The following is a 72089-nucleotide window of genomic DNA, read 5'->3' as shown; positions in this document are numbered from 1 at the left end:
AATTATGTGGAAAGCGTGAACAGTTCATTTTTGTCGGCAAATCTTTCTGAAAAAGAAAGAAATCCGAGCAGTTCTTCAGTTAATGTCTGGTCTAAGAACACATTTTTTCTTAATAAAGCATCTGACTCTTCACCCCCTTGCTTTGAAGGTTCACTGGATTCTGTGAAGGTAGTCACCGAGTCTTATACCTGCCAGCATCTACAAGGGACAGGCATTGATACACCTGAATCTATTGTTATGGAAGAAATTGATGTTCACACACCAGTGCAAGTGAAATCTGAAATTTTCAGAGGCCAATCTGTATCCAGAGTGTCAGAGGCAAGTGATTACACGCTGCATGATGAATGGAGCAGTGATATGCTTCCGCCTTCTCACAGTTCATGTGGCAATGCGGACATGAAAGAATCACCTCCAAGTAGAACCAAAGGATTTCCAATTGAGTCAAATCCATCACCAAATCTGCGTCCCATGATGTGCAAAACCGACATCAGGATGCCTTCTTCTTTGTCTTCCAATCCCTGTAGAAGTAAGGATGCAGTGGAAAGAGACTGTTCTGATGTTAAACACATCAGGGATTCTTCAAAGTTGGAGTTTCTTCATGTTAGAAAGCAAGGTCATGCTCAAGAAGCTGTGCAACCACCCAGGCGGAGCTTAAATTTGAAGAATGAGAACCTACAGATTGTCACCAGAGGCTTTAGAAGGTCCTTAACTCTTCAAGAGAACTCGATGGAAGTAAAGTCCCCTGTTTTGGACAAGATCAGGCATTGGGAAGCACTTGGGGGACGTATTGGCAATGAACCATCCTCATGAATTTTTCCAAAGATGAGTGCTATCATTTGAAGTGCACGGGCATTTTATAAAGCCCTGCCTCTTTTGGCTTTGGTAGTAAGGCAGTTAAAAGAGATTGGCAATGTTTTAACTTCTGACATGTGCTTCACCTCATACACAGAACGTGGAACATACATTTGTCATTGGTTGAACCCATCATGCAGATTTGCCATTGCTTTGCTGAAAATACAAGGTGGATTCATGTCTGGAGGATTGAGAAACTGAGCTATTTGTCTTCAATTGTACACCTTGTTGAATGGCCTGGACATATTTAGCCCATATCAAAGTTGGATTCATGTACCATCATGCATGCACACTCTTTACTCAAATGTACTGAGACACCTAGAGTAAGTCTTAGAATTGATGTTATTGCTGTCTCAGGCCATATTGTATGTTTTTTATGATGGTAATTTAGCTAGCATATGTGAAAGAAATCTGTTCAATAACCACTTTCAATACTTTCAAGTTTAATGTACATGAGATGGAAGGTTTTACATGCAACATGCATATGGATAAGTGTCAAAGGGTGGTGATAGATGAAGGCATTTAGATGGAGGAATCGGAGAAATACGATTCCTGCTGCTAGTGCCATAAGTTCCAAGGGAAAAACAGCATTGTTTGTGGATCTGATATAAGGTTGATAGATCCACAGACAGAACATGATTTTAGCATTGTCTTAGCAAGAATGTACAGATGCTTTTTCTCTGTTTGTTTTTGCACGAGCATCAAGATCTCTTTTCTTCAGCAGTTGCCATCAACATTCTGCCTAGAAAAACAACACCCTTTTGATGAAATCTGAGTTGTTGAACACAGACCACCATCATTCGCTAAAATTCTAGTAAAAGCTGATGTCAGGCACACTTTGGTTTCCTTATCACAATCCCCAAAATTCTATTCAAACTGGGTTGTCCCCTACTATTTGATTGGTGGAAGTGCGGTGAAATAGTGTTCCCTAGGGTGACCCATTTTTCATCATAGAAGGGGTTTCCCCACAAACTTCTCGGGTGTCATGACTGGAGTTGAAAGTGACAATGTGATACAGTTTCTTCACCCAACTTAAGGTTTTGCAATTGATGTGGTAGATTGTGGTTTTTGCGTCTTTCACATTGTTAGCCACTTTGTAGGTGCATTTGCCTATCAACTACTTATTTGATGTACTAATTCTTTCTATTTGCTATTTCTTTTAGTGCTAGGCTTCATTATGGCTGAGTCTGCCCTGCATCTCCGGAGGTTTGATAGAAACTCAGTACGAAGGGCTTTGTGTGAATATATGCTCTTATGTGTGTGCGTGTAAGAGCATATCTTGATACACAGTTCTACACCCACTATTGGGCACTGATGACGTTAGTGGGATGTTGTAGTATCTAGTCCATACTATGCATAATGGTGTTGATAGTTATATAGTCTTGTGGGTTGACTAGCATGAGTATATAACATGCACGTTCCTAAAAGGTGAATTTGGGCATGTTCTTGGATTCATCTAGGTGTGTGTGTGTGTGTGTGTGTGTGTGTGTGTATATATATATATATATATATATATATATATATGGTTTTGCTCTTAGGTCTATCACCACACATTCATGGTGATGGAATTTCAGAGAAGAGGGTCATACACCAAGATCCTTGGAAGGCCTTATATGAGAGATGCAAGGCTGGTTCACAATTGGGAAACCAATCACATTTATATATGTAAAGGTAACCAATCCTTGAAAATAAACTTGAAAATAGGGAAGAGACTCATCCCATGAGGTGATTCTCACCAATGAGTTAGACATAACCACTCAAACCGCTTCAGTTGATATTTGTAGAGCACGCAATGCACAAGCTCACACCATATATTGACATCTGTAGAGCTTGTAATAAGATATTAGAAGGTGAACATGAGGACTAAGAATATGAGCTCCTTCTAAAGCCTGTTGACTCCAAGGACTAGATTCATGTTCTTGCAACAACCATGGATACTCTTCCATAGATAAGGTTTGCACGATTTGGAAAGATTGGGGAAGGAGAGAGAGCTTGAGCTCTTGCAAGCGCACACACAATGGATAACACACACACACACACAAAAAGATGGTAGGTTGAAATTTTCTTCTCCTTGTTTCTCTCAAAAGAGATTTACAAAAAGATAAGTGAAAACCAACATAAGTAGTAGAGTACTATGTACAAGCGGTCCATAATATGAACACGCTAAGTAGGTGAGCTGGGAGGATACGTATGCCATAACTCGGTTGGACTAGGTAGGCATAGTCCTGTTGTAGAATCACTGGCGAAGATTCTTCATGTCAGCTACCAAACACATCAGTGGTGTAAATATGGAACAGTTACCTAAGTGCATCATGAGTGTCGGCTCGTGTTGAGCTTGTCATCTCAACACTCCCTCTCAAGCTCAACTCCATCTCCAAGACTCTAAGCATAGTGCGAAACTTGTGAAGCTTTTGGCCTTGGAGAAAATATCAGCTACCTGCTTCTCCATGCTGATGTACACAAGATTAATATCTCCTTCCAGGACCACCTCTCTGATGAAGTGATAATCGGCCTCTATGTGTTTTTTATGTGCATGAAACATTGGGTTCTTGGCCAACTGTATGCTACTAAGGTTGTCGCAATAGATGACAACCTGCCCATCCACATGTAGCCCTGAATCTCCAAGTAGCTTACGTAACTAAGCTACCTCACATGCTGCCATTGTTGCAGCACCCGTGTACTCTACCTCTGTACTCTACAAGAAAACTGTCGGGTGCTTCTTGTTGCTTCATGTAACAACACTACTCCCAAAGAAAAACATGAAGTTGCTACTAGTAGATCTTTTGTCCATATGCTACTAGCCCAAGCTGCATCAGTGTATCCATACACGTGCAATTGTATACTAGTCTCATAGAAGGCCATAATCCACTATGGACCTCACGTAGCATAGTGTGCGCCTCACACTATCCAAATGTGACTTCCGAGGAACCTGCATAAACTGACTCTTCAACACAATTGTGTAGTTCATGTCTGGCCTAGTGATTGTCATGTAAATCAAGCTACCCACTATCTTCCTGTACATAGTGGCATTCTCCAAAATCTCACTTGCATTTGCAATTAGCTTGCCATTCTGATCCAATGGTACAGAAATGGGCTTACAACCAAACATACCATATTTGGATAACATGTCCAATGCATACTATCTCTGTGCTAGCCATATATATACTCTCAGGCATCTTGATGACCTCAATGCTAAGAAAGTATCTCAGCTCACCCAAATCCTTCCTGTCAAACTTCTTCTTGAGAAGACCTTTTGCATTCTCAACTTCATCTTTATCATCACCCCAACAATCAAGTCATCCATATAGATGGTGATGAGAACAATCCTCTTATCACTCTTTTGCACATAGAGAATGATCAGCATTTGCCATATAAAAGCCAACGGTGATAAGATACCATGCAATCTTATCATTTCATGCTCTCGGTGCCTGCTTCAAGCCATACAAGGCTTTACATAGCCTGCACATAATTTGAGTGATTCAAATTCTCATAACCAAGTGGTTGTTCCAAATATACTTCTATAACTCACCATGCAAGATCACATTCTTTACATCCATCTTATGTAAAACCCAACCTTTTGATGCAGCCATTGTAATAATAACTCTCATGGTTGCCATTTTTTAGGTCTGAGCATAACCTTTGGCAACCAATCTCGCCTGCTTGTACCTGCTAATACGCTTCCATCTGAGTTGTGCTTCACTTTTTAGACCCATTTACATCCAATAGTCTTTTTACCCTCAAGCAAAGACACCAATTCACATGTCTTATTTGCATCTAATATAACCATTTCTCAGCCATTTCTTCATCCATGGCTTTCTCCCAATCTACATGCCCAACAACATCCTTCAAACATGTGCATTTAATTTCCTGCACAACCTTTGCCCATGTATACATAAGGGTGAGCTACGTAACCATCATACATCAATCTCCGAATAGGGTTCTTGACCCTATTCAGCCTACGTGGTCCTGGATCTATCCTTGGTGTCCTTGCAGCTACCTTAGCCTTCCTTGTCCTAATAGTTGGAATCCCAAACTCCTCATCAAGGCTCTTCTCTAAGCCACTAGACTCCCATCAACATATGAATGCCCTACTGAAATGTCAAGAATACCAAGAGATTCATCAACCTTCTCTCTACCTTTATGTGATGCACTTGTTGAACCTACTGAACTAATTTTCTGACACATCATACCACTCCAGGGTCTATCAACAAACCCACTGCTAGAGGGCTCTCTTGGTCCACTTAATGACTGTGATTGCTGACTTATATTCTGTGCAACCACCTGCTCTTATTCTTAAGCCCCAATCGAGTCTTTTACATCAGCATACCAATTGCTCATCTTTTAAAGACAACATCCATGCTCACCCTTATCTCACATGTGACAGGGTTATAACATATGTATCCCTTTTGCTCAAGGGAGTAACCAATGAATACACATTTTTTAACCTTTGGATTCAACTTACTCTCTGTAGCTCATCCGGGAATGTGTACATATGCAATGCATCCCAAGTATGACAAACTTGGTTTTCTACCATTATACTTCTCCTCAGGAGTCACACCATGTACTACTACTGTGGGAATCCTGTTCATAATGTAAACTACACTCACCTGCTTCAATATAATAATGGTGAGGCATGCTCTTCTCAACCCCATCAATGCATAAGCAACCTCTACAATGTGCCTATTCTTCCTCTCAACAGCAACACCATTTTGCTTATAGAGTTTACTTGCATGTGAATTGCCTCTAAATTCCATGCTTTCTCAAGTACTCACTAACTCATTGGAGAAGTACTCTCCCCCTCCATCTGACCTTAGGTACTTGTAAGCCTCTTTACTTTTCAGCCAACATTCTGAAATTATGAAAGTGAGTAAACACTTCACTTTTCTCTTTCATGAAATAGACTCACACCTTCCTTGTGAGGTCATCATCAATGAAAGATACATAGTAATGACATCCTTCCATTGATGTCACCTTTATCGAGCTCCATACACATATAAGTGCACCACATCAAGTGATCTCTTACTTACATTCCTATCATGTGGAAATAAATTCTTTGTTTGCATTCCAAATTGACATGCTTCACATACTTTATTGTTGCGCCCAGCAGCTCAGTGGCAGCATAAGGTGCAACCAACCCACTCCACATGTTGTGAGCGTCACCTCGGTATCGCACATGTGGAGGTGGCAGACTGTACCCACCAGAGAACCGTTGCCAAGAACAAGAAGTCTCAGCTCAAAAGGGCAACTGATCACTACGGAGATAGAGGGAGACATACACTCAAATAGAATGGATGTATAAAGGGTGCAGTTATTGTATGCTCTAAACTGGTAGTTGACAGTCTGTGTTATAAAGCTTGTTATAGAGATAGCACTCAGGAAGTGATAGCTTGTGTTGAGAATTTACTCTATAATAGTCTACAATACTTCTGGGAAGTAATCAAGAGCAATGTTGTCATTCCATCATATCTCTATGTTACTCTCTGCTATGTGTGGATTAAGCATGTTGTGTCTCTATTTTAATAAACACACTATGTATCTGTGAGAGAGTGAGTGAGATATGAAATGGAGAGTTGTGGAGTGAGAAATGTGAGAGTGTGAGTGAAGACTTGCACAGTGGAGTGGTGTTCTAGGTGTCCCCATGACCACATGAGAGTTGGTGTTCGTATCCAGAAACTATGACCGTGACTACACGTCTCCCACAACATTGCCTGACTAGTCTATCACACCAAATTGTTATCTTGCCATTTCGTTGAAATGAAAATCAACGAGAAACACTTGGTGATCCTGCTGGAAAATACAATCATTCTACTAGGGAAAATAAATTTCCTGTTTGGGACAAACTTCCTACTAAGAACTATGCCGAGGAAAACCTTTACCGTAACTATGCTCGATCGCTACTGCAAGTCCGCAAGGAAACTTCCTACGGAAGAAACTCTACAGCATCCTGGTTGTTGGAAAACTCTCAAGTTGAGGAAATCGAAGCGTGGCAGGAAAACCTCAACTGAGTAACATTCCACGCCTTCGAGTGAAGGAAAGTTGTGGGTCCACTTAAAACAAGTCTGCAGAGAAACCATAACATGGAAGAAACTTTTCAAAAAAGTCAGTACTACACGGAGAACCTTTCACCACACAACCCAACCAGAATCAGGTATGCTTTCCGCAATTAAGGACGGTGAAAAGTAATGCCTTCCAAGAGATCCTCTAGGAAGCTCATAGCTGGGAGTGCCTCGCACCGTCACAAGCAAGAAGTCAGTGAGGAAACTTCTACAACCCTGCATGAGCAAGAGGAAGTGTCAGAATTCAGGCACAATTTGGACCAAGAAAAGGAGTGCCAAGAGTGAGAAGTTGTGCACAGTCTAGGTCCGGGAAGCCCAAAAAGAGTGGACAACCACAACAAAAAGGTTCAAGGGAGCCATGGCGTCAATAGCCAAAAATTTCCTAGTGTTCTCAGGAGAGAAAGGGGAGGATGCAGATCTGCATGCGAGGAGGTTTGAAAAATATTAAAAAGTAGCCAGAGCTTAGGATGTGGAAGAGTTGGAGCTGAGTGAAATCCTTAGAGATGCTTTCATGAATACCTTCAAAGACAGAGCCACGGAGTGGGTATTAAGATATCAAGACAACCATTTCCAGACATATGAAGAGGTCATGAGTGCTTTTTTGGGAAGATTCCACAAGATAAAGTCTGCAACTCAACTATGTGATCAAATGAGAGAGCTCTGACAAGAGGAGATGGATGTAGAAGCCTATGCAACAAAGCTGCTAAGCTTGAGATAGAGAATGGTGGAACTAACCCGACCCTGAATGCAAATTGTTGTTGATTGGTTTGTCCAAGGGCTTAAGCCGGACATTCACACAGCAGTGAGCACAAAGCAAGCGAAAATTGAAGAGGAGTTCAAGGAAGTGGTTGAGCTGGCCAAAATGGCAGAAAAAAGAAGTCAAGAAAGAAGATAAAAGAGGAAGCCCAAGGAGAGTGTCACCACTGAACGGGACGATTCAAGTGACTCCTCACAAGACACTCCAGTGGGGGCAGCGGTAAAGAAAAAGAAAGATAAAAAGAAGAAAACTGGGAAGGCACAAGCAAGCCCTGGAGAATTGATGCTGCAGGTAAAGCAACTGATGCAAGAAATGAAAAAGAGCAAAGGCTCAGGTTTTCGCAAAAATGTGTTATGTTCCCAATGTAAACAGGAAGGTCACCTCAAGGAGGAATGCACTGTGCCACCAACTTGTACGATTTGTAATATGTACAATCATAGCACATGGAACTACAGGTACAACATGAGAAATAGACCTCCCATGGTGAACAACATGGAAGGAGCAGAAAGAAGACCCCCATGAATGGGAAGGTATGGAAATAGAGGCCGCAAAAATTATTCAGGAAGAGGAGGCCAAGGACGAGCCGATGGTTCCACAACCTTCACATGCTACTATTGTCAATAGCCTGGACACACCAAAGCAGAATGTGCCATGAAGAAAAAACATGTTTAAGAAAGACAAGCAAAATTGATGCAGCTCAAAGAAAATCTGCCAAGTGCTAACATGATGCAGGAAAATGACATACAGATGGAGGTTCATAACATCTTGGCACTCACAAGGGCTAAAGCTAATGAACGTGGTCTAGAATAATTCTGCTAGATAATCAAGACTCACCCAAAGCCCGCAAGACGGCAGCTGTGGACTGGGAACAGCAGGAAAAGGTGAGGAATTACTAAAGAAATAGAGAGAAGGCAAGGTAAGCAAAAAGAGGATAGCTCATGTGAAATCATCGCATATCTTCCAGAAACAAGTGGAAGTAAGCATGCAGAGCACCTTAATGAGGAATGCTTGGAAGAAAGTTAGAAGAATGGCAACTAGTTGTTGCAAACCAATGTAGTGTCAATGCTATTGGATAGACAGGTCCGCCGGCTCAAGCAAGTGCTGGACTTATGTCCGAGATTCAAGGCCAAGATCCTGATGGCAGGCATTGAAGGACTGAGCAAGAAACTGAAGGACTTAGTAGAAGAAGAAACCCCAAAATGTAACAATATGCAAGCCGAAGTACCCCCAACATCCAGAGATGATGAAGTGGCCAAAGTCACAATTCAACTAAAAAACGTACTCATCAATGTTAGATGGAGGATCCGGAGTGAATGTCATCACTAAGGAAACTGCATTAGGATTGGGCCTCAAGTGGGAGCCCATTCCGTTCAACATAAGAATGGCAGATAACAGGATGGTGGTACCTACAGGAATCATAGGAAATGTCCCAATGAAAATCAAACAAGTTGACTTCAAGGTCAACTTAGTCATTATTACGATAGAAAACCACATCGAGTCTTACCAAGTGTTATTGGGAAGGTCGTGGTTGAGACATGGCAAGGTAAAATAGGACTGGGGGTAGGAATAAAATCACCATCAGAAAGGGAAAGCAAAAATTTCATGTTGATCTTTCCAATGCAAAGGGGATTAGTAAAACCTGCTCAGAGGCCAGTTCATGCTGAAACATTCAACACGTCAGAAGGCTTTGATGATGATGAAGAGAACAGAATACTCCGCGAACACCGGGACCTAGTGCCCTTGTATATGTTACATGTGGATGAAGTAATAGGACATTATGCGAAAGCAAAGGGTGAAAACGCGGAAGTAGGAGACAAACAAATGGAGAAAAAAGAAACAAATTCCACAAAAACAGAGGGCTCAAAACTGAGAAAAACCTTGCAGGAGAAATCCTCGAAAGAAATTAAATGGGCCCGGAAGCCGGAACAAGAAGAAGAGGTTCAGGAGATCCGAGACTGGGTGCAAAAGCAAAAGGAGAACCAAGAAAACAATGCTGCAAAAGTAAGCTCGGACAAACTAGAAGAGGTAAATCTAGGGGATGGAAAAGAAGAAAAGTGTGTGAAGATCAACCTGGAATCGGAAGAAGAATTCAAACATGAGTTGGTGTCCTTGCTAAAGGAATACCAAGATGTCTTTACTTGATCATATGAAGACATGGAGGGCATCGACCCTAAATTCTTCCAGCATAGCATCAACTTGAAAGAGGGAGCTAAACCTGTCAGATAGCAGAGGTACAGAATGAACCCAAATTATGCAAAGCAAGTCAAAGAAGAAATTGACAGATTGCTAAGGGGGGGTTTCATCATGCCAGTGGAAAAAGCTGCCTTGATATCCACGATTGTAGTGGTTCCCAAAAAGAACATGAAAATTGGGATCTGTGTGGACTACCGCAAAAGCTGAATGTTGCAACTAACTTAGGTCCCTTTCCACTTCCGTTCACGAACTCCTTGCTGGATGAGGTAGCCGAAAAGGAGATGTATTCTTTTTTGGATGGTGTCAGCGGGAGAAGACTGCCTTCATCATTGAATGGGGTGTCTTTGTGGCAACCGTCATGATGTTTGGCTTGAAAAATGCACCTGCTACCTTCCAAAGAATGGTGAAGGAGATTTTCTATGACTACTTGACAGATTTCATGAAGGCTTTTGTGGATGATTTTAGTGTGTTCGAAGACAAGGCAAAACACATCTATCATTTGAGGCTATGTTTGGCAGAGATGCAGAGATACAAGGCTGAATTTAAATCCAGCTAAGTGTGCTTTGCAGTAAAATCAGGAACATTGTTATGACACATCGTGTCAACCCAAGGATTGGCTATAAATCCGGCTAAGGCGGAGGCCATATCCAAAACATCTGCTCCTCATTAGAATATTAAGCAACTTGAAATATATCTTGGTAAGGTGAAATGGCATGCTAGATTTTTGAAATATCTAACATCCAATGGCTGAAGAGCATGGTGTCATCAGCACCACACAGTGATGATCAATTCGGGATGGAATCTAATATTCCATGTGTATGTAGATGCGTCATACAAAGCAGTAGGCAGTGCACTGATGTAGGAAAAGCAAAAAGGATATATGCAACCCATCCATTATGCCAGCAATACCCTCACAAGGGCAGAAAGGAACTACAGCACAACAGAGCGTGAATCCCTTTCAATGATCTATGCCATGAACAAGTTCCGACACACTCTCTTGGGAAACAAATTTGTTTTCCATGTGGACCATCAAACCCTCATTTATCTAGTGAACAAAGCTTTTCTGGTGGGAAAAATGGCATGGATGCTCCTACTTCAAGAATTTGAGTTCACCATCCAGCACACACCTGGAAAAGAAAATGCAGTGGGTGGACTTTTTGTCCAGACTAGTTTCCGAAGAACCCGCTTTGGATGGTGTAGACGATCAACTCCCAGATACCAACTTATTTATAGTAGTAGCAGCCAAAGTAGAAGAAAATTGGTATTACGATATGATGCAGTTTCTAGAAGAGGGGACTTTTCCAAAAGGGTACACTACTGACAAGAAGAAGAGAATTGCCCTTAGAAGCAGAAATTTCACCATGATTATTGGGCAACTCTACAAAAGAGGCATAAGCTAGATCCTACGCAAATGTGTCTCAGATCATGAGCAGCAAAGCAGTGTTAAGAGAAGCACACTATGGTATCACAAGAGGACACATGGGCGGAGAAATAACAACCCGAAAAATTCAGCAAAGCAGGCATGTGGTGGCCAACTGTCACATGAGGGATGCCAACAGTGAAGCAAAGCAGTGTGATGTGTGCCAGCAGAGCGGATGGGTCAACCTGGAGATTCTGATAGATTGCCCATCTCACCTATACTGCTGCTATCTCCATTCATGAAGTGGGGATTGGATTTTATTGGACCAATCAAGCCACCCACAAAAGGCAGCAAATGTGAGTACATCATTGTGACTATTTCACCAAGTGGCCGGAAGCTATAACTATTTCATCTGATCAATCACAAGAAGTCCTCACCCTATTACCCACAGTGCAACGACCAGGTGGAATCTACCAACAAGGCTCTGACCAAAATTTTAAAGAAAATTATAAATGCCAACAAAAATGTATGGGGACCAGAAGCTAGATGCTGCCCTATGGGCATTTCGCACATTCTTCAAAGTCTCAATTGGGCAAACACCATTCAAGCTGGTTTATGGATTGGAAGCAGTAATGCTTATGGAATTTGTGGTGCCCAGTCTGAGAGTGGCCATCTAAGAGAAGCTGCCAATGAAAGAATCCTGGGTGCATAGAATACAGGAACTCTTAGCCTTAGAGGAAAAAAGGCAAATCAACTCTCTACAGGTGGAGACAGTGCAGCGAAGAAGAAAGGCTTGGACTGACAGGCATCTCAAGCACAAGATTTTTGAGAAAGGAGACCTTGTGTTGGGTCTACAATTTCAAGCTGGGATCTCACCCCAGAAAGTTCAAAATCTAGTGGTGGATAGGACCATTCAAGTAAAAGACCCAATCAGCCAAAATGCCTTTACCTTAGAAAACTTGTACACCTTTTCCAAAGACAATAAATGGCTTCAGGATGAGAAAATACAAGGGCCAATCGGTGGTAATTACACCGGAAGAAAGAGAAGCAGAGGACTAGGAGCCAGTCCGAAGCATATGCTATGGCACTAGTGGAGGTGGAGGCAAAAAATTCCAGAAAACCACAAAGCCGTGGCGGAAGGGTGGCCAATTTGCAAAAGATCAGATCCCCGCAACCAATCAAAACTAGGTCAGTAAAAAAGCAAGTGACGAGGTGGATGCCAGCTTGATCCACGTCAACTCAAAAAGCCACGATGTCGGCATAAGCAACCACATGCAGGACAAGTGTCACAACATCATTAAAACTCCACTTGCAATGGTAAGACGGGAAGACGGCAAGGATGCTTTAATGCCATTAAGCCGAGACGGTGAACATGATATGAATCAAGGGTCACATCACATCAAAAATTGGGAAGCTGAAAACGACAATGCCCCAAAAAAGGAAGCAAAAAGGAGAAAACATCGCAAAAAAGAGCACAAGGTGTCTAAACACGCACATTCACAATCTACCCTCTTGTTCACAACTTTCTCACCCATCTGCAGTACTCTCAGCAGTAATAAAAACAGCGAAGGCCAGACTGAGCAGGTCTAGGATCAGGCGTTGCAAGCCTTGATAGAAATTCAAGAGTAGACGTCTTGCAAACCACAAGAGGTCATTCATGACCTAGAAAAAGATGACGATGCACATAGGGAGCCACAACAGCGGCCACAGTAGCAACAGCCACCAGTAGGCCAGGAGTCTCCCAAAACAAGTGCTTCTGGAAATGGAAAACAAGTGGAAAATGAAGATCAGAGTCTAGTACAAGACTAAAGGCTACTACTCGGAAAGAAGAACACTGGGAAAGGGAGATGAAGAAGCTAGCAGAAAGAAATAAGGCGTTGCAACAGGAATTGCAGGACGCCACACCCACCAAGGAGTATGCAGAAATATTGAGAGAAGCTCTCAAAGATAGAGACAAGGCCAAAGAGCAGGCAAAAGAATACAAACAGAAGCTTGAAAGGAGCACAAAATTTGAAATAGACACCATCAATGAGTTGAACGCACTAGAGTTGGAGATGCAACACTACATGGAGAATGAAAATCAGCTCAGAAAAGAAGGGGCCGGCGGAGACTGGGAAAATTACAAAACTTCTCTCCAGACACAAATAGAGGAAACATGGCAAGTAGCAGAAAGGGTATAGCATACCTAGAAGACAAGGCTACAATGGACACTAGAGCTAAGGAAGCAAAAGAAGAAATGGCCAGACTCCAAGAAAAACTCGCAAAGGTAAAGGCCAATGCAAAGCTAGCCACAAAAGACACAAAGATGCTGTCGCCCGAAGTACCCATAAAGGAGCGCGGAGAGCTACTGGTTGAGGTACGAAAGTTCCATGACACCAACCAAGCCCTGCACAAAGAAAATGAGCACCTGAAAGACCGATTGGTCAACAGCTCAGCAGCTCCGTGTGCCAGCCTAGACAATCCCTTCTTTAAGGCTTCACATGTGATGTTCTTTGAGCTAACGGAGGGCTAATATAGAGCTACCATAATATTTTCAAAATGCAGACATAATAAAATCCATACTTGCTAGGAAACCTCTTCCTCTAGAGCACCCATGCTCACAATTCTTATTCTCACAGACGCCGGAGGGAAGGAAGATGCTTCCAACTAGAATGCAACCCCCTACAAGTGCTAGTGTCTAGAAGTGGAGCACCAAAGAGGAGGCCAAGGCCTTATTCAAATCACACAACCCAGAATACTCCGACGAAGAAGAAACGACAGTGACCACGACAACAACGATGGCAGAGATGGCGCCCCTGGAGCACAACCCCCTCAGCCACCACCACCCTCATCTCCCCCCAGGCCCTCCCACCCAAGCATAAGAACACAACCCCATCAACCCCCATCCCCACCTGGCACCACAACAACCCCCCTCTTTTCCTCCCAATCATGTACACCCATCCGTTTTCCCACTCCACCTCCCTCACCAACCCCCACCCTCACCTCCCACATTGACATTGAATTTAGGCATGCCCACCGCCCTTACAGATTTACCTTCAACATTGGCAAAGCCTCCCCCATGCTTCATGCCAGAATCACCATGGTTTCCTCTTCATCACCTACCCCCTCCAACCTCGTCACTGCCACCACCCCTCACCCCTCACCCCCACCCTTGGAAGAAGGTGAGATCCCACCATCGCCCCCACTTGAGCACGTGAGGAGGTCGACCCTCCGCTCAACCCACTGAACTGGCATGACCCACTTGACCGAACGAAGTTCGAGTAGGCAATACAGATCTTGTTTGGTCGACAACTCCAAGCGGCGCTGCTCACACAGGTACGGATCGCATGGACATCCACGTCCTGTATCCATACATTGACATGAAACATCTCAAGCTGGAGGCGCGAGTATCCCCCCCGACAAAGAGGCGGCTACCATCAGCCACCTACCACTGCTCACCCCATAATGTTCGATCTCATGGGTGAGCAGCCGACCTGGAGGAGCCGACCTGGAGGTGCCCATTCTTACTGAAGCCCTACATCTAGGAGAATTACTGCAAGGTGCCACACCCACTTCGACTAGATCCTGAGAGCGATCTGAGGAAGATGGGCCTGGAACCTCTTCCATGAGGAGAAAACAAAGAACCCAAAGCTGCTATTCAACTTTCCATGGTTCCCTCCTCTAACGCCCCTGTAATCGTGCATAGAAGAAAGCATGTTAAAGTGCATCCACGAATTCATCGGAAGATATGATCAAGTGCCCGATCCTATGGTGATCGCCACTATTAGATTTTTCAATCTGATCATCACCATGTTGGAGACATTCCCCAATTGGAACCACTTCCATGAAGACATGCAAGGATTGGCTTTCGACATCAACAAAGGGCCAACACTACAGATCTTTGGCTACTACGAGCGCGTCATGTGGATGCCAACCTGGTGCCTCCAAGCTTTTGAAGACATGATGGAAACAACTTTTTGGACCAGCTACCATGTCTTCCATCGAGCCCTCCCGACTTCTACCTCGCGCCGCAATTTTGTCAGAACCTATTCGATCTACTACTGCTAGATCTAGCCAGCTTGGAGGATGGACCTGAATTAGGGAGGGGGTATGTTAACCACTCTAGTTAACATTATTTTTCAAGCGTGACTATGCTTCTTGTAACTTAACTTTTTGTAACCACACAAAGTGCTAATTGATAAAAGAGATATGGGATAACCGAGCTTACGGCTTGTGTAACGTCAGTCGTAGGAAAGAGATGTACATAGAGTTAGAAAGCTAGTTTTGGGCCCCTAATTGTTGAATTAGTTTTGTAAATGGGCGGCCGGCCATTGTAAAATGAGAGCTCTTGTATATAAGACATTTTATGGAATATGAAAGGGGACAATCCCATTAGTCTCATTTGATTTTTCCCTCTCTTTCTCACTCACTCTCTTGAGCTTGTGGATGCTTGCTTGTATTGTTGATGCTTGCATGCTTGATTGTTGTTGTGTATCATGTTAGGGATGGTGATGATCTAGCTTCTCCTCTTTTTTTGTTTTTCAAGTCAGGGTTAGAGACAAGCATGCTCGTCTCTGAGACTCGAGCAGAGAAACTCCTTGTCATTAGCTTTGCCATCTCGATCGTGAGAACAATTTCGCTACTTCCTTAAGGCATGACCTCGGAAGACCCAATAACTGGGCACAACAGCGACCAAGAACTCCCGAAGGAGCCCAGGTACTGTGGGACTTGCTATTGGGCTCACCCACTAAAAACTCTGTAAACCTGATGGGTTTCCGGAGAGGAATTGCCCTACCCATGATTGGGCGTCGGCTCAAAGAGCTTCTCCTCTCCTCTCCCCTCTCTTGTCTCTCTACCAAGGTCCCTCTTGCATGCATGTGGCATGGAGTGAAGGTTGAGCTTTCTATAGTTCCCTCCTTCTTTGCTCTTCACCTAGCCCTTGAATCTCCACTTGGGTGACAAGTGGTGGTGGAGTGATCCCCTAGCGGCCTCACAAAGGGGAGTTAACCCAGGGTTGGCTAAGTGTACATATCTGACTCGACCCTTGCATGGTTGTTTCTCTACTTCTTTCCCTCTCTTGTGTGCAAGGTTGTATGTTTAGCTTAACATCATCCTTGATCCAGGTGGAAGAAAAGTAGTGGGAGAAACACTTCATCATACAAGGATAGGATCTATTAATGAGGTAGAATATGTTACTCTCAAGGAAGGATTACATAAATGTAAAGAACTTGGAATATAGAAACTCATGGTCAAGGGGGATGCTCTATTGATAGTCAAGAAATTACTTGTTGGTACTTAGGGAATCAAATTTGATTTCTTAGACGATTGGAATAGAGAAGTGAAGAAGCTAATTCAACAATTCAAAAATGTGAATCTTAGGCATATACCTAGGGATTCAGGGATGATCTGCTTTGTCAAAAAGTGACTTTGGAGATGTATCAAGGGGGGATAAATCTTTACACCACAAATTCTCCTTGGCCCTTGGCTTTGCCTTCTGCAAATAGTGCCATTGAACACTTTTTGTTATGGCGGACAAGCCCCTGGAGTGTCGTTCCTCTTCACAGGCCCATTGCTAACTGTGGTCTCTTTATCTCGCACTCTGTTAGTACCCTCGGCCTTGATGGAAATGCATGCCCAGCTCTACCACCACACTTAAGGTCCTAGACTACCTACTCCCATGGTGGATCATCTTTTTCAAGTCCACCCCACCAGCACCACCACTTGCACAGATATCCTTCACATGTCATCATCTTGGTCCTACTTTTGCTTTAAGTTCTATCCTTTCTATGAAGGAGCTAGCTATGGTGGGCCTACTTTGACATGCTCAACATGACCTCTACCTTAGAGGAACTATGCATAACCACACCCATCACCAGCACCACTCGCTCAAGTATCCTTTTTGTGTCATCCTCTTGGTCTTGCTTTAAGTTCTATCCTCTCTATAAAGGAGCTGGGCTTGGCCTACCTTGACATGCCTGACATAACCTCTACATTGGAGGAATTGTGCAGGAACTTCTTGGGGGATCTTTCCCCAACCAAGAATATGCCCACACTCACCATAGCCTACTTTACCAATGTCTTCCGCTTCCCTACCATCCCTAAATCCTTCAAGGGGATGGGGTACTCTAGTATCTTGCCCAACAAGTAGATCCTTAACATCCAAGCCTTAGTCCTAGGGATGATACCCATCTCAAGTCACCCCACAATCCTTCCTCCCCCATCATCCCCCTAGACCCCAACACTTTGGTTTCATCAGCTTCGCTCCATCCACTGCACATCTTTATCTATTATCTCCTCACCCACATTTCCCCTCACTCCCACCCAGGTGTCTACCTATTCCACTCCACTCTATGATGCATTTGTCTATCTCCATCTCTCCATCATGGTTGACCCTTCTATTGGGTGGCCTTCATCTTCACATCACTACACATGTCCATCTTGTAGCTCACATCCACACAAACCCCTACACTTTGTTTCGCATCACCATTATTCACCAACATTGCCCAAAATTTCTACACCCACTCAGTTGCTCATCCAAAGCGGTTGACTCCCATGTATACCATTACTACCTTTTGTATGTGCACATGGGATCGAGTGGTCTGGGATTCCTCGTCCCCTGCCTCAAAGCCCCCCTCCCATTGCACTAACCAATCACTCCCCCATGTGCCCTCTGCATTCCTTGCCATCCATGCAGCCTCTTCTCCATCTCCACCAGCAACTTCTATCTCCCCTATATGTGGCTCACTAGAAAGGCTCACATGAATTGTGGCCTCCATAACCTCATCACATTAATGTACAACCCACCATCAGCTTCCCTAACCACCCTATACCCACCACCTTCTTGCCAACCTTGACATCCTCTATGTCCCCCTCATCTTAACCCTTCTCTACACACACACTTCTACCATGGATCTCCATGGAATAGGCAACCTCTATGTCCCCCTCATCTTCACCCTTCTCTACAGCCAACTTCTACCATGGACCTCCATGGAATAGGCAACCTCTCCACCCTTTTTTGTCCACCATCACATTAGCACTGGCATTGCCCCCATTATTGGTTCCAATTTCCATCTCCCCTCCTTCGAGCCAACCATCATCATCCTCGTCTATGATTTATTTCACATTGATAGTGGGGACACCTAGCCCCCTGGCTGGTGCTATCATCTTTTCAGAGCCCACCACATGGGTGACCTCAGTGCACACCGAGTATTATCGCACTTTTCCTATGACTCATTCGAGTACGTGCTCCGTGAAGGGTAAGGGATAATGATCTCGTATGGTGCCGACATTGACCTTTTTTGAGGTCCATGCGGACGCTCTTACCTTCCCATTCTTCTTGGGCACTATCACTATGGGTGATACCCATTTTGTGTGCTCTATTTTGTAGATAAATCCGGCATTAATGAGTCTATCGATTTCTTCCCGGACCATCTTGGAATACTTTGGGTTCATAGAGTAATCCCTTTGTTTGACTGGTCTTACTCCATCGACCAGCAGAATGGTGTGCTTAACTACTTCGGGAGGTACACCTTTCATATCCGTGTACTTCTAGGCAAAGCAATCCTGGAATTCTATGAGTAGAGCGATGAGCTTGGTCTCTTCTTCGGTAAAGAGGTCATCTCCAATGTATACTGGCCTCGGGTCTTTGCCCAGACCTACCAAGTTAATTTCTTTTACCTTGGCTGGATCATCATATGAGGTCCTTGGTTATCCATTGTGGGACCTTTGAGTCGAGTCATATTACACAAATCTGTTGGCCATCTAGAAGACTTTGAAGTGTTTGGGCACTTGTTTGGTCTCTTTTGCCCTAGCGCTTTCTTCTATCAGTTTTTTGGCTTCTTTGCGCTAATTCTTACTACGTGCTTTTTGCGTAGAGCGGCAACGCTTTTTGGGTTCGAGTTTGGGATCAATGGGCTCCATTGGCTTTGGGGTGGTCATGTGGACTAGAAGGGAGCTATTTGTGAACTCCTTTTGCCATATTTGGTTGAATTGGTCATGTGCTTCAACCACCCCAACATATTTTAGCCAGTGGTGGGTGTCTAAATCATCAGGGAAAACATAGTGTTATGGCCTAGGGAATCCATCAGGCTTGCGAGTTCTCTGTGAACATGTTTCCCTTGAGGGTTTTGCTTTATTAGCTTTTAAAGTTTTGGCCCAGGGAATCCATCAGGCTTATGAGTTCTATGTGAGTGTGTTTCCCTTGAGGGTTTCACTTTATTGGCCTCCTATTCAAGTTCCTGAGTGGCGACATTAGGCAGGTATGCAATGCTAAGCATGTAGAGAGATGTGATCTCTTACCCATCTGCTATGGCAAACCTAGTTCCCGTGTGCCTTGGAAGTATGTCCAGGGTAGCAAGGATATGCATCCAATTCTTAGAGTCTTCTAGCTCTGGAAGAGGTACACATTCCTCACTATCCTTTTCATCATCTAGTGTTTTATGGCACATTTGACATAGATGGATTATAGTGGATCTAGTAGTTGTTACTAAGTCCTCTGAAAAGGGTCTCCCTCTCATGCGATGTACCTTCCACATGCATAGGTTGATCTTAACTATCTAATCCTTCCTTCAAATGTAGATATGGTCGGTATCCCAATCGTGGATCATTTTAGTTTCCCTCATGAAATGTCACCCACCAAGGATGTATATAAAATTGGCTACTAACGTCCAAAATTCATCACCACAAAGGTATGGCAGTAGGTGGTTCAATGGTTCTAGCGGTGGCTCCGTCAACGAGTTTTATTAGTAAGGTTGTGTCATCCATGGCGGGTGCTCCCCATTTTTCCCAGCATTGTTTTGTAACAATGCTCACTCCTTCTCCCCCGTCCTAGAGGCTGTCAAAGGTTATCAGCAATGCAACATTGAGTTCATCGCCTCAAAGTATTGTCCAAGCTTATTTACTCGAACTGTGGGGGTGCCAGTGATCTTCTTCGGTTCGATGAGCTTATCTTCCTCGCCTTCAAAGTATTGTCGAAGCTTATTTACTCGAATTGTGGGGGTGCAAGTGATCTTCTTCAATTCGACGAGCTCGTCTTCCTCGCACTCATTAGAGCTGTCTACCTCTATGGATTCTTGCATGCCTGGCCTGATGAGTTCCTCCATCCAATCTTTCACATCTTTCTATAAGCTTGGGCTACCTTGAAGCAAGGTGCCTATGGGGATCTGGATCTAAGAAGAGAGGAAGGAAGAGAGACCAACAATGTCTCTAGGAGTGGAGGTTATCCCGTGAGGAAGGTTGCCTTGACTTTTTCTCAAGCTCTTATTTGTATAAGGTAACTGGATGGGGATCTCTGTGTTTGTTCTTTTAAGATGGTCATCCCCCATATTTATGAGATATTCGGCTACCCGGTTTCCCTGGTGGGGGGTAGTTGTTGCAGTGGGTGCTGCTGCTTGTGTTGGCCTATGTGGGGGTGACGGGTCTAGGAGCTCTCTATTATATACCTGAGCTTCTTCAGTGGGTCTCAAGTTGGATACCGAAGGGCATGGCTCAAGGTAAGTAGTTGGAGGCTCATATTCTATATCTGAGCTTGGCAATCCCGAACCAATTCTTGGGCTGCCAAGTGTCTTTCCTTCTCCTCTATGGGGTTAGGGTATTCGGCAAGCTTTTTAGGGAGCTGGTTAGTGTCAATTTGTTCTCTAGTTTAGGTGGCTGAGTGTAGCAGATCTTCCTCTTCTGACGAAGAGGTTGATGCATGTGTGGTCGTGACATCTTCCGAACCACCCTTAATAACTACCCGGCTAATTTTTGTGGTTTTCTTTCTCAAGGGTCTAGTTGCTCGTGCTTATTCAGGGATTTTCTTTGAAGATAATACCTTTGCTTGTCCCTGGTCTTGCTAGGTCGATGCCTCTGCTACAGCACGAGCTACAGCCCTCTGTCTGTTTTGCAATCTGTAACGGCGTTGAGAGGGACCATATGGATGAAGCTGTCTCTTACACTCAGCAGGTTAATGTTGATGTTGGGGTTAGCTTCATGATACCTCCCTATTGTCCCTGGTCTCAGCGGATAACTCTTATATATATGGTGTATTCCACACCCACCAACGCATAAAGGGGTTAATGTGGAAGTGCCTATAGAGGTACTTGCCATCCCTTTCTTGATTGGACACTCAGCCACTCGGTGAGGTCCTGCATAATGGTAGCATTGCATGGGTGGTCGTTTCGCCATTGTTTTCATGTCCCAATCTCGTGGGATTGGGGCTGCTAAGTACAGTGGGAACATTTGGTCACCTTCCATCACGTAGTGGCTTCGAATTTATGAGGGTGGACTGGTTGGCTCTAGAGGTTCGTAGGTAGGACCTTCAAAAACATCTTCCTCGTCCCCTTCTTCAAAGATTTCCATCAGGGTTAGCTAACACACAGGTGTGATTCGCAACAATGGGGGTTGAGGTGGGAGAACGAGGGGTGGTAAGGGCATTTTGGGTACCCTCAAAATTCCTCTTTGGGCCACTTCTTGGCTTGGTTGAGGTACATTGTGAAGCACAGGTGTTGGCAAAGCCAGCGGCGACGGCGGTTGCCTTGGGTTTGCAGACAGGGCTTGAGGTAGAGCACGGGCTTGAGTAGCGCTTTGCTGATAGAAGTTCCTGACTTTATGATTGCCCCACCTTTGGCAATATGTGCAATAGAGGGTGGAATGGTGTCGCAAATGTGGACACTCTGTGATGGTATGGTTACAAATCGGGCACCATACTAGCTCCCTCTTCGAATAGAGATGGGGTTGACCAACCCAATCACAGCCTTGGCCAGTTCTCCACTCTTGGGTCATTTTCTACATTAATGTAGTAGCCAATTGCTCGACTTGCTGTCCAAAAGTGGACTCTTTACTCTTTTCACCTCAAATTTTGTGTTGGTGGTCCTTGAATGAGGCTTTTGATGTACCCTCAATGAAGTTCTCGGGAATGTGTTCCCTTGAAGTTTTCCTCGAAATCCATAGCACTCCTGTAGCATTGCTCGAAGGAGATATGGGCCAAGGCATATAAGGAATTGCGTAGGGGTACATCATCCAGACCTATTAACCTTTCATCAGAGAACCTGTCTTTGTGGGAGTGGAGATATCTGACTCTGTTGATGTAATTTGGCACCCTGACGAGAATATCCAACCTTGAAGGCCTCTTTCAAGGCTTTAAAGGTGGCCTTGTCCTTAGTTTTCAAGGACCTAAACCCTTGGCCGCGGCCTTACCATCTAGGGTGAGGCCAAAGGCACTCACCTTAACTTGATCTTCCACATGGCCAAAGGCTTCACAGACCTAGTTGAACATCTCTAAGTGTGGGGGATGGGGTCTCTAGTCCCATCAAATTTAGTGATTAGCTTCGAGATGTTTGTGGGTTTGTTTCACTCTAATTTGCATCCTGTGCTGGTTGAGCCAAGGCTGTGGGCGTGATGCCCACAGCCCCCCTCCCTATTTCCATGGCTAATCTTACCATTTATGGTATTTGCCCTACCGTGGCTAGAGTAGGTGCTGGTTGGGGAATGATGGGTGGAGGAGCAGGGCCAGGCGGATAATATACCATTGGAGGCCCTTGTCTCATGGGTGGGTTGGATTGTTCCCCGTGTAGCCCCATGTGGTACCCTGTGGGTATGCTCCCTATGGTGGGTATTGTTGATATATAGGTGGTACAGGCTGATGTGACGGGGCCGAGTAGGCCCTTTCTCTTTGGTACGATGTTTCTGGCCCTTGGGAAGATGGATCTAGCCCTAGGTTTTGTATTAGTCTATGGGCCCTACATGAATCGGCCACCCTCGAGACACGCATGGCTCTCCAAATTGGCAGATGAGTTGGGTCTGATGGCTCTCGCTTTGCCCTATTTCTGCTCTAGGCTCTAGAGATGGTGTGGGATCTCTTTCCTGTTCGTGTTCCATACCTCTCGTCCTAGGATGTGGCTCTTCCGACTATGTGTTTCCCAAGATAAAGTTGCAGAGCCTTGAAGCAAGGCTTCTCTGTGAATGTGTAGGAGAGGTAGGGTCTTACTCCTAGACAGGTGGTCTATCCATACACTAAGCTTCAAGTTCTCCTATTTCGAGGTCAGGAGTTTCTCGTCCCATGTTAGGATGGTCTTTGCTCTCACTGGTGTTATCAAAGCACCGTTGGCTCGACGTTGTATTGACCGATGGGTCTAACCTTATGAGAGCGAGGGAGCTTCAAGAGAGTTTATATCATCAAAGAGAGGGTTGTTTTGCACCAATTTACCCCAACATAGTTGCATGAATGTGTGGAATTATTGTGTAGAAACCCCATGTGAACAGTCTTCTTTTTTTTGAAATGGTACGGCCGTACACTTTAGGATGGTATGGGCATATGCTTTAGGAGGGAATAGGCATTCCTGGAAGACACGGGCGTGGTTTCAGGAAGGAACAAGCATGCATTTTTTAATGAACAATGTATAGGCATGGCAAGCATATGGTATGGGCATGACAAGGTTGCCACAGGTGTACGCTATAGAAAGGAGAAATGGCGCACGGGAGTGGCACAAATGGCACAAATGTACACTTGCTATAGCCAGGGCAAAAGAGAATGACACACGCATGGCGAAACTAACACGGGTGTGGCAGTTGAAGGGAACACGTTGCGCAGGTGTACGCTTCAGGAAGGAACGGCCGTTCAATTCAACTGGAACGGGCAAACGTTGTTGTGAATGGTACTAGCGTTCACTTCCAGTATTCATAGATTTTTCAGAGAATTTAATGCTTTAGGTCTAAATGCCACCTACAAATATTCTCTGACAGTGCAGTTGTACCCCTTGGTTAAATACAATTTATGCCTACTTAATGCAAATATTCTCTTTTTAATGCTCACTGGCAAATTAATTTGCTGAAGATTCCCCAAGATTTGCCTAGGAGGATTGGAACATGCGTGGCAAGTTTGCCACGCACGGCCATTCACTGTGAAAGGAATAGGCGTTTGCTTCTCGGAGATTCATCCAAAATGATTTTTACCTACTTTCCTCCTTTGATTTTTGCAAATTCATGTATCTTCCCAATATTTTTAAAATTTTTGTTTTGATAGGGAGCTAGAGCTAGTCTCTAGCTACCTATTGATGCTTAGATTAATTTGATAATTAAACTATGGTGTAAACTTAACAAAAGATGAACAAAAATCAAAAATTGTATGAATGTCAAGAGCAAATATTGAACACTTACTTGTGTCTCCCGCACTTGGTGAAGACCTTAATGCTCCAATTGACCTCCATAGCTCCATTGAACACCATCAATCAAACAAACAACAATTTAAACACAAGCAAATAGCCGGTGGATTTGCACTCCAATCAGACCAAATGAGGACTCTAGCAAATGAAATATGTGGAATATCCTAAGCTAAGTTCTATCCCCGGCAACGGTGCCAAAGATGTTAAGCTAAACATACAACCTTGCACACACGAGAGGGAAAGAATAAGAGAAACAACCATGCAAGGGTCGAGTCAGAGATGTGCACTTAGCCAACCCTAATGAGGGTTAACTCCCCTTTGTGAGGCCACTAAGGGCTCACTCCACCACCACTTGTGTCACACCCAAGTGGAGATTCAAGGGCTAGGTGAAGAGCAAAGAAGAAAGGAGCTATGGAAAGCTCAACCTTCACTCCATGCCACATGCATGCAAGAGAGACCTTGGTAGAGAGATAAGAGAGGGGAGAGGAGAGGAGAAGCTAGATCATCACCATCCCTAACATGCATATACAACAACAATCAAGCATGCAAGTATCAACAATACAAGCAAGTATCCACAAGCGAGAGAGAGAGAGAGAGAGAGAGAGAGAGAGAGAGAGAGAGAGAGGCAAAACTCAAATGAGACTAACGGGATTTTCCCCTTTCATATTCCATAAAATGTCTTATATACAAGAGCTCTCATTTTACAATGGCCGGCCACCCATTTACAATTGGGGGCCCAAAACTAGCTTCCTAGCTCTATGTACATCTCTTTCCTATGACTGGCCGTTACACAAGCCGTAAGCTCGGTCATCCCACCATATCTCTTTTATCAATTAGCGCTTTGCGTGGTTACAAAAAGATAAGTTACAAGAAGCGTACCCATGCTTGAAAAATAATGTTAACTGAAGTGGTTAACAGATGATAATCCCCCCTCTATTCTACTATGTTTCCTCCTATAGGCTTCATTAAAATACATGGTATATGCATCAGGTAAATCAGACATGAACCTCTCCTCTTTAACTTCAAATCCTCTCCTTTTTGGTTCTTTATGATACTTATATATAAAATGTCACCAAGGCTGGCTCTTGTGTTATCTTAGAATATGGCATTCCAATCAGGTGGCATGATGGTAGGAAGCGTAGCTAACACCTCCTTGACCTACCTGAATTGATTTTCTTCATAATCTCCCCTAACGAAAGCTTTCAAAGTACACCATTTGCTGAAGTTCAAAGATTAGTTGAGAGAGAAGATTCATGAATCTTGCCATATATTTTACCTTTTGAAGAAAACTCATGAGATGTTTGGTATCTCTGGGAGAAGGCATATTAATTAGAGCTTTTCCTTTTTTTGAATCAGATTATATCCCTTGTTCAGACACCACATGCCCTAAAAGAGTAACTTTTCCCTCTCCAACATAACATTTTTTAGGATTCAACTAACCTCTCATATAACCGATCCAACCTTCTTGAACCTATTTCCGCCTTCTCCAAATGTGTAGACCTATTATTGTATATATAGAAATCATCCATGAAAACCCTTATAGAAGCTTCAAAAAAAAGCTCAAACACATGGTTCATAAACCTTTGAAAGGTAGCAGGGACATTTGTTCATCCGAAAGGCATTACTCTATATGCAAAGCATATTTAAGTGTCACAAAGATTATCTTTTCCGATCTTCTTTAGCTATTCTGATCTGAAAATAGCCAGAGTATCCATCACAAATAATATAGAGTTCATGACTTGCAACCTCATTGAATATTTCATCCTGAAATGGGAGAGGAAAATGGTTTCTCTTGGTTGCTACATTCAAGGGTTTAAAGTCCACACATATTCTCCATTTTCTATTCTTCTTTGGTGTTATGACAACAAGAGACACCCACTCAGAATTTTCTATAGGATAGATGAGTTCTTCCTAGAATAAAGGTTGGGATTTAAGTGTTTAAAAATAGTACTTAACTTTAGTAGCAAAAGCACAATCTCATGAGGACCGTAGAACTCTACGATTTGATAGACCGACCTGCACTTCAAGCTCATCCTGAGTGGATTCCCTTCACAATGGACATGTCACATATGAACGCGATCTCATGACCTTAGAGCTCTATGATTTGATAGGCCGACCTACACTCCAAACTTATCTTAAGTGGATTTCTTTCACAATGGACATGAACATGCCATGTTTGGGGTACTTTAAATAAACAATCTATATGCAAACTAGCCCCCTGAATTACAAGTTCTTTGTGCTTGAGTGTGTGATGAAAGTAGATTATGGATTGTTGCCACCCAAGCTAAAGTATGTTTCACTATCGTAATACACTGACCTTGAAGGTCGACACAACACATAAAATCTTGATTTAATTCTAGAATATGAATGGATTGTTGCCACCCAAGCTAAAGTATGTTTCACCCGAGCACTAAATTCACCTTAAAGGTCAACAACACAGAGCGGGTAATACTATTTTGTGACAATGAAGATCTAACATTGAGAATGACCTCTATGATGCTTACATAAAAAAATCTACTAGCAAGCTCCTCTACCTGAAGACTTGCCTTATTCACCAATAACTCTATGCTAAATTAGAGTCATCACATAATGAGTGACGTTGGTGATGATGGCACATAAAGTATCTTCCACACCAATGCAAGATCTAGATCTGGAAGAATTCTATGTGTTGTGGATTTGTTGGATCTGGAGTTGGTCTCGACCCCACATCGAGCCCAGGGGCTGGTTCCCCACATAAGAGTCCAAAATGAGTTCTACAGTCTCCCACAACTTATAAGAGTCCAAAATGGACCACAACTTGAACTTCTAGAGTGTATAGTTGGTTCTATCTAATTTACCATTGCCAAGACCTTCTGGTTGTGCTATTTGGAAGTTGAGCTATTTCTCTAAATTCGCTTCTAGAGTGTATAGTTGGTTCCATCTACTTTGCCATTGCCAAAGTGTGGTGGTCAAGTCCTTGTGGTTGTACTATTTGGAAGTTCGGCCATTTCTCTAAATTTTCTACCAGAGAGTCACTCACTAAAAACTGTTTCTAGAGTATGTGCTCTGATAACATGTAGAGTATGTGCTCTAAAACCATGTAAGAAAATATGACTTATGTGTTCACATAAATCGTAGAATATTCCAGACAATAAAGAACTAAATGTAAGAGAAATTGAAAATAATATTGAATTATTATTTGTTAAACAGGTTATAAACTGATGACGTGCACTCTAGTAGGGAGCTTCGATATGATTAAGATAGACTCTGAAGCTAAGGATGCTAGTGCATAATGTTGTGAAGATAGATCTAAACTCAATGATCTTAATATGATACATGAACTGAACCCATCTTTCTATAGTATCTAGGGTTGGTCGTATTGTAGATCGACCACTCATGTTGGCTAGATGGGCCCTTGATCCATGGACCAAGGACGAACACTCATCGTTTACGGTCCTGATGGAGTGAAAACTAATTGTATCACTTGATTAGGATAATAAACTAACTGTATCACTTGATTGGGATAATAAACTAACTGTATCACTTGATTGGGATAATAAACTGTATCACTTGATTGGGATAATAAACTAAACACAAGACTAAAGATCTCGGCACAACTTTCAAGCCCATCCAAGGTCATCTGATTGTGTCCATTCGAGTCTTGCAACTTGAGAACAAGGTGTCCTAGGACGATCTCCTTCCACCCAAGAGTGTGGTCTTCCCACACTTATTGACACACACTTCTATGCACACTTAAATGCATCCTACTTGTTGGCTAGTGCTAAGTCTATCTGGCCACTTATGACCAACACCTAACCAACATCTAATGTATAAACTAGGAGCCATTAGGGCAATAGGCATGCCCAATATATAATGGTTAAAATTCCCATCATGTACATTAGGTGTCCTAGGACGATCTCCTTCTACCCAAGAGTGTGGTCTTCCCACACTTATTGACACACACTTCTATGCACACTTAAATGCATCCTACTTGTTGGCTAGTGCTAAGTCTATCTGGCCACTTATGACCAACACCTAACCAACATCTAATGTATAAACTAGGAGCCATTAGGGCAATAGGCATGCCCAATATATAATGGTTAAAATGCCCATTATGTACATTTTACATTTTATATGTTTTACACAACAATTAAAATGCCCACTACGTACATTTTATCCACCTGAGATTTGAGCATATTTTTCTCACTAGTGGGGGGTTCTAATTTTCCCTTCACTTAGCTCTTTTTGCTGGACTAAGGCCTTCTCCACCAGAGTGAGCTTGTTTTGCATTTCTACATTATGCTGAGCCATTATATGCGCTTTGCTCTCCAGGTCCCTAGCTTTTGCTACAACATTTTTGAGCAGTACATATTGTTGCTTATTTCAGGTGCACATTTGATGGATGATGGTGTTCTGGGCCTTTGACTCATATTCTTCAACAGAAGCAAGGGCATGAGAGAGGATGCTCTGGGCCATAGTCATTAGCCCTTTGTTCATGTGTAGTTGCTGGGTAAGAAGTTGTGCCTCTAGTTCTCCGGGTAGTTTGGGACTGTGGCTTGGTTCTTCCTGTATCTTTTGTGTGGTAAGGCTACCACCAAGGCTGTAGTTCTGGTGATATGGATAGATCAGCCCCTGTGGACTGCTTCCCCTTTTGAGCTTCTTCTTCTTTCTTTTTCTGATGTTCCTCTTCTTTCCCTTTTCTCTTTTCTTCCTCCTCCTTCCTTCTCTTTTCTTCTTCATCCTTTTTTCTTTTCTCTTCTTCCAACTTTTTCTTCTTTTTGCTTCTGCCCATTGGGTAGCTTCCTGTTTCTGTCTCTCTTCCAGTTTTCTTTTTCTTTCTTCTTCTGCTTTCTGCTTCTTTATTTTGTCTGGGTTAGGCACAGTAGCTCTTTGTCTACTCTGAGCTTTCTTTTCTTGCTGGACTTCTGGGAAATTTTTTGCCACTCTTCTTCATCATCCATGTATTCTTTGAAAGAGCTAAAGGTTACTCTCGTGGGTTTTCAGGATCCTCAAGCTTTACGGTGTGGCTGTTTTGCATGAAATTCTCTAGACCTGGGATCCACAGATCTGGTAGCTTGTGTGATGGCCCTTAGGTGTGCATGCACCACTATGGGCTGTTTTTCCTTGGCCCATGTGGCCACTCTTTTTGCCAAGTTCTCCTTGTAGATGGCGGCCCAGTTGATTTTTTCTCCTGCTTCTGTTGCCTTGAGCAGCCTGTAGTTCTTGTTTGACATCATGTCTTTTGGTTTCCCCATGAACATTACATTCTATAAAAAGAAAACAAACTGCTCTCGCCTAGTCTCATCTACCACATCCTTAACTTGATGCATGTTTCTTGTTTTGGGAATCTCCTCCTCCACTCTGGGCTTCATGCTCGTATCCACCAATGCTCCATCCATCGGCAACCCTAGTGCATGGTGCACTATGAGCTCCGAGATCTTAATAGGTTCCTTCCCTTCCACATGTACAGTGTTTATTTTAAGAAACTAGTTGATGAGTTTTCCCCCATCCTTGGGGTCCTGAAGATCCTCCCAATGGTGAGATCTAACATCTTTTCAAAGCTGCACTTCCTCGCCCACTCCTGGTGTTCTTTTTTCCTCATGTAGGGAATCATCATTGGCATGCAATGGCTTTCTTTGGCCTCTTGTTTGGACTTAGACTCTTATTGACCTTCAGCATGGCTTTGTCTATTGAGAGAGTATTGTGAGTTGGTGAGAGAGCTGTGTGCAAGAAAGCAGGTTGAGAGTATACGTGTTTTAGTTCCTTGTGCTCTTCTTTTCGATGCTTTTTTCCTTTTTTCTTTCCTTTCTTGGGGCAGCCATTTTTGACCTCCCACTTCTCGACGTGATTTGACTCCTGATTCGTATCATCCCCGCTGTCTTGACGTAAAGGCATTAACGTTTGCTTGCCACCTCCCCGTCTTACCGTTGCATGTAGAATTTTAATGTCATTGTTGTGACAGTTGTCCTTCATGCGATTACGCCAATATCGTGGCAATTCGCATTGCTAACGTGGATCTGGTTGGCCCACACTTGGTCACTTGCTTCTTTGCTATCCTAGCCTTGATTTGTTTGCAGAATTGTGTTCTTCTGTGGACTGGCCACCCCTGCGAAATTCTTCCGCAGCTTTGTTGCGTTTTGGATTTTTCGTGTCATTGTTTGCTAGTGAGATCATGCCACATCGGATGCTTCGGACCAGTTCCTTGTTCTTCTTTTGGTGTAACTTTAATTGGTTAGCCCATGTATTTCCTCATTCTAAAGCCGTTCATCACTGTTTTGCGAAAAGGACTGGGTTTTTCACCCCCAGAATGGTTCTATCCATCGAATTTTGAATTTTTCGGGGTGCAATCCCAACTTGGAGCTGTAGACCAATACAAGGTCTCCTTGCTTGAAAATTATGTGCTTGAGATGCCTGTTAATCCAAGCTTTTCTTCTCTGCTGTACTATCTCCGCTTGTAGAGAGCTAAGTTGGCTTTCTTCTTCTAAGGCTAGGAGCTCCTATATTCTGTGCTCCCAAGATTCTTCCATTGGTAGCTTTTCTTGGATTTCTTCTTCTAAGACTAGGAGCTCCTATATTCTGTGCTCCCAAGATTCTTCCATTGGTAGCTTTTCTTGGATTGCCACTCTCAAACTGGGCACCACAAATTCCATGAGCACTATTGCCTCCAGCCCATAGACTAGTTTGAATGGTGTTTGCCCTATTGAGACTTTGTAAGATGTGCGGAATGCCCATAGGGCTGCATCTAGCTTCTGGTCCCAATCATCCTTGTTGGCATTTATAGTCTTCTTCAGGGTTTTGGTCAGAACCTTGTTGGTAGATTCCGCCTGGCCATTGCATTGTGGGTAATAGGTTGAGGACTTCTTGTGATGATTGATTAGGTACTTTTCCATCAACCGTTTCATCACCTTGTTCATGAAATGGGTGCCCTAGTCTCGCTAACTATTTCCACTGGCAATCCATGCCTAGGAATAATGTCCTTGAAGAGGAACTTCACCACCTCTTCTGTGGAATGACTCATCATAGTGAGTTGCGATGTGTTCAAGGAGCAGCCACATGTAGTAGAGCATGAGGAGAGATCTACTTTATTGAGGGTCGGGTTTGTTCCGCCACTCTCTACCTCAAGCTTAGTAGTTTTGTTGCAGAGGTCTCTACATCCATGTCTTCAAGGTCGGAGTTCTCTCATTTGATCATAGAGTTGAGTTACAGAATTTATCTTGTGGAATCTCCCCAGAAAATTAGTCATGACCTCTTCATAAGTCTGGAAATGGTTATCTTGGTATCTTGACACCCGCTCTGTGGCTTTGTCTTTGAAAGTGTTCATGATGAAAGCATCTCTGCGGATTTCACTCAGTTCTGGTTCTTCCACATCCCGAGGTTTGGCCACTTTCCAGTATTGCTCAAACCTCCTTACATGTAGATCTGCATCTTCCCCTTTCTCCTGAGAACATCAGGAAATTTTTGGCCAATGATGCCATGGCTCCCTTGAACCTTTTTTTGGGGGTTTTGTTGTTGTGGTTGTTCCTCCTAGTTTTGTTATTCCACCCTTCTTGGGCTTTCTGGACCTGGACTATGCACAGCTTCTAGCTCTTGGCACTCCTTTTCTTGGTCCAAATTGTGTTTGAAATCTAATGCTCCCTCTTGTTCGTGTGGGCTTGTAGAGTTTTTCGCACCATCTTCTTGATTGGAATGGTGCAAGACACTCCCAGCTACGAGCTTCCTAGAGGGTTTCTTGGAAGGCATTAGTTTTCTCCATCCCGAGGTTCACAATCATGTGGAAGGTATGCTTGACTCCATTTTTTCTATTTGGGTTGTGTGGTGAAAGGTTCTCCGCAGCACTAAAAACTTGCCTAGAAAAGCCCCTCCTTCATGCTATGGCTTCTCCGTAGACTTGTTTTAGGGATCTAATTCTAGTAAGGTTAGTTTGAGCAGAACTAGAACTTTCTCTTTCAGAGTTTCCTTTGCCTGAAGGTGTAGAATGCTGGAGACTTTTTTGCTCTGCCGTAATTTCCCAAAAAGGAAAGATTTTCGATGGCCTAGTTGCGGTAGAGGTTTCCCTCAGTAGGAAGTTTTCCAGCGGAGTTGCGGTAGAAAAGCCCCTCCTTCATGCTATGGCTTCTCCGTAGACTTGTTTTAGGGATCTAATTCTAGTAAGGTTAGTTTGAGCGGAACTAGAACTTTCTCTTTCAGAGTTTCCTTTGCCTGAAGGTGTAGAATGCTGGAGACTTTTTTGCTCTGCCGTAATTTCCCAAAAAGGAAAGATTTTCGATGGCCTAGTTGCGGTAGAGGTTTCCCTCAGTAGGAAGTTTTCCAGCGGAGTTGCGGTAGAGTTCCCCAAGTGTTTCTTGCCGATTTCCCTCTCGGCAGAATGGCAAGACAATGGTCTGAAGGAACAGACTAGTTAGGCAATGCCACGGGAGGCGAGTAGCCACGTGCCAGAGCTTTTGGATTCGAAGACCATCTCTAGAGTGGTCATGGGGACACTCAGAACACCGCTTCGCTTTAGAACTCCACACACTCTCACTCTTCTCTCATGCTGCTACATAACTCTCTCACTCTCTCTAGTGTACAACATGTTTATTAAAACAGAGACATAGCACTCTTATTCATCAACACTTTGCAGAGAGTCACATAGAGACATAATGAATGGCAACATTGCTCTTTGTTTACTGGATTACTTTCGAAATCATTGCAGGATAATTACAGAGCAACTCCTCGACACAGAGGCTACTACTTCTTCCTAAGGACTATGGCCATGTTTGACTTCTCACTATTAGCTGAGCTATTAGCAGTGTGCAACCTTCTTGCAGTAGTGATCATCCACCCTTCTTGCAGTAGTGATCATCCACCCTTTTAAGATTTGTCTTCTTGATCTTGGCAACGACTATTCTGATGGTTGTAGCCCGCCACCTTCACAAGTGTAGTACCGAGGTGGTGCTCACAACGTGGGAAGTGGCTTGACTGTGCACTCTATCACCAACTGAGCCGCTAGGCACAATAATTGTATACTAAAATATCCTATATGTGGATGACCTCATTATTATGGGGATAACCATGAAGAGAAGATTCGTAGCACACACAAGAGATGTTGATTTCGTAGTTTGAAATGATAGATCTTGGGCTTATACATTTTTGTTTAGGGATAAGGTCTGGCAATAGTTAGGTGTAAGCTTTATTTCTCAGTAAAAGTATCTAGGAGGAATTCTCTAGGCATTTGGCATGGTTCAAGTCATTGGTTACTCCATGGAGGTTGATGCAAACCTTTCTATTGAAGATGCTTATCCACTTGTAAATATGAAGGAGCATAGGAAGTTGGTGGGGAGTTTGATCTTTTTGTGTAATACACAACCTATCTCAGCTTTGTAGTTGGTGTCCTTATTAGCAGATTCTCAAATCATCCCGTGAGAGAACCAGTTGAAGGCATGGATGATGCAAGTGTTAATAAAGTACATTAAAGGTAACATTGGGTGTCAATAAAGTGTATGAAAGGTATCATTATTGGGCATGACATCACTTACACATCGGCCAATTTGACTAGATTTTGTGACTCAGATTGCGCATGAAATTGTAATAGTAGAAAATTTATTTTTGGTTAATGTTGTTATTAGGCTTGGAATTATATCTTGTATTAGAGAAAGCAACCTACATTTGAGGGTATAAATGATCTAGAGATGGTAGCCACATTAATCCCTACAGGACCTTGTTATAGTCTAATATGGTCCTAGTCATATGATATGGCTCGTTGGCCATTTTGGACCAAGTCATGGGTTGGACGACATGGTCGACCTACATCCATGTTGACAGACAGAATAATTTGGCAGCCTTAGTTAATCATCTAGTTCAATGTATTCAAGCACTCTTGAAAGCAAGACATCCTTTGTCTAAAGTTTGTCTAGATCGCCCTCAAAGCTCCTTACCTGGAGCACACGGGTGGGCAAACAACCATCAGTTTATAATCAAAGTTTGTAAACATTAATATTGTTTACTCTCCACTTATTTCTATAATTCAATGCTTTGTATTATATTGATCCTGCTTCCACTATTGTATTTTTGTACATTACATAGTATCAATGCTCCAGCTCAATACAAAACTTCTTTTCTAGTTATTGTTTTTTAGTAGTTCCATATGAGAAATGGCTTCTTCCCTAAGACCTCATCCACGACCACTTAACGTTGATAGAAATCTTAATGGCAGTAATTATTATCTCTAAAAATTCAATTTCAAGGCTATCCTATCCTCCTAAAAGCTTTTGTGAGATGAAAATATCAACTCTAATTTCTCTCTTTAAAACTTTAAGCTCAAGGCTATCATCTTCTGTGCTAAGATCTTTGTGACACCATTATTAGTGTTGATGTTCACCCCCCACTGAGAAATGTAGGAGGAACCTAGTAATATGACCTTATCTAAGCTTGGAGACGAAGGGATGCAAATGCTCTCTATGCCCATTAGTATGGGAGATAGTGTGTGTCCCACCGTTAGATAGAGAACCCACTTATGTAATACAATTATATCGTTGGCGGGTATGGTTTAGTGGTAAAAGTGTGATTCATATCATTTTTGAAAGAACTAGCTACTCGTAGAGTACCAATGTGATCAGGTCCAGCATACATCCAATAAATTTAGGGTTCCAAACTTAGAAGTGGTGGTAAACACGAGGGTTGCGCTCGTTTGCAGACTCGAATCCATTATCAGTAATAATAATATAATAATTTGCATAATTTGATGGAGCGGCAAAACCCCCAAGGACTACGTCCCAAAACATGAGCAAAAGCAGAGTTGACCCTCGGGAAAATATTTTTATCAATTCAATAGAGTCTTTGTTCCCGACCAGGGCATGCAATCCGCTTCTTGTAACTATTTCTACCAATGTAACTGCTCTTTCCAATTGCCACTGATCCTTTATTTGTCAAGTTTTGCCCTTTAGCTCGGGGAATTTAAAAAAAAACGTTCAAGTTGTTCGGATTCTAACCATAATTTAGTCTGGGAGATAGTGTGCTAACCATAATTTAGTTCGAAAGACAGTGTGTTGACCATAATTTAGTCTAGAAGAGAGTGTGCTAACCATAATTTATCATGTCTCCCCAACTACAAATGCATGAGCTATTTTGTATAGCCAATATGAGACATCAAATCCATCAAGGATTTAGAATCTAAAAAATCAGCATAGGAGAAATTAAATGAAGGTGAAGTGGTGGAGGTATTCCTCACCTAAATTAAAGATCTATGTGGCTAGCATGTTTTCTCCCCCTAAATCTTCCTTGTCATTAGTCTAAACGTATTGCATTCCAGATATGATAACTATGTATCTATAAATGTTGGTGTTAGGCTAAATTCTCTCACATTTGAAGAGTTTAGCTCATTACTTCATGATAAAGAGAGTGATGTGGATAGAGAATCACGATGGTGGGAACTAGAAGAAGGGTAAGGACTTACTCTTTAAATACAAAGAAGAAGAAGAATAAGGGCTAACTAGAAACAATGTTGAATTATTTTATTATCACAATAAATGGCATATTTCTTAATAATGTAAGAAAAAAAAGGTAGATGCCAAGAATGACACTCTTAAGACCAAGAAATCCAGTCATGCTATAGTAATAGAGCAGTTTGTTGTAATTGAAGAAGAATGCAATGAGACAACCAATGTTACAATTGAAGAAGCATGCAGTGAGACAACCAATGTTGCAATTGAAGAAGCATGCAGTGAGACAACCAATGTTGCAATTGAAGAAGCATGCAGTGAAACAACCAATGTTGCAACACATGATGATTCTTTGATCATTCACAATGTGGCTTCTTCTAAGTATGCAATGAGACAACCAATGTTACAATTGAAGAAGCATGCAGTGAGACAACCAATGTTGCAATTGAAGAAGCATGCAGTGAGACAACCAACGTTGCAACACATCACATTGACAATGTGGCTTCTAAGTATGTAAGGATTGATATTATTCCTCCTAAAAGCCTATGGGAGATGACATTTCCTTTGAGTACACAACCCCTTCCTTGATCTCTCACCGCCAGGAGATTAACCGCATCATCCATCTAGATCCATCTAGATCTTACTAGATTTCATACATACTAGACATGGATATCCTCGATTAACATTTCTCTGAAGGTTCAATCCTAGAGAGAGCATTTCTTGAGGGTCACAAGGGATGATTTCATTGAGATTCTTAGTTATCTCCATAGATACATGTCCCAAGCCATGAGGATTATCATTGGTCTTCTGAGGGTGTTGCCACACATCGCCCTTGGATTGAGACAAGGAGAGCATATGGCATCCCATGAGATAAATAAGTATGTAATACTAGGGGAGATCGAGCCCATACTTAGATGCCAATCACTCCTAGGGGAGGTCGAGTCTCATGAGAATTACGCATACTTAGATGATGCCAATTTTCACTATGAGATACACGGATGCTACCAATTTCTCTTTAGGGAGGGGTTCGGGCCCTTGTCATGGGTGATGCATTATACGGATCATAGATGCTTGGGACAACCCAAGATGCAAGATACTACATAGACATCTATCACTGGATTCTTTAGCCCCTAGTATAGAGCCCCAACATGCAGAAGATTCGTCGAGACACATGGATGGAGATAGATCTAGACATCCCCATCAAGTGAGCATATTCCAAAACTATGACAAGCTAGCACTATGCACCCAAGGAGTCCTCCAAGAGAGAGCGTAATCCCTCCTGAGAGTAGATGCCTCTACCCCCTTTAGGGAGGGGTTCGGGCCCTTGTCTCACAGGTGATGCATTATAGAGATTATAGATGCTTAGGAATATACCTATTGGAGTTGAGGAACTGCAAAGAGAAAAATTATTGAGGTAGAAACCCAAGATGCGAGATATTGCACAGACATCTATGACCGACTTCTTTGGTCCCAACAAAGAGCCCTAGAGAATGCATAAGGTTCCGTGGGACACATGGACTAGGACAGAGCTAGACACCCCCATCTAGACACACAAAAATCTTGCATCATGCACTCAAGGAGTCCTTTGAGAGAGTGCACTCCTCCAAAGAGTTAGATGCCCCTGCTCTCGGTGACCTAGACCCTCCACTCACAAGCACTACACCCAAAACTTGCTTCAACAATATAGAGAGGTAGCCCCACATGTGGTGGATATCGAGGCCAAGTGCATGCTCAGTGATGAGGAGTATCACATTATGAGCCTGGACACAAAGGGTTTTTTGCAAACTACTTTATTATACACACATGGTCTATGTAGAACATTGAACCTATCTATCCTTTCAGCACAACTAGTCTTTTTACCTATCTATCCTTTCAACATAACTAGTCTTTTACCTTTTTCATGTTGTCTTGGCATCAAGTTTACTCATGGATCACATGTAATAGTTTTTTGGTCTCATAGATCCTTTGAGTATTTCGTAAGACATTAATAACATCTCTCTCTCTCTCTCTCTCTCTCATTTTCATGTTACATTGATACTTGTCCTATCAGTTTGGTTGATTCTCAACACATATCCTAGCAGTGTGCACCTATCTTCGCTTCACCCTCATGTGCACACTACCCACAATGCCCAAACGCCCCTCACCTCTCACTACACCCAGATCCATTTTGATCATGCACTTGATGGTGTTTACTCATACCACATTTATTGCCACCTCTAGGATGTGGACCCTCTTACCCCCCTTGCCACTCTCACATCCCAGTTGACCGCATCCTTCACACATCTACCACCACCTCCTTCATATGCACACCCTACTACACCACCAAGTCATGAAACACCATGCCCCATAATGGTTGGTATGATGATGAATGCTAGGGAAAATCTCAATAAATCTCGAGGTGCTTTAGTATAATGGAATTCTCGTGCATTATTGAATACAAGAAATGAGAGTTCTACACTCGGAAAGAGGACAAATTATATCGACTCTTCCTAGGGCCTAACTACAAGGATGCTTGGAGAGAACTCTATGATGAGCACTGCCCCCCTATGCCCATCATCACATGCCCACACACTTGGTACTCATATGCACACTCTCTCTATCACATCCCTGATCAGCCACCTCTACACATCCCACCCCACTCCATTACAGATTTCTAGATGCATTACCAAATGCAAGAAACTAGAGTTCTATGCTTTGAAAGAGGATGAATTATATCGACTCTTCGAAGGACCTAATTACAAGGATGCTTGGAGAGAACTCTTGAGCATTGCCCCCCCATGCCCATCACATGCCCAAACACATGCACACTCTCTCTATCACATCCCCAACTAGCCACCTCTACTTACCCCCACCCCACCCCACCCCCTTCTTTTTCTTCACACCGAGCATGGTACTCTTACTGCTATTCGTAGACTATGTAATGGTGATCACCGGACCATGAGGTAATCTCATGGTCAAGTACATCTCACATGAGGATGACACACTTGCACCCTTACTAGCCTACATTTTCAATAGAGCCATGTGTGATGGATTCCCACCTTCCTGGTGCACTAACACCATCACCCCCATCCTCAAAGCTGGAGATCCACTTGACCCCAATAACTACAGGACAATCATGATTGGACACACTATTTGGATTGGTACTAGAGACATAGCTCGATTCCTTTTGCAGAGAGACAGGGGTGTAGGGGCCCGGGATAGGCAACCTTTCGAAGGAGCTTCTCAACACTCGACCACATCTTCACCCTTCAATCCATCATCGAGGAGGGCAAAGCATGCCATCAGAGAATCTATTGTTTCTTTGTGGACTTTGCTTGGCAAGGCTTTTGATACTATTCCTTGGGCCCAATTACTCTAGCACCTATAGGACATCAGGGCTCCATCATCCTGACATAATTTGGAGCATCATTGCTCTTTATGAGTCAGTCTCATAGGATGTGTGAGAGCCCTTGGAGGGATAGCATGAGAGATCTATAGTACTATTGGGGTGAAATAGGGCTACCCTTTATCGCCTAACTTACTCTCTCTCTATTGGGGTGAAATAGGGCTACCCTTTATCGCCTAACTTACTCTCTCTCTTTATGAGTCATTCATATAGGATGGTGAGAGCCCCATGAGGGATGCCATAGGAGATCAGGCTATTACTGTTGGGGTGAAATAGGGCTACCCTTTATCATCCACTCTCTTTGGCCTTTACATTGATGAGATATCAAGCTTCATTGACAGATTAGACAGGTCAAGCACTCCACTTGTAGGCCTACTCATTCCCCTCCCTCTCTTCATAGATGACCTTTTGCTCATATCAGATTCAATCGAGGTAGAGGCACCTGGATACTTTATAAGTTTCTTATACATAGTGAGATCTCACTCTACGTAGATGACATTGTGCTCATCTCAGATTCAACAAGCGACTTCAGAGATACTTGGATACTCTACAGGTTTTCTATACACAGTGAGATCTCACTGTGAACCTTGGTAAGGTCATGGTTTACACCTCCCGTCCCTACACATCTAGATTGAGCTTCACATATAGGAGAGCCGTGGTGGAGATTTTCCCAACACATGTGCACCTCAGAGCTACTTTTAGTGGCTGCCACTTTACGTTGATTACCATAGCAGCATGCACTAGATGACATGAGGATATGCACTTTGGCCTTACTTGAGTGACAGTGCATCTAGGCTCATTTCCAGGATCCCACAACGAAGGGTTGGCTCTTCAACACCCTTGTCCCACCAGCCTTGATGTATAGAGCACCTTTCTAGGGACCATATCTATTAGAGTAGGATTGGCATCATGTGGAGAGACCCCAGGTCATGATGTTCTCTTGCATGATTTGCAATAAACCATCGGCCACATGCGATCATTCAGGCATAGAGTTTGATGTAGCCCTAATAGTGGTGGACACACTTTTTCACACAGTCATATCACCTACCTCCATTACATCAGTACAATGAGTCTCCACAGATACCCAAGGCTTACCCCCTGGAGTCCTCACAATAGATCGCACTTCAAGGTGACACTTGAGCATGGCACACGTGAGTTTCCACCTGGTTCTAAGGACATTTGCTCTAGATATACCACCTCCTACCTCTTTAGTATATAGCTTGGACACCCCTTCTCTCCAGCTCTTGTCTCCAGCTCTCCCATGAGGATGTCAACCAAACTATGCAATTTGACCTCCTTATCTTCCACATACACACAGCACATCTTGACATGTGCATGTGTATATAAGCATGTGTGAGTAAGTGTGTGTGCGCCGATGTGTATTTATATGCATGTGTATGCATGTGCATGTGTATGTGTTCGAGTGTGTGCATGTGTCTATGTGTGACTCTCTCACCACATAGACGCATATCTATGTGCATGTGTGTATGCATGTGTACATGTGTTTGTGTGTGTGCATGTGTCTATGTGTGACTCTCTCACATAGACACATATCTGTGTGTGTATCTTTCACATGCATTTTCTTTATGTCTCTATTATGTGCACACACATAGCTCTCTCTCACACACATATACGTGCACATGTAGTATCTCTCATCTCACACTTGTCTCGCATACACACTCTCTCACACACACATAGAAACTCTCTCTCTCTCTCTCTCTCTCTCTCTCTCTCTCACACACACACACACACACACACTTTCTGTCTCTCTTTTTTTCGTAATAAGAAAATACATTAGTGAGGAAACTCTCTCTCTCTCTCCACACACGTGTGTGACTATGTACGTACGTGTGAATGTGTTTATATATAATAGTATTAATATAATATTATTATATATTTACTATATATATATATATAGTTTTCTTATTATTATTATTTATTAATTATATATATATAATATTATGTATACTTATATATTTTATGTTGTATTATTTATATATATTTATATTAAATTATCATATTTAAAAAATATTATTATATATTTATATAATAGTATATATTTACTATATATATATATATATATATATATATATATTCTCTCTCTCTCTCTCTCTCTCTCTCTCTCTCTCTCTCTCTTACACACACATGTACACACCCCCGCAGATGCATTAATGCAAACACTCTCTCTCTCTCTCTCTCTCTCTCTCTCTCTCTCACGACAGACACACACATGCATTAATGCAAATGTACTCTCTCTCTCTCTCTCTCTCTAACACACACACACACACACACATGTGTAGACCCTCACATACATTAATGCAAACACACACTCAGTCCCCCCACATACTCTCTCACACATATAAATTATCTCTCTCTCTCTCTCTCTCTCTCTCTCTCACACACACACACACACACACACGCTCTCCTCTCTCTCTCTCTCTCTCTCTCTCTCTCACACACACACACACACACACACACTCTACCACACATTAAAAACTCTCTCTTACACACATGCAAATATATATTATATATAATATTATATTTACACATGCATACATACTCTCTCTCTCTCTCTCTCTCTCTCTCTCTCTCTCTCTCACACACACATGCTATATATAATATTATATTTTATTATATTTAGATGCATATACCTTATATATGTATTTATAAATATGAATACTTTATATATATCCACAAATACACATAATTGATCAATATAAATAATTTATATATATACACAAATACACATAATTTCAATTAATTAAATTTTTATGCGTGGAGGTACGTGAGGAGGTACGTGGTGAGGTGAGCTCACGCATCTTACATGTAATGTCTTTTGTCTTCTTCTTTTTTAACAATGAAAGAGAAACTTAGACATTGAAGTTTTCACCATGAAACTCACCTTTAAAGAGAGATTAGTTAAGAAGGAATAGCCCTCCTTTCAAAAAATCAAAATTCAAAATTGAGAAAGAGGTAGTATGAATCACTCCCCTTTCTCCCTTGGCTCTCTCCATCCTCTCCTTTGGCCGCGTGGAAGGGGGAAAGCTTGTGTTTAAGAGTATAGATGTGTACACTCTCGTAGTTGATCGTACATATTTATGCAAAGACAATAGTATTTATGTATTTTATAAATGGGGAGCTCATATGATTATTAATTATACTTTTAAGTCACTTGAGTGACGAGAATCTAGCATAGTAAAATTATGTCATTACAAAGAGGTTTATGGCTTTACAAGTATAAGAAATAAGTGACTTGAGAAGCTCTCTCCAAAACATGGCAATATAGAGAAGCAACCTAATCTCCCTCATCCTAAGACAACCAATCCCACTCATTGAGTTTAAATGAGCTTCTTAGCCATCCAACAATCATTTGTCTTTCACATCCATATGAGCACCATGTAAACAACAAGCAACCCCACAAGATGACCCCAGGAGGGAGGGGGTAAATCACCTTCAAGTTGTGTATTAGAGCTTGCCATACCTCTCAATTAATGCTTCATCTAGACTTTGATAGTTATCTCACCAATATGATGTTGTCGAGCCTCTAAAATGCTAAATCACACATTAATATTAATCGTAAGTGGTCTAAAGCCATAAAGAAGTGTAAGGTAAGAATGCTCACTATCTCCTCTCCCTATGCACCCATGCCATCCCACTTGGCTTGTTCCACTGTGGGAGGTGTGGAGGCGGATACCATAGTTACATCAAAACTTGTATCATCGTCCAAAGTACTTGTACTATGTTATTGTGATGGCGAAACAGGGTGTGTCTCAATGCCAATAACAACATACCAAAGCCCTTTGGCGACCAATACATGGCGCATTATATAGGCCCACAAATACATGGCACATCGTATAGGGTCGCAATGAGTAGTTTCTCCCATCAAGCTTATCCCCATTGCCTGCCATTTTGCATGCAATTAACTAATGTCTAACACAGAAATATTCCAACTGCATGCGAGTATTATAACTGTCCATTGAATGCAACCGAGATGGTTGCCCAGTAGATCACTTATGACGATGAAAACCTAGAAAGTGTATGAAAATTGCAGTGTAGAATGTGGAAATGATACTAAGCAAGAATGCAAAAATTGATGATAATGACGATGTTGTTGTTGTTTAAGATAAACTTGAAGATGTGATATCGAAGATGACGATGGCCTTGTCTGCACACCAAATGTTGTTGCTATTGTGTAGAAAACACAAAATCAAACAAAAACAGTTTGAACTGACACTCCCCCGAGATAGAAAGAAGAGTGCAACGAAATCACACACACAGCACACACAAGAGTCCTAAACTATTGCTTTATATTATGTACAAGACAAAAGTAATGCAACTGAAATTCAAGTACAAGATAGGGCTGAGAATGAAGACATCAAATCACAGCTCTATGACCTAATGTACACTCTTGGCTAGCACTTCGCCTACAGATAAACGCTCTACGAAGTCCGACACTAGGGAAAGCGGATGAATATGACGATCTAGCTACCCACATATAAATATGTGCCAATGCTCCTAGTCAACCGATAGTATTGTTGTTAGCCAGTTGTACCCTATTGTCGTGTCATTAGTGCCACATCCCCCCATCGCCACATCATCATTGCCATTGGCAATGCCACATGTCACCTCATCGGCAAATATTTGATGTTTGGCTCTACCCTGCATACTCGTAGGTGTGTCAAAGAGCAAGGGAACTCCACTAGTGATTCTATGAATCAAAAAGACCAGAGTTACGTCCAAGTCAAAGAGTCTCCCGAGCTCCTCAAGTGTGTCCGCGTCTTATTAATGACTGGCAGGTCATGGTCTTGTTTGATTGCGGCAATACTGAGGATGTCTCATGCAAGAGGAAGAAAGTATTAAGAAGAGCTAGAAAGAAGTATACTTTGTAGTCGGATCAAGGAGTCTGTTATCTACCAAAGAAGAAATAGGAATATGCCATCTATCGATCAAATCTTTGCCAAAAAATCAAGTCAAGAAGACAATAGTCCCAAATCCCAATACACAGGACCCTCTAAGAGTTGACAAGCACTCCTACAAGAAAGATCCAACATTGTTGACAACTTGTCCGAAAGCAATGGTAGACATGTTCTGTAAACAACATGCGCAAGAGGAAATGTCATGTGCACATGTGCTCAACTAGGGTGCATGTGGACACCTTGCTTAGCCAATACACTTGAAAGATCATTTTGATGGGCATTGTGCATGCTATGAGCCCTTGTCCAGGAGCTGCCTACCAAACAACATCTAGGTCTAGAATCCCGTCAGTGTCACAGTTCATGTGCAAGTCACACTATAAACATTACACAAGGTGTGCCAAACACTTGTTAGACATTTGTCACATGCTTCTACCACTAGTAGGAGTCAATACCTTCATAGAAGTCAAGTCAGAGTCCTAGTGTGTGAAACCATAGTCCACGGAGCTAATGACACCGAGAAGGGGGAGATGGACGACCAAGAGAGACAATGTGTCAAGCCCCAGGCTAGCAAACCCTACGAATCGCAATTAAGTATAGCGCACAAAAAGACTAGCATCTAGCTCACCGCCCAACCATAGAGGCATTCAGGCTCACCCCCCATGCATGAGGGGATAGTAGCATCAAAGATATGACTCCACGTGCAAAGTCCCTAGCATCCCATACCACCAATACACTACCATCGGCGGATGCTAACATGGAGTAGTCTCAAGGCCTCGAGTCCAAGTCTGAGGAGCTCTAACTCAAACTGACTCGTAAAGTCACTTATATAGGCCTCCTATAAACCAAGAGCCGAATATAGCACATGTCTCATAAAAGCTACTAACCCCCAATTAAGATGCCTTACCCCTAGGCTAAGGTTTAACCTAGAACCCGAGAAAGCGACTCTTCAGACTATCCATTGACTCCCATGTAGCCTCGACCTCACACCGTCCTTTCCATTTGTACTTTGAATAGATGGCATGTCGAGACCGTCTAGTACATTTATCCATAACCAACTCGGGTTCCATAGCAATATACCGCATCACCTTTGCCCAGATGTTCTTTCAAATGGCTAATGTGAAACACAAGGTGAATCTTGATTCCAGGAGGTAGTGCTAACCATTAAGCCACATCACTATTCTTTGTTGTGATCAAGAAAGGACCACAACATCAAGAAGATAATTTGCCAATCCTCATCGTCATAATAGAGTCGTTTAGGACTTTAAGATACACCCCATGCCCTCTTGTAAAACTCTTCGATCTATCACTAGGTGGTTAGTGTAATACACAGCATGATCCTGAGAACTCTTTACGCTCTCCCTTGCAACTTTCAACATATCCTACCTATCTTGCAAGAAATCCACTCCTGATTGCAACTTGACCCCCTTGTAGTCCTACAGCAACAAGTGACTTCAACAAATAACCATACATACACATAAATGGGCTAAACGAGTAGCCACATGCTTATTGCTGTTATAAGCAAACTCAATCTGTGGAAAATACCTTTCCCACTCAGACAGTCTCTTGTGGAGACATACGCCCTCAACATATCCTCATAGTCTGGTTCATCCTCTCCGTCTGACCATCTAACTCGGGATGATCTGACATGCCCAAGCGTATTCCCAATTTGGAAAACACTAATTGCTAGAATTGTGAAGTGATTTAAGGATCCCAGCCACTGACAATCTCCTCATGCCACCCATAGAGCTTATTCGATTGCTCCACAAAGAGCTGAGCCAACTCGTGACTCTTTACCGACGACTTGGTAGGGATAAATCTAACCATCTTCATCAATCAGTCCAGATGACCCGGATGAATCATGGCCCTTACTAGTCCGGGGTAATCCAACTACAAAATCCATCGAGACACCTTGTCACTTGTTCTCAAGAATTTGCAAAGGATGCAATAAGCTCCAGCTCTAAGCCTTTCAACTTTATTAAGCTAGCACTACGTACACTTCTACACAATCCTCAAGAAAAGATTTCATGCACGGCCAATAGAAATGCCGGCCAACCAAGGCCAAGGTACTATGTATGCTTGGGTGCCCCACACTAGGTGCATCGTGGCACTCATGCAATATTAAATCTTGGACATCCAGATCACTGGGCACACAAACCTTGTCATTCTTGAACAGTAATCCACCTCTAATGGAATACTTTTCCAATATCTTTCTCTCAGCATCAGCACTCATCAGAGTGCCTAACTTAACCTGAAGGTCTTAACCCAGATTTTCATTGCACAAATAACATGTCTGCACAAATAACACGTATACAAGCTCATCAGAGTGGCCGTGTCTGCACACCAAATGTTGTTGCTATTGTGCAGAAAACCCAAAATCAAACAAAAACAGTTTGAACTGACACTCCCCCGAGATGCCTACTACGAAAACTTTACAGCATGTGAATGAGCCTCAAAACACGTCCGAAACACGTAAAAATGCAATTAACGTAGTTAGCAATACACTTTATGGTATACATTCTCTAGGATAGCTCAATCTGAGATAATCAAAATAGAAACTCGAGAAGAGGACACACACACACATACACATGTACACACCCATACATGCATTAATGTAAACACACACTCTCTCTCTCTCTCTCACACACACACACACCCACCCATCCACCCACCCACATGCATTAATGCAAATGTACTCTCTCTCTCTCTCTCTCTCTCTCTCTCTCTCTCTCTCTTACACACACACACATGTATAGACCCGCACATACGTTAATGCAAATGCATACTCTCTCCCTCCACATACATATAAATTCTCTCTCTCTCTCTCTCTCTCACACACACACACACACTCTCCTACACATTACAAACTCTTACACATACACACATACACACACTCTCTATCTCACACACATACATACACATGTAAATATACATTATATATAATATTCTATTTTATTATATTTAGATATATATATATATATATATATATATCTATATATAGATATATGTGTGTGTGTGTGTGTGTGTGTGTGTGTGTGTGTGTGTGTGTGTGTGTGTGTATATATATATATATATATATATATATATACGTATATTCATAAATTTAAATAAATTTATATATACATGCATATAATTTTAACTAATTAAATTTTAATTTAGATTGGATTTTAATGGATGGAGATGTATAGCGAGGTGTACTCACTCTCAAATAAGTCCATCTTACATGTAATCTCTCTCTCTCTCTCTCTCCACCTAGTGCAAACGGCAATTGTGAATACTCTCCCTCAGAGACCTAGCCGGAAACTTCCTATGTTTTGGAGCATGTGGCATGATACATTGCAACACCCTGGGTGTGTGCTCAACTTGAGAAATTAAGTTACATTGCAGCACCCTGGGTGTGTGCTCAACCTAAGAAATTAAAAAAGTTGAGATGCGCACACATGCATCTCCTTCACACTCATCTTTGGAGTCTAAAGAAACCTCCACCTCAGACTACTACTCAAACTATAAAATATCCTCTTGTCCCAGATCTGGCAAAACTGCCTCTTATAGAAAACACTCTTGATCTCAACTCCACCAACCTATGAAACTCTACAGATGAACCACCATCCTTGGCTTCCAAAAGTACCACAACTGTTGTATCAACACTGTAACCACCAATACATCTGGGCACTAGTATGCTCATACCAACATTTCCTTACCTGTTGGGTGCCAATGCTAGGTCCTCCCTATGCAAGGTGTATTATCTGGAGCATGCTCCAGATAATACACCTTACGATACACCAAAGAAAACAATCTATCCTCCAAAGTTGTCTCCAATGAAACCTCATGTTTTGGCACGACCTCGTGTGGTGAAAATATATCCACTCACATGTCCTCGTGTGGTACCATCATCTGTGCAAGAAACAGCTCTTTTGGTGCTCAAGAAAGGGAAGATTCTTCCGCCCCAGCCCCCAACTCTCCCAATGGCTATGAAGAATCCTCCAACAACACTCCCCCAGTAGAATTGGGCTTACCCATTGCAATCTTTACGAGGCCTGGGTGATCACAATCCTTGCCCTTCGGCTTCCAATCTTGCTGGGTCGTGAACCTCGAACTCTCCTGCACCATGACCACTATTATATATTAATAGTGATGCAAGATGTAAACCAATGCTAGATAGTTGTGTAAAATAGCACTCTAAGTATGTAAGCTCAGGTTTAAATAAAACGGCTCTAGTGTGTGCAAACTGTTAGAAATTGTGCATCTCGGTGTGTTTGGGGAATACCTATTTATGGGCTTTATCCATTTATTCTCCTATTTAGTAGGTCGTGGGCTGTCAGCCAGCTCCTAGGGGCAGTCAGCCAACTTCCCATCATCACTCTAAAAGGGGCTCTCCCATATTCACTTGTTAATAATCTAAGCTATTCACAGGCACATGTTCTACACCATTTGCTGGGTGATATTGCCATTGTAAAAGCCTCTTGCTACATAACATAATGTTTATTGTCTGATGTCTCTCTCTCCTTTGCTCTCCCCCTCTCGTATGTTTTGCTTCTGCATTGTGCAACTTTATCATGGTATCAGTCGCTTAGGTGACCGGCACTTCAAGGTGGCAGTGAGTTCTCCTCATCTGTATAAAGATCTGCATTTCTGGACCACGAAGGTGCTGCGTTTTGTGCATCTTGCGACTGTGTTTTCCATCTGGCTGCTGAGTTTTCATCCTGAAGACTGCATTTTCACATTGGTGGCTGCGTTTTTCTTCCAGGGGTGCTGTGCTTCAGCTTTGGTGGCGGTGTTCCCTGCTTGGGGCTGCATTTTCTTGTGCTTCAGATTTGGTGGCATCGTTTCCCTGTTGGGGCTGTGTTTTCTTCTCCTACCGCTATCTTCTCCATCAGTTGGTGCTGTTGCTGGTGGTGCATGGGCTGTGTTCAGCCCTGGGCAGCAGTGGAGGTTCTCTTGCTCATTGTGTTTCAGCCTTTCCTTCGCTTAAGAGGGGGCTGTTGGTCCTGTGCTTCCGCGGTGTTGGCATTTGGAGCAGAGCCCTGGACAGCAGTTGGTGGTCCTCTTCTTTGCGTGTGGAGCGCCACAGACTTGTGGCATCTTCAGCCTGCCTCTTCTTCGATGGATCTACCTCCTTTGTGGGTGTTTTCCAGCAAGTTTTGGTGGACTGTTTGCTACTGTCCAGCCCCTTTCTCTCTCAGTTTTGAGAGGGCGCTGTTTGTTCCTCGCACCTCGTTCCATTGGAGAAGTGTTGGAGATTGGTTGTGAAGTGTTCAGATCATCACTGGCACAAAGGCTTGCTTGCAGAGGTGTGCTATTTCTGTGGATATGGGTTCCCTCTTGGAGGAGGCATCTATCCTTGTTTCTCAAGAGCAGGTGAGGTTCCCTCCTAGTGGACAGGATCAGGCACTCGCTATAGTGCAACATATAGGACGGTGTTACTGCCTTCTGGAAAGCAAGTTCATTTGGCGAAGGATTGCAGGACCAAAGGTACAACCAAGGTCAGGACCAAGTTTTCAAAGATGGGAAATGCTCATATACAGGATGATGACTCTAATACTTTGTGTCCTCAAGGCTGCAAAAGCCAGGGAGGACCTGGATGGTCAGCTTCTATAGTTATAAAGATAGTTCTGCCCCATGTGCTTCCAGCCAGAGGAGGCTTGTGGGCGGTAGAGGGGGCTATTAGTAGCTCCATTTCTGGTGCATGGGATCTGTGAGTCGGAGTTCCAAGCATTAAAAATATCTGGCGAGACAAGTTCATTTTGGAGCTATGGACTGGATGTGTTCCAAGTCTATTGCTTGGTGTAGCACGGATAATGGACTGGATGTTCCAAGTTCATTGTTCGAGTTTTTTTGGGGCGTGATGTGTTCACAGTCCACTGTTGGGGGATAATGGGCACGGCGTGTCCAGCAGCTCATCATTTTATTCTTGGAGTCGGAGGCAAGCAAAATTCCTTGCTATTCATGGTGGCATTTTGTTTCGAGGAAACGGGTTGGCAGGTGCTCTTTCTGAGGTGTATCCGGTATTGCGCAGTACTAGAGTGTCCATGGTTGCATCTGTTAGAAGTCATCTCCTGTCTAGATTTATACACCAGGGCCTTTGTTGTGGGTGTGCCCGCCCTTATGAGGTGTTTTATCATTTTTCCTCACTCCCCGTGTTTTTCCCCTATTTTTTCCCATTTTTCTGAGGCTTGGGAGGGTTGCCAGAGGATGCCAGGAGCACTCCAGTGCTGGCCGACTGTATGTTCATCAGTCGTGGGCTACTGGGCTGCTGGCCGACTGGATTTCCTCAGTCGTGGGCATTCATCTGCTGGCTGACTGCATTTATGCAGTCGTGGGACCTATTCAGCAGTCGTGGGCACTTTATCTGCTGGCCGACTGCCCTCCCAGGGATGTATATATAGGCCCCTAGCCCCCATACCTTATTTGTATCATATTCGGGATCTTCTTGTGTATATAGAGCAGAGTTACACGCCTACATCTCTCTCTCTCTGGTGCTGTTTTTCTGCCTGCGTTTTTTGCCAGATCTGGTCATCATCTCCGCTGCGTATTCTGACATGGTATCAGAGCCCTAGGCTCTAGATAGGTCTTGGGATTTGAGTGAGCGAGAGGGGGACTGTTTTGTGGCTGATTGGTGGACTGTTTTGGGCTGATCGGGAAGAGAAGGTGCAAGAGGAAGGCGGGCTGATTTGCTGGACAGCCACTTGCAGGTTTTAGTTCTTCTTTGTTCCCACCCACCCACCCTTTTCAGAGTACATCCCCGTTATGGCAGATCTGTTTGAGATGGCCGAGAGACATGTGAAGATCCCGACACTCCCCACGTTCCCGGTGGACCGTCAGTTGGACGGGAGCAACTACGGCATATGGAAGGTGATGATGGAATCTGTTCTGGAGTCTTACGACCTCGCCGATTTCGTCGTTGTTGGTGTTCCACGGCCGGAAGTAGAGGAAGGGGAGTTACCGTCAACCCGAAAGGACCGGGAGGCCCAGACACAGATGTGGGATCGTGTCAACGCCAGGGTCCGTTCGTTTATTTTCCTCAACTGCACACCACAAGTAATCAATCATGTAAAGCACATGACGCTGGCCAGAGGTATATGGCAGCATTTGGCCTCACTTTACAACAGGGTATCGCCCATGAAGAGGATTTCCTTGGAAGTACAGATGCGGGTTATGAGCCCTGCAAAGTCGTCGACGATGCGGGAGCATATTAACAAGCTGCAGGCTCTTCAGCAGGAAGTTCTTCAGGCTGGGAAGGAGATATCTTCAGAGGACATGGCCATAACGTTGCTGTCGCACTTGCCCTCTTCGTACTCAGCATTTTACTCGTCGTTGATTACCAGTGGCAGGCTCAACACCATCACGTGGGAGGAGCTTGTGCCCATGGTCCTGGACCAGGAGGAACGATTCACGAACCCTCCTCAGGGTGGAGGTTCGGAGGCCTTTACTGGCCAACGGTCGAAAGGCCGTAACTCGGGCAAAGGGAAGGCTTCATCGGAGAAGTCTTCTGAGAAGAAGTCCGACGCTGACCGCAAGAAACTGAAGGCATAGAGGACCTGTAATGATTGTAGCGAGAAAGGCCACTACTGGAGGCAGTGTCCCAAGCGGAAGACCGAGAAGGGTGAAGATTCCTCAGCAGCAATCATAAAGACTCCGGCTTTTGTGCACCTGGAGGTGGTGGACACCGATGTTTCATTTTCTTCAGGCAGGGAGGAGATTGGAGGACTCTCCGCAACGGATACTCGGGAGTGGATTCTCGATAGTGGTGCTTCCAGGCACATGACTCCTTCCCGTTCCGGTTTACAGGATCTCTGCAAGCTTTCTGGTCATATTCTTTCTGGTGATACGTCCACTATCCCAGTTCACAGTGAGGGCAGGATGGAGATAGTTCCCGATGGCAGAGGGGGGAAGCATTCCTCCCAGGTGTTGTATGTTCCGGCACTTGGTTTTCATCTGTTGTCAGTGCATCAGGTTTGCAAGACTGGCGTACGGGTCGAGTTTGATGAGCATTTTGTTGCTCTCCGAGACAAAGCAACAAGCCAAGTGGTTTGGGAAGGTGGAGTGGAGAATGGAGTTTACAAGCTTTCAGCACTCTCTCTCCCAGGTCCTCAGGGTTGTGATGAGTGGCAGTCTGGTAATGGCCACTCAAGTGTGGATACGCTGCAGGTGCGGGCTTTCCGAGACCAGATGGTGGATAGCTTGCCAGTAGATGGCAGCAGTTGGCAGGAACTTTCCAGTACTGATGTTGGTAGTTCTTGTGTTTGTGAGTCAGAGGAAGCTGAACAGGTCACTTATGCTCTGATGTCTCGTCGTGTTCGGGACATAGAACTTCCAGTAGTTGAGGATGTTCTTTCCACGGGGACCTTTCGGAAAGCCAGGCAGGTGACAGGTGCTTACTTGCAGAAGGAGGTGGTTTCTCCAGGCTTTGTGGTTCCGGATTCAGAGGGGGTGGTTGACAGGTTTCATCAGGTTTCCAGGACTTGTTTGTGCACCGTAACAGGTGTTGATCCTTGTGAGCAGTGTGATGTCTCTGTGACTCAGGAGCTGTATGGTTCATTGATCTGGTTGATGGACATCAGATTGGACGGGAGCTTCCTGATGAGGCGGTTGAGCTCATGGTTGCGGATGACTCTTTGGGAGGCAGGATTGCGTTTCCTGTGGTTTCTGCGGCATGCGAAGGATCATGGACTCTTGTACACAGGAGGGGGATTGTTGGATGGAGTCCGACTCCACGGTTGGAGTGACTCGGTTTGGGGAGGAGATCCGGACACGAGGAGATCTACTTATGACCCAGGAGCAGTTTTACGGAGCAGCAGGAGGTTGCATAGCAGGCTTGGGCTTCCACTGGAGGAACCCATGGTCATCCAGAGGCACTTTGTTCGTGAACAGATCGTTGCTGATGACATCTTGCTAGAGTTCTGTTCGACGGAGGACAGTACGGTGGACCTCTTCACGAAGTCGCTCTCTCAGGACTTGCTCGGGCGGCACCCCAGCTCCCTGTGGTTGGTTTCACAGCCAGGAGCTGAGAGGGGGTGTTAGAAGTCATCTCCTGTATAGATGTATACACCAGGGCCTTTGTTGTGGGTGTGCCCGCCCTTATGAGGTGTTTTATCATTTTTCCTCACTCCCCGTATTTTTCCCCTATTTTTTCCCATTTTTCTGAGGCTTGGGAGGGTTGCCAGAGGATGCCAGGAGCACTCCAATGCTGGCCGACTGTATGTTTATCAATCGTGGGCTACTGGGCTGCTGGCCGACTGGATTTCCTCAGTCGTGGGCATTCATCTGCTGGCCGACTGCATTTATGCAATCGTGGGACCTATTCAGCAGTCGTGGGCACTTTATCTGCTGGCCGACCCCCCTCCCAGGGATGTATATATAGGCCCCCAGCCCCCATACCTTATTTGTATCATATTCGGGATCTTCTTGTGTATATAGAGCAGAGTTACACGCCTACATCTCTCTCTCTCTTGTGCTGTTTTTTTGCCTGCGTTTTTTGCTCTTGTGTTCCCAGATCTGGTCATCATCTCCGCTGCGTATTCTGATAGCATCTTCATCAACTTATCTTCTTCAAACTCTTGCACGCTATGAGTTGCAGAGGGGGTGTTAGACATTGTGCATCTCAGTGTATTTGGGGCAAGGTGGTTCCAAACGTTATGTACTGTACGGATCCGTACGTACTATACGTTGTTTGGTACGGAAAAAAAATTTTAAGGTACGTAAAAATACGTACCATTGGTAAAAATACATAAAAATACATAAAATCTCAGAAATTTCAGCCACCTACATTAAATTTCAGTCCATGTCCACATTGACATATAAAACTTTCGAAATAGACACAACAAGGTCAAAAACCTACTAATTCAAAAGTGAGAAATTAGAATCACACAGCCGTCAATCATACTTAATAAGTTAAATCGTACTTAATACTTAATACTTATTACTTAAGACAAGTCACATTGTCACAAGTGAGTCGTGACAACTCACAATTCACATCAAAAAATGATGAAATTTGAAAATGAGTCTATGAATAATGACAAAATGTGCCATGTCCATACAACACCAAATCAAAACTAAGGTAATCCAAATCAAAACTCATCATCCGATGAGGATGATGACCCTGGAGAATCAAGCATATAACCCTCCGTGATGACATTGCCCTCGTCATCAAACTCAGGCCCTGTCATCATGGGCACAGGTGGGTGGGCTGCCTCAGATGTCCCTGTCCCTGTCTCTGCATCATCCTGCTGGGTAGTGTGAATGAGGCGAACGGCCTCATTCGCACGTGCTCGAGGAGTCTGAATAGGCAGCTTCCCTCTTCGGGCGCCTCTCCGGCCAGAACTCTCTGCATCTGCAGGTCCCTCATGTAGCTGAATTTTATAAGCCCGGGCTCTCGATCTCGTCACCCGCCTGTCTACACTCTCCAGCTCTCTATGCAGGAGGCAAAGAATCTCGTCCTGCTCATCTCTCAACCGTTGCTCTGCCTCATCAATGGTGGTAGGATCTGGGACCAGCTTGACACGTGTTGGATCCACCTATTCAACGTAAAACCAAAGAGAACGCGGAGTGTCAACGACTCAACTTTTTGTATACTATAGTATAAAAGCTATGTAAATGGGAGGCCAATCCCCATAAGAGAATGAATAGGATAAACTCACCTGTTTTGGGGTGCCCAAAGCATGATAAGCTCGTACGAGCTTCATGTTGGCCCTACAATAGACCAGTCTCTCTAGTTGAGAGGTGCTCAAACGATTGCGTATCTTTGTATGTATGAGCGAGTAAGCGCTCCAGTTGCGCTCACAAGCACCTGCTAAACAATCCTACACTCCAATTCAAAAAAAGTGCTTCATTCATGTGAGCTCGGCAATTCCCAATAAGCTTCACAAGACTAGTTCATAGTCCATAGTACATACATGATATACATACCTGAGATAGCACTCGCAGAGCTATATCTGTAAGCTGTGAAAGACCCTGTCTTCCATAGTTTTGCCACCAAGTAAGAGGAAGCTTGGTGGCCTCTGGTCTAAGAGCAACAACTCTAGCAAATGAGGGTCCCAAGTTGTTGACCCAGCTGCAGAGCTCCGCATCAATCTCCAATTACTGCTCCACATCAAACATACTATTAATGTACCTATCTCGTAAGGTGAGCAGCTCCCTATCATGAAAGAGAAGTGGCGTCTTGTAGAAAGGATGGAGGAATGCAGCCATCCCATGAATGGGGCAACTCATATACCCCCATCGATAATCCACAATAGCCAATATATCATCTCGACTGTAAGAGTAAAATAAACAGAGAAGTAGAGCCATTAGTAAGTCAAGACTCAAGAATCAAGATTTTGTAATCGGCCATCAAGAATCAAGATTTTACTTACCAATTCTGTGTCAGGGACGTACAGGCTGCAATATGACTCTTTATCTGCATGAAGAGGTGGTACACTAAGCCCAAAGTGGAGCCCTCCATGTCTGTGACTCGCAGAAGTACAAATACTGGCTGCAAAGCCACTAAGAGAGTTTGCACATCCGTCCAGAGGGTCTCATCCAGTATCCGTCTCTGTATGTATTTGGTGGGCTCTGTCTGTGAATGATACATATCTCTCCACTTTGGATCCACAACTGTCTGTAATAGTGGATCTCTCAATTTGAAAAGCCTGTGTAGCACCAAATACATATAGGCAAATCTTGTCTTGGATGGCCGCACCATATCTAGGTTGCTGTGGCTCCTAAAGATAGCCAATGCCTGCTGCTTCTTTCTGAAGAATGTAGTGATCTTCGTGGCATCAGAAACTGTGGGTTGCACCCAACTCAGCTTGCCTATGTCCTCCATAAGCAATCAAGGCAATGGGCTGCACAGGGAGTCCACACAATGCGAGGAAACTCCGCCTCCACCATGTCTCCCATTGCCTTGCAATTAGCAGCATTGTCTGTTACAACCTGCATCACATTCTCTGGACCAACCTCAACAATTGCCTGGCGAATATGCTCATAGATACTCTCAGCAGTGATGTGTTCGCCTGCCTTCCCAGCATCCACAGCACGTAAGAAATACGTACCAAGACATGAAGAGACAAGAATATTGATGATGTGTCGTCGCCGTGTGTCACTCCAGCCATCTGAAATGATAGGCAACCAAATTGTTGCCAACCTGCTTTCACTGGCACCAATGCCTTGTCTATCAAGGCCTTTTGCTCATCAAGCATCGTGGTGCGCATCTTTTTGTACTCAAGCCCTGACCATGACTCCGTGTGTCCAACCTGGGCTATAGCTCTGACCATCCTCTTCCATTGGTCAGTCCTCAAAACATTGAAGGAGATATTGCACTCTATGAGAGTGCGAGCAATCTCCATCTCAGCCACCTTTTGCCTTTCTTTGACCCAAGACTGTGCATGCACACGAGAAGGCAAGGTGGTTTGCCTTTCCGTATATGTATCACCCTCATTCTCATCTTGCATGACAGAAGGCCTCTTTCTGGCAGACGATGCCTGCTCAGAAGAGGCAGGCTGAGATTCATCAACCTGCGTGGATGGACTGGCCAAGTCCCCAAGAGGAGCATCATGAAGCGCATCCTGTGTCTCTCATGTGCCTCTTCCTCTTCCAGCTGCCCCCATTGCAGGGAAATTTTCAGCAATCAACTGATCTCTCAATGCTTGTGGCACTCTCTTGCACCCTGCACAATTGTTGGTGGTGCCAATGCCTGTGAGGTGCTTGATGACACGAGTAATTGTACTCGTGAGGGTGAAATTGCAGTACTTGCACTGCCATTGTCGAGTGCCACTACTTGCCTGCCCTGGAGTAGTCACAATGCGAATGACGTTTGTGTGCTCCTTCCAGTATGGGTTCTCTCGCTTCGGCATGATTGCTCTGACAAATTCAATGCACAATGCCATACAATTTCAATCAGGATTCAGCAATCATGCAATGCATAATATTTAGTGGGCAGCTCAGGTGAGAGTGAGAGTGAGAGTGAGAGTGAGAGGGAGAGGGAGAGGGAGAGAGAGAGAGAGAGAGAGAGACTTGAAGAAGAGAGGCGCTGAGAGCTCAGTGCACGGTCCACAGATGGTGGGCTAAGGATCTGAGAGAGAGAGAGAGAGAGAGAGAGTTATGTTGCTGCCTTGGGGGCCTGAGCAAGGGTGGGTGGGGAAAGGGGGGGCCAACAGCAGGCGAACACAGAAGGGAAGGCGAACATGCGAGGCCCGGGAGGGAGGCGAATTGAAGGGAAGGTGGTGGCAACAGTAGCGAAGAGAGAGACTGTAGAGGCCCTTACCGGAAGGTGTACGCTGTACGGCGGAGTCCAGACGCTATCGCAGGCGAAACCCGAAACCACCACACGCTGTACGGAGTCCAGACGGTATCGACGAAACCCAAAAAAAAAGATACGGAGTCCAGACACTATTGCAGGCGAAACCCAAAACCACACACACACACACAAAACGTACGGATCGATCCGTACGTACGGATCCCCGTACTGTACGGATGTACGGTACGGATTGGATCCGTACGTACGTTTTGATCCTACCTTGATTTGGGGAATACCTATTTATGGGCTTTATCCATTTATTCTCCTATTTAGTAGGTCGTGGGCTGTCGGCCAGCTCCTAGGGGCAATCGGCCAACTTCTCATCATCACTATAAAAGGGGCTCTCCAATATTCACTTGTTAATCATCTAAGCTATTCACAAGCACATGTTCTACACCATTTGTTGGTTGATATTGCCATTGTAAAAGCCTCTTGCTACATAACATAATGTTCATTGTCTGATGTCTCTCTCTCTCCTTTGCTCTCCCCCTCTTGTATGTTTTGCTTCTGCATTGTGCAACTTTATCACGAACAAGACAGTGCATCGGTTAAGTGCTTGCAATTTAGCCACAATAATGTTCTCCCAAAGCCAAAGACACCGAGAGCAGTCTGCTGTTACTAGCATGAGTGAAGGGGTGCTGAAGGGGCAGAAGCTACTTGACAGTCATTTCCAAACCTTGATCATTGCCTACTGAGAGTGGCCACACTGCCAAAGGTAGATCTAGCACTCCAGTCATGCTGAATAGGCAAAGAAGGAGCCACTACAGTATTCAGGTCTAGCTGAGAAGCCAAGCCAACACCTGGTTCCCATGGCAATCGGGCCACAAGGATGCCAAGAGCAGTCTGCTGCTAATAGCATGGGTGACGAATCATTGTGCCAACTGCACTATAAAATCCCATCACATTAAAATTATTTATTTAGACAATCAAAAGAAAGAGAGAAAAAGTATCAAAACACACGAAGGTGCACTCAAGCATGTTATGCATATGTGCATGTGTGAATGTGATAAAATTGTGCACCACACTGAAGACCGGACTGGTTGGCCTCCCCCCTTGTAATCTTTAATGTCTCAGCTTGCATCAACCATACCAGGCCGATAATCTCACCGCTCGCGCTAATACCAAGTCACAAGTCACGTCAACCAATTTTTTTTAAAAATATGGAACTGGCTCTTGGAAAGAATCCAAGGTCATCTGGTCAACGCTGTTTGACGCAAGTCAAACCCTGGTCTCAATGCTGGTCAAACCTGAGCAGACTGGTCACCTACAATCAAACTCTTCAAAAATGGTCAAAATGGTGAGAACTCGCCCAAAACTGCTAAGCCCATAAGCAACCAGTGGCATCAACCCATGCAAAGTGACAATTCATTAATAATGAGCTTTAGGCTATTGTTATGATAACCTTGGCATTGCTTTTCCTCTTTTGCATTTATCTTTGCTTGGGTTTTTAATTTTGCTTTTGTGCTGCTTTCTGGGTCTATACTGAATCAACTCAAAAGACCATCCTTCAAAACTTTTCCATTTGATTGCAATATCTTTATTTGGCTTGCCTCTCCCACTGATGCACACTGTTTCTAATTAGTTACCTGAGCATGTCTCGTGACGAAAGCTGTGCCAAACTTCATCCTCCTCCATGCTTGGCAGAATCTGGAACAAGGCGGCTTTTTAGCCAGCCTTGCCCCTGTTTGCACAAATGTGTGCCGGTTATGGCTGATGTGGCAAGTCCCTACAGCTGCCCATTGCTGTAAAAATTAAATCATGGCACATCCCTCCAGCTGCCCACGGCTGGAAGGATTACAGACTAAGACAACTGATAGTCCTAGGTGCTCTCTCCCTTCTTTGATCTGTCCAACAGCACCCATGGTCTGTTTATGGAATTGGCTGCCCTGCTTAATATTCAATGTTGTGATTTCCTTTGCTTCCAGCATTTACTCCATCTTCATTAGTATTTTAGCCTTCATTAATCTACAGGGTTAAAAATTGGTCATTTCACACATTGCCAGAATATATAACATTTTTTTCAATGCAAATAAGCATTGTGACTGATTGGGCTTGCCCATTCATTGTTGCAAACACTTTTCTCAGATCTTCATCTTCCCGTGTGTGAGGGCAAAAGGACGGAAGGACCAGATATACGAGAGATCAGAGTAAAACACACAGCATGAAATATGTGAGTGAATATATATAAAAGGGTGAGTGCAGATATGTACAAGAGCCTCATATGTGAGGTTACTCTAAGCAGAAAGAAGACCAGTGCTGAAGCAGAGAAGACGTCGGAGCTGAAGCACAGTCAATGACGAAGGCTCACATCGATGTGAGGCAAAGCACTCCGAGGTGATAGTGGCAGTGGAAAAAGGTAATGTCGATGACGATGATGGTGGTGCAGTCTCTGATGACACGGGTGTTGCGTACTTGAAGCAGAGAGGGCTGCCGTCCCGAGCGGTGCAAGCTCTGGTGACACGGGTGCTACGTACCTGTAGCAGAGAGGGCTGCCGTCCCGATGTGTAGTAGAGAGGGCTGCTGTCCCGATGTAGCAGAGAGGGCTGCTGTCCCAAGGGCAAAGCACTCCGAGGTGATAGTGGCAGTGGAAAAAGGTAATGTCGATGACGATGATGGTGGTGCAGTCTCTGATGACACAGGTGTTGCGTACCTGAAGCAGAGAGGGCTGCCGTCCCGAGTGGTGCTGGTGACACGGGTGCTGCGTACCTAAAGTAGAGAGGGCTGCCGTCCCGATGTGTAGTAGAGAGGGCTGCCGTCCCGATGTAGCAGAGAGGGCTGCTGTCCCAAGGGCTGTGCCAAAACGCACAAGATATGCTAAAGGTAAGCACGGATGTGAGCCCTGATGTATGCGCTGAAGAAGGCTGAGATAAACGCTGATTATAAACCCTGACGTAAGCCTGATATAAGCGCAGATGTGGGCTGATATAAAATGCTGATGTATGCTGCAGCGAAACGCAGATGATTGCTGAAGCAAAGCGCTGATGTAAGCTGATGTATAAACGCTGATGTATGCGCTGATGTAGGCGCTGACATATGCTGAAGTAAAATGCAGATGTGGAGCAGAAGAAGGCCTGATGTAAGCGCCAAGAAACAGCCTGATGTAAGGCTGATGTGAGCCCTGCAGAAGGCAGCCTGGACCAGCAGAGGAAAACGCAGATATGAGTCCCTGCTGAAGGCGGCCAGATGGTACCTGATATGGCGATGAAGTGGTACATGAATGATGAGGTATAGGCAATGCTATATATAGTGAAGGGGGGGTGCCGGTCGGTCACCATAAAGGTGTATGCAGCCAAGACAAAAAAACCCAAAAATATAAAATATAAAATATCCAGAAAGTCCCTTTTTAGGACTGGAAAAAGTGCTGTTTCTTTACACCGTGAACAGATTCTCTCTCACCATTTCAATCTCTAATGGAGAATCTACCAAACATGATCAATACTGATCAGTTCTCAGAACAGCTCACAAGCTGCTACTCAGATATTAATGATAAACCATTAACACACATTCTAAGATATCACTGTCGAGGATTTAATGACAAATGAGAGTGCACTCCATTCCAAAATAAGACTTGCAAGGAAAGCATAGCAACCAAAAAGTAGCTAATAAAGATTGGATTCAACTTTCAATTTCCGTGGGGGATCAACCCACCATGACACTGTGCCTGTCAAATCAGCCCACCATCACATTTTCAATTTCTGTTACAGGACAAGCCCACTGTCAAACCTGTGGGGACAATAAGGGACATGACTTCTACACAGACCAACGCCCCCCCCCCCCCCCCCCCCCCCCCCCCCCGCCCCTCCTTTTCTTTCCATGGTTTTTCTCCAAAAGCAGCCAGCCATGGAGGTAACAATATCCCCCTAAATCCCTTTTCTTGCATAGGTTTTGATAGTTTGATGTGAGTATCATTCTCTGTTTAGTAATAGAAGAGCCTTTTCTAGAGCAAGAAAAGCACCCGCATTGTAAATTTGTATGTGCTTAAGCAGCATTGGTCACAAACTTAAGGTTGCTTAAACCATGTTGGTTGGCAAAGTCAGAGACTGACCCTTTTAAATATGGTCACTAAGAACTTACCCAAATAAGCAACAGCAATAAATATTTCTAAATGAAAGGATGCAGAAAAGGAAAATAAGGAATAACTTACAAGTCAATTTTTCGTAGGCAAACACTGAAGATGGCTCCCTTTATGGTCTTCCTGAATTCCAAGACCACAACCTTAAGCTCTATTAGTAAAATTCCGAAAACATCATAATCTAAAGCAGAAGCATGCATGCGCAACCAGAAAACTAACAAATTTTCATGAAAAACACACAACATTCTGCACAAACTCTTACCAAGAAAATATGGCCTGCCAAGTGCCAAAAATCCAGTTGAATGCAGCCTGGACTTGGCATCCACGCTGAACATTCAAGCAGCTTGGAGAGTGATGAGACACAACCAGCGCAGTTACACCAGGCGTGCTGAAGTGGAGACAATGCAATCCTGCTGTCTTCCACCGAATTTGTCTTCTATTCAACTCTTCTCGTTGCAAGCTATGTGCTTGATTTCTTATCCTTATTACCTATGCCTCATCTTCTGAGCCCCCAGCTGCTGCAAAAATGTTTAACAGCAGCACAAAGGCTGAAGCATCATGCCATTCACACTCTAGCAAATTCTCAACAACACATGTTGCTAGTTGGGCGTGGCCATGTAACTTGCAAGCATTAAGCAAAGCCCTCCATACAACCACACTAGTATTGAGAGGCAATTGCTTGATTAATTCCTCAGCATCATCCACATGCCCCATCCGAGCCAACAAGTCCACCATACATACCAAATGATCTGCTGCTGGTATAATTTGTCGGTCTCTAACCATAGAGTTGAAAATATAAAAGCCCTCGTTTACTAAGCCAGCACGGCTACATGCAGACAAAATGCTAAGAAAAGTGATGTCGTCAGGCTTGGCATCTATTCGTTGCATTTTCTCAGCAAGTAACAGGCTTTCTCTCACATTACCATGTAGAGCGTAACCTGATATGATAGCATTCCATGAGACAGTATCCCGACAAAGCAATTTGTCAAAGACCAGATGTGCATTATGTATGTCTCCACTCTTGGCATACATGTCAATGAGAGCATTGGCAACAAAAACGTCCATTTCATTACCAGTTTTGACAATCTTAGAGTGGATCTGCATACTTTGTTCCAGGTGTCCAACAACAGAACATGCAGCAATGATACTAAGAAACGTAACTTCATTTGGTTGCACCCCCTCCTGCTCCATTTTGCATAGGAGTTTGTTGGCTTCATCTATGTCCTCACTTCTGCTATAACCTGCAATCATTGCAGTCCATGAAACAACATCTTTACCCGGCAGTCTATCCAACACTCGTCGGGCATCTTCTAGTCTTTCACAAGTAACATACAAATCAATGAGAGAATTACCCACAGACACATCAAGGGCTAGTCCACTCCTTATAATGTCCATATGGATGCCTTTGCCGCGTTCAAGATCCCCAATGGTGGCACATAATTTGAGAATGCTAACAAAAGTCACATGGTTTGCACGGTTCACCATATTGAGATAGAGTTTGAATGCCTCTTCTACAATTCCATGTTTGGCATAACCTACAACCATTGCATTCCATGAGACTATATTACGTACCTGCATTTTATTGAACAGTTGGCATGCATCATCTATGCCACCACATTTGCAATACATGTCAATTAAAGTGTTTTCCAAGGCTGTGTTAGGAGTGAGCCCACAATTGATCAAGCTGGCATGGAGTCGCCTTCCCAGACCCAGATTATTTGATATCGTGCATGCACCAAGTATGCTTACAAAAGTCACCTCATCTGGCCCCAAGCCTTCACATTCCATTTGATGAAACAATTGAAAAGCCTCCTCAACAAGCCCATGCTTAGCATACCCAGTAATAAGGGCTGTCCAGGTAACTACATCCCTGTCAGGCATGGTTTGAAACACTTGGAGTGCATCTTCCACATCATCGGATTTGGCATACATGTTGACGAGTGCATTCCCAACGAAGACATTGATGTTGACCCCATTTTTTATCATGTAGACATGGATCATCCTCCCAGCTTCAAGGCTTCCAAGGTTGGCGCAAGCGTTGAGGATGCTGAGGAAGGTGAAATCGTTAGGTGAAACGAGTCCGCCAGACTGCATTTGTTGAAACAGTACCAGGGCTTCTTCAGCATCATCTCCATGGTGGGCATAGCCTGCAATCATGGCAGTCCAGGACACCACATTATGATGGGGCATGTTGTCAAAGACTGCTCTGGCATCATGGATGTGTCCGAATTTTGAGTACATATCAACAAGGGTGGTCCATAGAGAGATGGTCACATGGGACCCACATTCGATGAGGTGCGCATGGACAAGCCTGCCCTCTACAAGACCCATTATGCTAATGCAACTCTGCAAAAGCCAGATGTAAGAAGAGGGCTTTACCTGGGCACCTTCTTTTTGAAGACAATCCAGCATGTAGAGTGCTTCTTTTAGATGCCCCTGCTTGCAGAGTGTTTTGAGTCTTGCCTTAGTATCCTCATGCAGAAGGGGCCTCCTTTTAGGAATAGCATCCATTTCGGGCACGTTTTGTAGGTTGCAGTCTGCTACCCTGCAGTCTTCTTCTGGAATTCCAAAGCGAGCATTCAAATTTCAAATATCATCTTATTTTATGATCGCGAGGTTGGAGAACACTTAATTAGAGGAACAAATTATAAGTGCAATCTTGCAGTGCTATAAACCGGGTCTCTCGAGTACTGCAAGAGGCTTCGCTTTTGAATCAACCTGCTTTAGCCTGGTGGCCTAAAAAGATCATTAAATTTGATCTGCAGCAGGCAATGCTGAAATGTGAAGGGTGCAGTGGGTTTTTAGCTTGAGAGAACTACGGTTAAAGTTAGGTTTGGTAAAATCAAGCTCTGGTTCTATTTTGGAGCACTCTATGGCCATGTCCATCTTCAAGCACTGTTATGGCCATCTTGTTTCTGCGTTTGCTGATTTCTTGTGCTCATTGTATGGCTTCGGTTCTTATTGAAACCATACAAAAATTTACACAAAAAGCTAAATGAATATGAAAGAGTACATTGTCCGCAGATCACTCCTAAAATTATTATTTTTTTAATGACAACTGGAATTATATTAACTGAAAAAAAGAGAACAAAAACAGACCATAAGGTCTAGCCTGGGATTACATCAAAGCTTCTTCTAAGAAACTTAACTTTAATTATGTTAGCATATTCTTCACTGTCATAAGGTTGAGAATGTAATTCCGCAAATCTGAGTCTTTAATCAAGAGATCCACCTCTTTATTTGCCACCAAACCATCTTGAAACCTGCGTTCTTCTGAATTTCATTGATTTTCTCTTGGAAGCACAGTATACCAATGGATGAATCACTCCTAGAAATCAAGCACTACATAGGTAACAAATAAGAAAGCAAAGAGAGGTTTTAACAGAAGCAAACATGAGCTTACACAAAACTACAATTAATTTTCAAGAAACCCTACCATGGCTAAAGCTTTGTTATGGAAAAAAAACTTTTGTTTGGTGAGCATGGAGATAATTTGGTTGTTCACAATGTAACCTCCTCTTTGGGCACTTGCACTCTTTGCAAATGGGTCCTCAACCTTGCCTCCTTTGTTGCTTTGCAAATGGGTCCTCAACCTTGCCTCCTTCATTGCTTTGCAAATGGGTGGGGTGCAAAGAGAGAGACAGCTATGGAAAGAAGCATGTAACAAGAAGAAGAGAAAGCATGTAACAAGAAGCATGTAACAAGAAGAAGAGAAAGCATACAAACCACAAGTGCAAGAAGACTCAAATCAATTGTGAGAATGTGTTTTCTCGTTAATCAAAATGTCTTATATATAAGACTCTTTTGTACAATGCCTAGCCACCCAAATGATGTCTAGGGGCCCAATAAGTTAGTTTATGCCAATTTCCATTACCAGCATTATACAAGTCATAAACTCACTATTTGACTATCTTCTAGCATTACACAAGTCGTAAGCTCGGAGATTTTCCATAATCTTTACATTAGGCGCATTGTATGGTACAAAAATATGGCTTGAAGATGTTGTTGTGCGTTTTAGAATAATGTTAGCCATTGTGGTTAACATACCCCTCTCCTAATCACGGTTTCCTTCTCGAAATCGGTAGTGAAGCTTCAAGGACACTGGTGGTAGAAGCCGTTGAAGATTCAATAGAAGTCGAAGTGGGACTTTCATGTTGTTCGATGATTGGCTTTGTAAGATGTCCAGAAGGTTGTCTCAGTCATATCTTCGAAAAATGAGCAAGCGTCATCCACTGTACTCGCTTATAATAGCCAAGTACTTGGTGAAGTGTGGGACCCTTGTTGATGTCAAAGGCCATGCCCTGTTGTCCTTTATAAAATGCATGCCAATCAGGGAGCTCAACTAAGATAAGCCTGAAAAAGCAGATGGTTTACGACCATATCAAGGTCTGGCATAACAGCGTAATCTTGGATGATTTTCTACATTGTGCGAAGCATCCATTCTTCATGTAGGAGTATGAGTGGTTGAGATGGAGGAACCCCTGAGAAATTGAAAGAGGTCCCAAGCCCATCTACGTTTGATTGAGAAATAAATAGGACTGATCTAGAGATACCTTAGAGCATAGCAGTACTCTTTCCAACACTTGGCCTTGAGAAGGTAAGGTCATCTCCACATAGGTTGCTCCCTTATGAGGTCGTGTGTTATTGACGCTACCTTGGCCTATGGTCGTTTTGTATCTCCCATAGTCCCTCTCGCGAGATGAGATCTAGATCACTAATTGAACATATATTCCAAATAAAGCTTGATAAGGCATATATCAAGGCGATCAGTGATCCTATTGGTGTCGGGGGTAGGGTCTGGGCATTGCCTGGTCTAGGATTCTCATGGCTCTATCAATATCAATCCCATCGAGAGAATCACACCAGTTGAATGGGCGATCAGGATCTCAAGTGTTGGCTTCATTGATTGATAAAATTCGAGGGCCTCCATGTATTCTTCCTCGAATTTGTCTTGGGGGTAGGCCACATGCACCGTGTCGAAGAGGTGGCACTTTGTTGGTGCGCATTAGTTGCAGTTGTTTCCAAATTCTATGGTACAAGACAAGGATGCTGCACTACTAGCCTTGCATTGAGATGGCAATAGGCCTTATCCACGGCATGCCAACCGTGTGTGTGCATCCACTGAATGGCCCTGTTGGATGATGTCAGTGGAAGCGGGGTGGTATGGGCATAACTAAGTGGTGGGGAGAAAAAGGTCGATGAAGTCACCCTCGTCCAGGCGGTTGGAGAAGGTGAAGACTCGGCACTAGGATGACTAGAGGTTGAGGCAGAGCATGTGGTGAGGGAATCGAAAGATGGTGGAGGGCTCGGTAAGGGAGATGGTGTTTTGGAAGAAGAGCATTGTGAGGGTAGTGTGGGAGGCATAAGGGATATATTTTGGAGAAGATTGTGGAAAAGGAGGTGGTGGAAATCTTCTCATTGATAAAAATGTGTTGGAGGAGGTTGAGCTAGAAGGTCCGGTGCTACAGTTCGAGGAGGCCAGAGGTGGGTTGGGAAGGGATAGCAAGGTTGGGTAGGTCAGTGGCTGCATCCATCACACTATCCACCTTCCTCTTGGTTGCAAAAGCAACCTACTCTTGTTGGGGCCTAGCCGTCAAGTCTGTAATGTGTTGTTTGAGTCGAGCAATGGTTAGGTCCTTTGCTTTGATGGCCCTCAATGCAGTGCTCAGACATCTAGTTGTGGAACTCATCCCACGAGCTATTGTTGGTTGCTTGCCATGGTCTAAGCTCTCTAGAGTGTTATGGTAGAGCTAGGGTGAGTTCCCCCTATGTTTGCACTCTGGCCCCCTCGACATCGGTGTGTAGTACCTCTAGTTCTTATCTCACAAACAAGTGATTAGGGAGTCAGCTTCAAGGGCTTACACTTGTAGCCTATCATTAAGGTGATGGCGACATTTTTTTGAGTTTCCAACTAGGCAATGGTGACATGCACTAGGTCCTAGGAGTGCTTCTTGGGCTACATCCACCTGCTCCTTTTGTCATGCCATGAAATCGGTCATGTGCCTAGCAATATTGTAGATCATAGAAGAGAAGGCAACCTGAAAATTTAGAAGGTAGCCCTGAGAGTTTAGTATGGCCTAAGAGGAGCTTTCAATAGAGGTGAGATTTCCATCCTCGATCTACTTGTGGGTTTCAATAACATTTTAGGCTCTTGTGTACTGGAGAATCTACTACCTTTTAAAGTGAACTACAAGCTTGGCACTTCCTTGTACAAGAGAAGGCAACCTGAAAATTTAGAAGGTAGCCCTGAGAGTTTAGTATGGCCTAAGAGGAGCTTTCAATAGAGGTGAGATTTCCATCCTCGATCTACTTGTGGGTTTCAATAACATTCTAGGCTCTTGTGTACTGGAGAATCTACTACCTTTTAAAGTGAACTACAAGCTTGGCACTTCCTTGTACTACCCTGTATTGCCTGAGCGCAATAAGGACAGATCTGTGTGGGAGGTGTCACTAAACTGTGTTGGCTCTTTTTAGGTCATGGGTGGCTGGCACTTGTGCTTGCTAATGAGGTTGTTGCCTATGTGGGGGTATCTATCAAGTTCATTTCCAAAAAGGCGGCAAAGGCCTCGCTTGTCATGGATTCCACAGATTTCGAAGGATTATTCAATTAGATTGATTTAATTATTGCACAAGCCGAAATTCAGTTTAGAATAGATAGTGGTTTTTTTAGCTATAACCTTCTAGGTGCACAAGAAATGTAAATTGTATGGTTCAAAGGCTTAGCCTTTATTTGTATTGAAAGTCTTAGGATAGTCAAGACATCATATAATAATGTGTAAAAGTACTCTATAAAAAGAGTGAAAGTATGATGTGCATTAAAGCACTCCACTTTATAAAAAGAGTGAAAGTATGACGTGCACCCTTGCTTTTTGTAAGAGAAATTATAGCCACTCCTTTTATATTCTATTTTTGGCCTAAAGTGGCTTAACTAATATGATTATAAATACCCATGCATGGGAGGGAGGCCGACATGGTGGGAGGGGGGGGAAATTGCACCCAATACTGTGTTGAAGGTGATGTCTATTCTATTTCTTGTTTTTATTTTAATTTATCTTGAATGTTGTTAATGTGAATTCAATTCTATGGCTTAGTCTTTGTTGTATATGTTAGTTTTGTATTATTCTTCAAAAAGTATTTGAGGTCCGTGGTATCAAAGTATAGGGGTACTTGGATTTGAAGAATAGGGGGGAGTTCGCAAGAATCCAAAGGGTAAAGTAGTGAAAAACTTAAGAACCCATGAACAAAAGCTTGAAGGGGAATTTTCTGAGCCATCGGATGAAAATTTAGATGAAGGGCTATGGTTTAATGTCAACTTTTGTGATCAGAAAACCACTCTTTATGAAGAGAAACCACCTTCTTCTTCCCAAAACCACCTTGAAGAACCTTAATCCTCTCCCTAATCCATTTGTATGGATTTAATCAACAAGGCCAAAGCAGTATGACCCTAATTTCAAAATTGCTAACCATAGAGCATACACAAAATCTATACTGGAGGGCTCTTAATCTTCCTCCTTCCTTCTTCAAAAACCTACCCTCACCTTCACACCTTGCTAAAAGGTTTGGAAGAAGAAAAAGAAAAGAGAATACATTTTTCTTTAAATCTTAAAGCGTGATTGGCTATGGAGAGCTTTTGATTAGGAGGTTTTAGATTAAAAGCTTAAAAGTAAGTCTTGTCCTAAGTTCTAAAACTGGCCAAACCATTTCTAGGTTTTATCTTTTCTTTATTTTTTTCCTCTTTGGGTGTTTCAACAACCCTTAAATTTTGACCAAATCAAGCTAAATTAATTAAGGTTAAACCATAGCTACTCCTAGCTATTAAATCTATCCTCTAGAGTTATTAATTTTAAAAGACTTGTTTATTTAAATCGTTTCAAAAGCTTTTAGTCTTGTTCGAATTTAAAGCTTGTGGAGTAACATTTAAGTTTCCCAAAACCTTAAGCATAATTTTTATGCGAGGGTATTAGATAGCTTATGTATACATAAACCTTTATCTTCTTTTTACGAAAGCATAAGTTAAGACTTTTCTAAAACCAAGAGATGGTGGAATAATTACCAAAATTTCCCACCATGTGACATTACAAGCAAAACTTATTAGAGACTTTCCATAACATTGTCCTCTTCAAGTTTGAGCAACACATTCCCTAATGAAAATTATGCCATAAATTTTATCCATTGCTTGGAAGAAAAACATGTACAATTTTATTTCGTTTGGCCTAGTTTGAATTAGAGACACTAGAAGATGTGCTAGAAATTTTATCATGTTTTCTTTGTGTACATGTTAGTTCACATGGAACTCCACTAACATAAGTGCATGATCACAACTCTTTCATTGAAATATTGTACAAACCTTAAGTCCTATTTAGTTTAAAGACCTTCTTTATGACCTTAAGAGATCACTCTATAAAAAGAGTGAAAGTATGACATGCACCCTTGCTTTTTGCAAGAGAAATTCTAGCCACTCCTTTTGTATTCTATTTTTGGCCTAAAGTGGCTCAACTAATACGATTATAAATACCCATGCATGGGAGAGAGGCCGACATGGTTAGGGGGGGAGATTACACCCAATACTCTGTTGAAGGTGATGCCTATTATATTTCTTGTTTTTTATTTTAATTTATGCTCAATATTATTAATTTGAATTCAATTCTTTGGTTTAGTCTTTGTTATATATGTGAGTTTTGTATTACTCTTCAAAAAGTGTTTGAGGTCCCATGTTATGTTGGTAGTGGTTTCTTGATCCAACCTCTGCTTCTTGGGGCTAGGAGAGTTGGTAGGGGTGGGGTTTGCTGTGGAGAAGGGCTGCTTGGGGTGGTTGCATTGTGGTAGATGTAGGATTCAAGGAGCCATTCCCATCCTACAATACAGTAGAGGACCTTGGTGAGGACCATGGCTGCTCCAAACTTTCCAGTCGGGTTCACATTGATCCTGTGGAGTTCATAATGAAAATGGTTGGCCCAGTTCACTATGGCAAACCTTTCTTGAGGCAAGAGAGGAGGGAGAGATTACACCTATTGTACTTGTCCATTCCATTGGAGATTGGTCAGCATGGTGAGGACACAAGAAAGGGTAGGCGGATTAGGTCTACTTATGTTCTCCCATTTTACTCCATCTTTGTTGACGCCCCCCCTCCTCGCGATAATGTCTCTAACCATGCCTTGTGCTCTGCTCTCAGCTTCTGATAAGGCTCTGTAGCACAAGGTAGGTGCAAGGCTTCATGGACCACATCAACTACTATGAGGGCTAAGGTCAAGTCGGCACGGATTGTGCCAACGTTGAGGTGGGTATCATAAGCGGAGATGAATCTAAAATAGGGGTTTAGGTTAGGGCCCCAAGTGGGAAGTGTTGCCAACCCACCGAATTCAAGTCTATGTAGGTGCTCCATGACTTCTAGCCTCTTAGAAATTTGGTAGCACTCCAGGGTGTGGTACGTGAGCTTGTGCTTCACCTTTATCGGATTGGATGTTGCTGTGAATCATGTGGCCACTGCTAACGTCACGGAGCAGCTTCACTCTCCCAGTGGTGGAGAGAAATCAGTTGGCAACTACCTGGTATTCTAAGAGCTTAGCGACCTTGGTGGTATTCCTCTTCTTGGTGGGTATGTTTGAGTTGCTTTTCTCAAAAGGTAACTTGATAATGAAAAAATGCAGGCAAAGAGCTCCATGAATGAACCCTTAGCCAAGTTATAGGACATAAGAGAACAACTTCTCAACATTGATGAGATCATTCTTAGCAAGAATGTGGTTAACATCACCCTTAACTCTTTATATGAATCTTATATGGGTGTCAATACTTTTCTCTGGCTTTCTTTAAGAGGTAATGCAACCCATCTTAGCTTACTGTTTGTAAGCTAAGATTAACGATCCAAAAAGAATGCTTCTGAGAGTTCATGCTTATTAGATTACCATTGTAGGAGGAACGGTGCATAAAGAATGCTTGTTAGATTACTATTGTAGGAGGAATGGTGCAAAAAGAATGCTTCTGAGAGGTCTAGTAGTGATTAGGCTCTAGTAACCAAAGATAAGGGCAATAAATTTTAGCGAAAGACCAATTCAAACAAAACTTCAGAGGCTAAGGGTGATTCTGAAAAGCTAACAAAGGTGACTTGCCGATATTGTTAGAAGACTAGCCATGCAATTAAAAATTGCTTTAAACTTCAAAATAAGGAAAATAAGAAAAAGGAATCCAACAAAGGTTCTAGTAACTCTACCTATGACAATTAGAGTTCAAAGAAAGAGGAATTTGCTAATGCCATTATCCATAAAAATTGCTCTCACTATAATGGCTATTTAGAGTTATAATCATGAACAAGATACATGCCTCAGTGTAAGTGAAACTATAACTGTCTCTAACAGTTGGTTCCTTGATAGTGGTGCTACAAAGTTTGGTTAAACATATGGAGACTGTGCAAGGTAGTCACACTGTTATGTGTGCCAACAATGCCTCTTATCTTGTTGAAGGTATTGGTGAGATAGTTCTCATTTTGCAATTAGGTGAGGATCTTTGTCTTCAAAATGTACTTTTTTGTTCCAAGAATTTAAAAAAATCTACATTCTATGCCCACTCTAATAAGGGGGGGGGGGGGCTTAACGTTGAAATTACACAAATAATAAATGCATCGTGATAGAGAATATGACAAATAGATTGTGCTTATTTACTGAATCTTTAACCACTTTGTACAAACTAGACATCCATGACAAGTGTGATGTTGCTTGTC

The 72089-nt window shown here is 43.3% G+C and overlaps 3 protein-coding genes and 1 pseudogene across 11 annotated transcripts in view; 1 reads left to right on the top strand and 3 right to left on the bottom strand.

The window, feature by feature from the left end:
- The window catches only part of LOC147632856 (uncharacterized), a 62298-nt gene extending 61024 nt beyond the window's left edge, over positions 1–1274 (top strand). For 4 of the 6 annotated variants that reach the window (XM_086807724.1, XM_086807726.1, XM_086807725.1 and 1 more), the window contains one exon: positions 1–1274. This exon is cut by the window's left edge and continues 152 nt beyond it. In XM_086807724.1, the coding sequence (XP_086663850.1) occupies positions 1–810 (810 nt within the window). In that variant the 3' untranslated portion in view covers positions 811–1274. The other 2 variants (XM_086807728.1, XM_086807727.1) reach the window with 1 other exon arrangement.
- Positions 1275–47166: 45892 nt separating this feature from the next.
- LOC147632853 (pentatricopeptide repeat-containing protein At2g33680-like) lies at positions 47167–64691 on the bottom strand. Of its 4 annotated transcripts, XM_086807723.1 has the most exons (4): positions 63755–64691; positions 61638–63522; positions 61448–61498; positions 47167–48131 (listed from the first exon to the last, which is right to left on the bottom strand). In XM_086807723.1, exon 2 carries the CDS (start codon positions 63467–63469, stop codon positions 61865–61867), a length of 1605 nt encoding a protein of 534 aa, XP_086663849.1. In that variant the 5' UTR covers positions 63470–63522; positions 63755–64691; the 3' UTR covers positions 47167–48131; positions 61448–61498; positions 61638–61864. The 4 variants fall into 4 exon arrangements, with proteins under 4 accessions (XP_086663849.1, XP_086663847.1, XP_086663846.1 ...); XM_086807721.1 differs by having other exon boundaries at positions 61638–64691; XM_086807720.1 differs by lacking the exon at positions 47167–48131 and adding an exon at positions 60299–60435 and having other exon boundaries at positions 61638–64691.
- On the bottom strand, positions 53932–55101 carry LOC147632855 (uncharacterized). The gene is made up of 3 exons (XM_086806951.1): positions 54936–55101; positions 54668–54829; positions 53932–54544 (listed from the first exon to the last, which is right to left on the bottom strand). Exons 2-3 carry the CDS (start codon positions 54710–54712, stop codon positions 54098–54100), a joined length of 492 nt encoding a protein of 163 aa, XP_086663077.1. The 5' UTR covers positions 54713–54829; positions 54936–55101; the 3' UTR covers positions 53932–54097.
- Positions 55397–56988, bottom strand: LOC147632854 (uncharacterized; annotated as a pseudogene).
- Positions 64692–72089: the final 7398 nt, after the last annotated feature.

The sequence above is a fragment of the Cibotium barometz genome, chromosome 13, assembly GCF_041138505.1.
Source record: "Cibotium barometz isolate CiBa-2024 chromosome 13, ASM4113850v1, whole genome shotgun sequence".
In the NCBI taxonomy this organism is placed as follows: Eukaryota; Viridiplantae; Streptophyta; class Polypodiopsida; order Cyatheales; family Cibotiaceae; genus Cibotium; species Cibotium barometz.
Note: the sequence above shows the minus strand (reverse complement) of the source record. Positions and strands in the feature narration are given on the sequence as shown.

Bases quoted from the DNA above. Each gene is read 5' to 3' on its own strand.
- LOC147632855 (XM_086806951.1), bottom strand. From the start codon at position 54,712: ATGAAGCTCGTACGAGCTTATCATGCTTTGGGCACCCCAAAACAG. The intron at 54,545-54,667 runs GTGAGTTTATCC...TACGTTGAATAG, and splicing joins CTTTGGGCACCCCAAAACAG to GTGGATCCAACACGTGTCAA.
- LOC147632853 (XM_086807721.1), bottom strand. From the start codon at position 63,886: ATGGATGCTATTCCTAAAAGGAGGCCCCTTCTGCATGAGGATACTAAG.